The sequence below is a fragment of the Elephas maximus genome, chromosome 10, assembly GCF_024166365.1.
Source record: "Elephas maximus indicus isolate mEleMax1 chromosome 10, mEleMax1 primary haplotype, whole genome shotgun sequence".
NCBI classification, from domain to species: domain Eukaryota; kingdom Metazoa; phylum Chordata; class Mammalia; order Proboscidea; family Elephantidae; genus Elephas; species Elephas maximus.
The window spans coordinates 28,149,873-28,221,961 of NC_064828.1; the positions used below are offsets into that span (position 1 = coordinate 28,149,873).

General features: G+C 37.0%; 2 protein-coding genes and 1 pseudogene across 2 annotated transcripts; all 3 read right to left on the minus strand.

The window, feature by feature from the left end:
• Positions 1-4,021: 4,021 nt before the first annotated feature.
• On the minus strand, positions 4,022-4,960 carry LOC126084517 (olfactory receptor 4F3/4F16/4F29). The gene has a single exon (XM_049899132.1). The coding sequence runs from the start codon at positions 4,958-4,960 to the stop codon at positions 4,022-4,024; it is 939 nt and encodes a 312-aa protein (XP_049755089.1).
• A 20,922-nt stretch (positions 4,961-25,882) lies between these two features.
• On the minus strand, positions 25,883-26,817 carry LOC126084535 (olfactory receptor 4F3/4F16/4F29-like; annotated as a pseudogene).
• A 26,603-nt stretch (positions 26,818-53,420) lies between these two features.
• LOC126084525 (olfactory receptor 4F3/4F16/4F29-like) lies at positions 53,421-54,359 on the minus strand. Its single transcript, XM_049899141.1, has one exon. The coding sequence runs from the start codon at positions 54,357-54,359 to the stop codon at positions 53,421-53,423; it is 939 nt and encodes a 312-aa protein (XP_049755098.1).
• Positions 54,360-72,089: the final 17,730 nt, after the last annotated feature.

Genomic DNA, 72,089 nt, shown 5'->3' on the forward strand with positions numbered 1-72,089 from the left:
GGAATTTGATGGGACACCTTGTTTTTCCAGGCTTTGCAAGTTTTCCACCTTTGGGAGGGTACGGTCACCATTTCTCTATCACTGTGTAATGGAAAACATTTTAATTTTCCGTCTTTGACAGGTTTCCACCTTACTCAGATTCCAGCTTTCACAGATTTTACTGACACAGCAATATCACCTAGCTGTGTAGCTAACTGAAGAAAAAAAATGGGCTGTAAAAGTATTTATTTATAATTAAAATATTCTCTTATATATTGAAAAATTAATTACATTACCATTTTGAACGATTTTAATCAACATCCACTTCTTCACACAAAGACTAATAAGTCCTATCAAACATCATTGCTCCTCCACTAATACTACTGCTCTCCAGTGATTTTCTGAAGCCCTAGTTTCCTTGTGCACTGGTACAATTTTCTTCATAGATTTTTCCAGTGGGGCCCACAGGTAAGTGAGCACTGCAAGTTTTATCATTCAATGGAATACTTTCACCTAGTATATATATTCTGTTACTGCTAGACTTACGTTGTTAATGGACAAAATAGTTGGATAGTAGAATTTTTACTATAATAAATGCAAAATGTTAGATAACGAGGTAGTTGATAAGTGAGGAGTAGGAAGGACTAAATTATCTGGTACGTTAGGAGGTGACTCGTGTGTTACGGATTGAATTGTGTCCCCCAAAATATGTGTTGTAAATCCTAATCTCTATGCCTGTGGTTATAATCCAAATGGGTTGTCTTTGTTATGTTAGTGAGGCAGGCAGGATTAGTCACAGGTCTCACTAGAGGGCATGACTCAAGTCACCACCCATACCTTAGTCACCAAACTTACTACCCTTTTTCAAGTCGAGCCCTTACTTGAGTCACACCTTTTATTTTACAAGAGGTAAAAGGAAAAAGGAGCAAGCAGAGAGAGGGAAACCTGATTATCCACCAAGAAAAAAGAGCTGGGCACTCAGTGTGTCCTTTGGGCCCAGGGTCCCTGTGCTGAGAACCCCTAGACCCAGGGGAAGATTAAGGCCAAGACACACGTAGATGTCTAAGGAATGCCAGGCCCACAGATGTTGAAAAGAGGCAAGGACATTACCCCAGAGCTGACAGAAAGAGAAAGCCTTGTGCTAGAGCTGGTACCCTGAATTTGGACTTCAAGCCTCCTAAACTGTGAGAGAATAAATTTCTGTTTGTCAAAGTCATTCACTTGCATTCTTTCTATTATAGTAGCACTTAGATAACTAAGATAGCACTCCTGTCAGAAGTCTTAAAGACAGTGTTTATTTTTGTGGCCTTTCCCTAAAGTGAAATACAATTTATTTCTGAAATAAACTTTTAAAAGTGGAAATCATGTGTCATGACAGATTATAAAACTAAGCTATCAGGAGGGCAGAGCAAGCTCTAACATTAAAAAAAAAAAAAACCCACTGGGTAATTTTTGTCTCTTTTAAGTTGCAAAAAAAAAAAAAAAAGGGTGTGGCATTTTCTCATTGATTTAACATAGTATATATGCTTGACATATATAATTTTTTTTTTTCCTTAAAGCAACACAGAGTGTATTTACAAAAGAGTTAGACCTAACTTTAAATTTTTCTGTCTTTGGAGGCCAGAATTAATTTTTTATGAACCCTAAAAATATAATGCTAATGAGAGAGAGGGACCTCAGTACTACTAAGAAGAAGAGACAGGAACAAAGCACGCCCTTTGGACCTGACTTCCTGTGCTGAGAACCTCTTAGACCCATCAGAAGACTGATGTCAAGACATATGGAGATATCCAAGGAGCTCTGGGCCCACAGATGTTGAAAGAAGATAAGGATCTTCCCCCAGAGCTGACAGAGAGAAAACCTTCCCCTAGAGTTATCACCCTGATTTTGACTTCTAGTCTCCTAAATTGTGAGAGAATAAATTTCTGTTTGCTGAAACCATCCACTTGTTATATTTCTGTTATAGCAGTACGAGGTAACTAAAATGACATACGATAAAGAAAAATAAGGCAGTGTAGAAAACAGGAAGCTGACATGGACGGAGGCAACTGAAATTTTAAATAGTTGTCCAAGAAAGGACTCATGGAGAATATGAAATTTGAGCAAACACTTGAAGGAGATAAAAAAAAAAAAATGGACCTTGTAGATATAAACAAGAGTGTTTCAGGCAGCAGGAAAAGTGAGTGCAAAATCCCCGAGGTGGACGCATGCCTGCAGCGCTTGAAGAATGGCAAGGAGGTCAGTATGGCTGCAGTGGAGAAAGATGAGGAATAAATGAACTTTGAGAGTCCATTGTAAAAACTTTTAAGGCCTCTATCAGATTCAAACTTGTTCCATTGCTAACTAACTTCATCCTCTAATCATTTGGGCAAAGGGAAGAGTGTATGTACTGAGAAGTATACAATGTGAGACAGCAGAATATTGACAGAAAGATAGCGTATTATACTGCAGTAGATTAAAGATGACCACACAATATTTTGGCAAAGAATATTGAATAAACCGTGGACTGCCAGAAGAATGAACAAATCAATATTAGAGGAAGTATGGCCAGGATGTTCTTTAGAAGTGAGGACATAACAGGGCTCTGTCTTGCTTACTTTGGACACACCATCAGGAAAGATGAATTGCTAGAAAAGGACATGCTCTTTGGTAAAGCAGGGAGTCGTGAAAACAAGGGAAATCTTTCATGAGATGGATTGGCACAATAGCTGCTATCATTGGCTCAAAAATGTCAACAATTATGAGGATGACTTAGGACCAGGCGATGTTTTACTGTTATACATAAGGTTGCCGTGAGTTGGAATCGACTAAATGGCAACTAACAACAACAACAACACATTAGTTGCTACTCTTGTCATCTGTGAGGTAAAGTCTAATTCCACTTCCTTTGAATCTGGGCTGCCCTTAGTGAGTTGCTTGACCAATGAAATGTGGCAGAAGTAATGCTATGCCAATTTCCAAATATGCAGAATGAGAGAAAGGAAAATGTTGCATATCTTGTATATATTATAAAAAGATTATAATGGAATATTATGAACAATGTATACCAATAATTTGACAAATAAGTGTACAAATTTCTTGAGAGACACTAACTACTAAATGGAAGCACAAAGCCTTCAGAAATAAATTTATATTTGAAAATCTTCTCACAGAGAAAGCTCCAGCCCCAGATGCCTTCATTGGTAAATTCCACCAAACATTTAAGGAAGAAATCATATCAGTTGTACACAAACTCTCACAGAAAATTTAAGGGAAGACTTCCCAACTCATTCTAAAGGGCCAGCATTAACCTGATACTAAAGCAAACAGAAAAACATTTTACAAAATCCAACATCCATTCTTGATTTAAAAAAAAAAAAAATCAGCAAACTGTGAATGGAAAGGAGCCCCCTCTACCTGATAAAGCCATCTATGAAAAACCTATAACTAGCACCATACTTAATGACAAAAGGCTGGATAGTTTTCCATAATATCAGGAACAAGTCAAGGATATCCACTCTACTTCTATTTAACACTTTGCTGGATGATCTAACAAGTGCAATATGACAATAAAAATGAATAAAATGAATCCATACTGGGATTTAAAAAGAAAAAATGTCTTTATTTGCATACCACATGATCATCTATGAAGCAAATCCTTTTTAATCTATAAAAACTTAGTAAAACTAATAAATGAGCTTTGCAAGTTTGCTGGATATATCAATAAACAAAAATCAATTATATTCCTATATATTAGCAGTGAGCAAATGTAAATCAAAACAAAAAAATTCCATTTAAAATATCTTCTGAAATATGAAGTGCGTAGGGATAAATCTCAAAAAAGATACACAATACCTGTTCACCGAAAACCATAAAACATTGCTGAAAGAAATTAAAAGGGATTTACATAGAGGTATACTGTTTTCATGACTTGCTCTTCACAATTACATTACAGATCTGATAATACTGAAATCAGTATTGCCTCAAGCCTCCTGAATCTAAAATATCAAATATGAAAATGTAAGGCTATACCATGGTCAGTGAGAAGACCTTATGAAATAAATTATGAGATCTTCCTGTAAATCACTAACTGTTTGCATACTCTCTTCATCGCTGCCTTCATGTCTTTATTCCTGAATGTATAGATGACTGGATTCAGAAAAGGAGTGAGTACTGCATCAAAAATAGCAAGAAATTTGTCCATCTGAGAATTGGGGTGTGGCCATGTATACACAAACATGGTTGGACCAAAGAACAAAAGGACAACAGTGATGTGAGCTGATAGAGTTGTAAGGGCCTTGGATGAACCAGCTGAGGAATGTTTCCAAACAGTAAAAAGGATGAAGATGTAGGAGATGACAAGTATGAAGAAAGAACCAACACAGATAAACCCACTGTTGACAGTGACCATGAACTGCAGTCTGTAGGTATCTCTGCAGGCCAGTCGGAGGAGCCTGGGTAGGTCACAGTAAAAGCTGTCCAATACATTAGGTCCACAGAAAGGTAAATTAACTATAAATGCCAGTTGGAAGAGTGAGTGACTGACACCAAGGGCCCAAGAGGCAGCCAGAAACAAAATGCACAGTTTTGGGCTCATAATGGTCTGATAGTGGAGAGGCTTACATATGGCCACATATCTGTCAAAAGCCATGGCTATGAGCAGCACCATCTCTACACCACCAATGACATGGATGAAAAAGATCTGAGTAATGCAGCCTCCAAAGGAGATTACTTTGTGCTTTCTGAAAAGGTCGTATATCATTTTTGGTGAGGTGACAGAGCAGGCTCCCAAGTCAATGAAGGAGAGACTGGCCAGTAGGAAGTACATAGGAGAATGTAAGTGAGGATCTGTAGTAACAGAAAACACAATAAGGATGTTTCCAGTCATGCTTGCCACATAGAGCACAGAGGAGAACACCAGGAGGAGAAGCTGCATCTTCCACAAACTGGTGAGTCCCAGAAACACAAATTCAGATACCGCAGAAGTATTCCCTCCATCCATTGATCCAGCCAATGGGGCTGCCACTGAACTTATGAGAATTAAGAAGATGAGGAAGAAATTGTGATTATGGTGATAATAATGTGTCTTAGATGTGGTGCAGCGACCTCATTATGAGTCAGAAGTATATAGTTACTTAGTTCTCAAATTTACAAAAACAACATAAATCAATATAATCACAGCTTGGGAGTACAACATGATTTAAGCCTATCACCAATAATCATTCCACTATTGCCTGGCCTCAAATTAACAGAAGATTAAAAAGCAAAAATAAAATAAAAATGTTGCTTTCAAATTGATTCTGATGTATGGCTCGCAACCCCATGTGTTACAGAGTAGAAAGGCTCCATAGGGTTTCCTTGGCTGTAATCTTTATGAACGATTTCCAGGCCTTTCTCCACAACTTTACTGGGTGGGTTCAAACCACCAACCTTTACATCAGCAGTTTAGTGCAAACCACCCAGGAAGTGCCAACAGAAGATCCCCATTGCTGTGTGGACAATTGTGACTCATAGCAACCCTATAGGATAAAGTAGAACTGCCTCACAGGGTTTCCAAGGCTGTAAATCTTTACAGAAACAGACTGCTACATCTTTTTCCTGTGGAGCAGCTGGTGAGTTTGAACCACCAACCTTTCCTTTAGCAGCCGAGCACTTAACCACTGCGCCACCAGGGTTCCAACAGAAGATTAAGCAAAACCAAAAGATTCGTGGGTATCCGTGACATGCATCAGCTATTTAAATCACCTCTGATGTTGACTAGTCTTCATTCCCAACTTATTCCATCTTGCTTTTATGGATACTGTCATAATTCTCTTCTCTCCCCACTTTGCACTTGCATTTCTCTGACAAAAAGTAGGGATGAGGGGAAAACATGATTAACAGATGAATTGCCACTTGGAGTGAGAGTTGTCTGAGATATTAATTAAGATTGAATTAGATAGGCTGTAGATTGAGACTGACATAAAGTGACAAGGGTGTGTGAAATTAGAGAGCCCTCAAGGGTAATGGAACAGAAGTATGTGGACTTTCAAAAAAACAAAAAGTAGGGGAAAAAAAGTTGCCGTCGAGTTTATTCCAATTCATAGTAACCCTATAGGGCAGAGTAGAACTGCCCAATTGGGTTTCCAAGAAGTGGCTGATGGATTCAAACCACCAACCTTCTGGTTAGCAGCCTAGCTTTTAACCACTGCACCACCAGGGCTCCTCCCCCCTCCGTCCCCACCCCCCCCCAAAAAAAAGTAAAAAAAACAAAACCCCCCAAAAAAGTAGAACCAGCATTATTTTTCAAAGCCCTAAACTGGCCTCAACACCCAGTAAGGCTTTCATAGGAACCTACATCATCTGGTCTTGCAAGGCTTTCTCCAAACTAATAAACGTGTATTTGGGGGATTTCATCAGTGTCTGTTAAGGCTCATGCCTTAGTGGCCACAGAGGATGTAAAATATCTCTGCAGACAGCTTCGGTCTGTCCATACACATGAAGGTATTGTGGATCAGCATTTGGCATAGTTGAGATATTAAGTTTTAATTCATCATTGTGTCAGCTTCTTCTTGATATCACTTTTCATGTTCATTGGCACCCTCTATCATTTGAAGTACTCATTACCTTCCTGGATTATAAACTATTCTGATATATGACATTGCCCTGCTTACTTTGACTAAAATCCATTCAAATATTTAATCTTGAAGAAAATTTATAATTTCATGCTTTTAATCCATGATTATAAAATGAGAGAAATATGAAGTATTCATAAGTAGCATTTTAGTAGGGCAGGTGAGTTTCCTCCTTAATCTTAAACCATAAAATGCAAAAGGTGACACTGAAGATTTAGTCCTTTAATAAGTATTGTGTTTATATCTGAGTGGGGCATGAGCAGGGAACAGGGTTATGTTCACCTGTGTCCAGATACCCAACTCAGTCGTTTTCCTACAGCAGAGATTAGTCTGAAAACATTAACAAAGGTGATTTTAGTAGTTGCTGGGGTACAGCAGAACAGGTATATTAACATCCTTCATTTTTGCGGCCACAGTTCCAGCCCTTCTCACACAAAAATCCATATGATTGATGCTCTCATTTATCATAGGCCACAAAACTCACAGAGGCTCTCACTGTGTCCCAACCCCAGTTCTGAATCACTACCACTGGCATGGGTCTCTCTATTCTCATGCACCGTTCATGATTATGCCATTACCTCCTAAGCCAATAGTCCATGGTCTAAGATGCATACTTTCTATAATCAAAAACTTTGAGACCCAGAGTAGAGAACTTAGAACAGCCACCTACGTAGCTCATTGGGAAGAGAAAGTCAGCATGGGAAAGGACAAATGGGATGAGCATACACAAGTAGATGGTGGAGGCACTGAGGAGGGGGCCAGGGACCCTCAATATTATTGTTTAAAAGGATCCATGGTCTAGGTGAAGGGAAGCACATGCCCCCAGTGTGATAAGATGAAAATTCATATATCATATATATAAAAACTATTTTGTCTAGGTCGGTCATTATTCAGATAGAAAACATGAGACCCAACAGAGTAAATCGAGTTTCCCAGATTCGTGCAATTGGCACAATTGCGGACCAGAACCCAGATCTCTAAATTCCTAGTTCTGAATGTCAAAGCCTAAAGGAAATAATTAGATACAAAAAGCAAAACTCAAAATTGTGATTTTTCCTGGTTAAAACCAAAACTAACCACAGACATTCATAAAATGTCCATTATTAATACTAAATTACATAGCAGAGTAACAATAATTAAACATTACATAAAATGTGTCTAATTAAAATTATTTTAGTTGTACGATAATAACTTATATTTGTAAAAGTGATTATTCATTGCTAACGCAATTTATGTACCCATTCTTCATGTTTTTCTATTAATGCAACTGCTTGATCAATACAACTGTAAAAAATGCAAGATGATTTTTCTAATAAGCCTATCCTTTGATATTTCTAACTTTTATTTTCCTAAAGGCCAATTAAAATCCAAATTACTTCTTGTACGTTTTACTGACAATTCTTCTTCATCCTGATTTGTTCTTTCTCTAAATCTTTTAAGTCAAAAAACCAAGAAAACAGTTGAAAAATCATGAATTGTACACATAGCAAGTACAATATAAAGTGGTGTAGAATACATCTCAATGAATGGTAAGATAAATATTTTCTGAGTATTTAGTGCTTAAAAAAGTTCAAAGGCAGAAGATATGTGTTAGCTAGAGCATGTGGGAAGGCTACGCCAAGGACATCAACGTTGATCTGGCCTTATAGGAATTAGTGAGAACTGAATAGGGAAAAAGAAGGGGAAGATATGCAATATATGGAAAATGCTTTGAACTACGTAATATGAAAAGACCTTTTTTTTATCATTATTCATGGGTGTAGAGCCCATATTATACCTTGGTCCATATAGAAAGTGGAGCCCTGGTGGGTGCAGTGGTTAAAGCACTCAGCTAATTACTGAAAAGTCGGCAGTTCAAACCAATCAGCCGCTCCACAGGAGAAAGATGTGGCAGTTTGCTTCCATAAAGATTTACAGCCTTGGAAACACTATGGGGCAGTTCTACTCTGTCCTATAGGTCTCTATGAGTCAGGATTGACTGAACAGCAATGGGGGGTATAGAAAGTCTATAGATGGCTTGTGATGGAGAGGTTAATATCACCAGCCTGTAGTAATCCCATGACTTCAGGTAAATGATCTTCATAATTCCTGGTTTCTCTCTCCATCATCTTTTGCAAAAGGTTCAACATGCATAAGGGAAACATTCTCATTTAATAACTTATAGTAAAAAAAGTAGCCATGATTAATGGTCTTCCAGTGAGACAACACCTCAGGCTACATAACATATTTCTTGCTGGGGATTAGATACCATTTAATCTCCAAATCTGCATCTAGCTTTCAACTTGATTTCCTGAAGTATATGAAGAGGCAGAAAGGGGGTGAGGGGGGAAAGAAGAGAAAGAATAACAAAGGTTTAAAATATAGGAAAGATGGGGAAAGGGGGAAAGACATTGACAATGATAAAAAGAAAACAGAAAACATCAGGGTTTGGAAAGGAGAAAGAACTGAACAAGTTTCAGGTAGTATGAAATATGGTAGCTGCTGTTTTTGAAAGCATGCGTAAATTAAAGAGAACATAAATAAAATCAATCTCTCACCTTTAATAAACTGGGCTACTCCTTACTTTCACCTTGGGTAGCTTTTAAGGAAAGAAAGAAAAAGGCAGATGCTCCTATTATCTACCCTGTCAAGCTCACAGAGTTTCTGTGAAAATCACACATGATAATGAACGAAAACATTGTCTTTTACACTGCACAGTAGTATATACATGTAATTCACTGCAGAAAAATGATAACTGTTATGATTTGAGGAGCCTAGCATACACTAAACAGGAGAGTGTACAGAACAACAAACTATAGGCACATAAAATTCTCCCCAAACTATGTTTTCTGTGTGTTTTACCATCCCAGGAGGATTCTGTCCAGTCAGCTGCTGTTACGGAGGATCTCAGTGCAGTGATTTCCAAAGGTCTGTTGTTCTTCTTCAGAGGGAACTTACCACACGGCTCTATGCTTACATTCAAAAGTCCAGAAACTACTTCTTAGTTTTCATCTCTTCTTCAGTTCTAAAAATACAGAAATTCACAGATTGCCTTTCATACATTAGAGTAGAATGGTAATGCTTGAGCTTTGAAGTCAACCAGGCCTGTTATTTAATCCACACTCATTTGCTATCTGAGCATGACAGTGTTATTTGGCTTCTTCGAACTGTCATTTTTCTCATTTCTAAAATGGAGAAAATAATATCTCCCTTACAGAGTTTTGTGAGAAAGAAATAATATATGTAAACAAACAATATCTCTATATATTGAGCACTATCTACATGAGTGATTTTCAAGTACAGAAAATTCCTCAAATTCCAAAACCTCCATTATTCTCAGGTGCTGAAAATAGACCTGGTTTAGGGTAAAGCTTTCATGCCTCTGCTTGCTTTCAGTAGCTTAAGTATACTTGCCAGAAACAATTTTTGCTCTTGAGTGGATCAGATAGCAAATGCCTTAAGGATGTAAGAAGAAGCTTTGTACTCCAACCAGGCTCTGTCTCTTCCAAAACTATAACCCCACAATCCAAGCCTATAAATGCCAATTTTGTCCCTTAAAAATTTTTTTTTTTTTTTTGTATTTCTTAACCACCTCAAGTAACACTGGATATTTCACTTGCCACTTTTTGGGGGATGGTCAAGAGAAGAGAGGGAAAGCCAAGAAAGGTGCTTCAAGAAATTACCAAAGACTGTGCTCATCCAAGTACAAATTTGTGTTGACCTGCCAAACAAAGAAGCCAAACCATACAAACCCTCTTGCTCAGGAAAACAGATTTTTTTTTTGTTTTGTTTTTCTTTTTTTTTGAGGGAGACACATAGAATTCTTTAGTTTAAAACCCACTTTAATTGTACAAGTGGAAAGTAGAGGTAATTTAAGCACTTCAGAAAGTCGGATGGTTACTCAAGAACAAAGTCTTAGACAGTTATACCTAATCGCCTTACCTTCATTTTGTTAATTTAAAATGGATTTGCTTACTATGCGTCAGATGTCAAGAAAGACCAATGTTGTATAAAGTCAATCCTTACCCAAAACCAAAAAAAATCTGTTGCCATCGAGGGGATTCCAACTCATAGCAACCCTATAAGACAGAGTAGAACTGCCTCATAGGGTTTCCAAGGAGTGACTGGTGGATTCGAACTACTGACCTTTTGATTAGCAGCCAAGCCCATTATCATTGTGCCACCAGGGCTCCAATTCTTATCCAACATGTATATAAATATACATCAGGTATTATGTAATGAATGTAATAGAAGCAAATACACGCTCTAGAATATGAATAGAAAGAAATAAATATAATGATGAGAGAAGGCAGTGTGGATAATATGGCATTTGAGTACAGCTTTAAGATATGGGAGATGTTTCAGTGTACAAATACAGGGGTAAGTAAATCATTTTATGCAGATGGAAAAATATGAAAAATTGGTAAGTTCAGTGTACAGTCGACCCTGCATATCTGTAGGTTCTACATTCACAAATTCAACCGTGGATTGAAAATTAAAAAAAAAAAAGTTCATTAAAGCTAAACGTGAATTTCTGCGTGCTGAGCACTATCCTGAAGCCACGCTAATGAAATGATGTGTAGGCAGCCGTACCCTGCTGTAGCCTCCTGCCGTTTCACAGATCCTTAGGATCTCTCCAGCACTCATTTCAGCATTGTTTGCCTTGAATCTTGTCATTATTCCCTAAACAATACAGTACATTAAAACAACTATGTATATAACATTTACATCATATTAGGTGTTATAAGTAATTTAGAGATGATTTAAAGTACACAGGAGGATGTGCATAGGTTGTATGCAAATACTACACTATTTTATATAAGGAAGTTGATCATCCTCGAACTTTGGTATCCAAGGGGTTCCTGGAACCAATCCCCACAAACACCAAGGGATGGCTGTACATTGGGTTAATTGTGAAGCATTCAGATTGTCTATAGCATAGGAATTGTTTTGGAGAGCAGAGGGAAATAAATGGAGAAAGATGGTCAAGATTAGTTTTTGCCTGCTGTTAGGAACTAATCTCTTTAAAAATTGTAAAGTAAGCTTAGGGAGCCAGTGAAGGGGTGGATGCAAATAATCGATGATGAGGCCATTAATTAGGGAAGATGCTCAGTCGGCAAGTGTAGTGGATTAACTGGAGGAAAGACACAAAGGAGAGAAGGAATTCTTTTAAAAGAATGCTGAAGTAAAGCAGATCTGGGAAGCTACACAAATGCACTGGAATCACAGAGTGTAGTCTATAACAATTTAGATGCAGAAAACAGGAACGTTGAGAAGGAAAAAACCAAAGGAATTGGTGGCTGATTAAAGTTGGAGTAAACATGAAGGAGAGTGAAGACAAAGATGACACCAAGATTTTAGCATGAATAAATAGGACAGTGGTGGATCCATTTTTAGAAATCAGGACATAGAATTTTCAAGGGTGGGGAAAATAGATGACCATATTTATTTTAAGTAAATACATTGTTAAATACTAGTGAGATGTTCATGTGGAAATATGGGCAAGGTTATACGGAGAGAAGTCTTGATTCAAAATATAATTTGATAGTTATCTATGTAAAAGTGATAGCTGAATATATAAGAGCAAACTAAGTTCTGAGGGAAAAGGTATGGAAGTAAAAAAGGAAAGGACTGAGATCAAGCATGGAAAATATACATGTTGATAGTGTGAAAAGAGGCAAAGGGGTCAACAAATAAGGCAGAACAACAACATAGGTAGGAAGACAACCAGTGGTGACCCAGAGGAGCCAAAGGAGAGGAACATATCAGGAACGAAAGATAAGAGTGAGCAAAGGGAAGGAATAGAGAAAATTTGTTACAGTGAGTAAAACAAGAATATAAGAAAATTGAGCTACTGTAAAATTTGCATAAATTTCCTATTTTGTAAATGTGTAGTGTTGGCCTTGTAGGCACACATTATAAGTGTCAAATGATTAATTAATAAATGAATAATATGATGGGTACAATAATGAGTTGTCAATTAATGAATTAATAAACTCCATTAGAGGTTGGATGACATTGTTTTCAGAGAACCTACATACTACTCTGTTGTGACACTCAACAGCAACAGTCGCAAACCAGAAAGCAATCAAAAAGCACTATAACCCTGATGATGACAGGAGTTGGGAAGTGGAATGCAGGTAAGGCAGAAGGAAACAAAGGACAAAGAGGTTTCTGGGCTTTGGAGGATAGACCGGCAAATGGCCAGGCTGTCCATAAAGCACAGGCCAGACAGGAAGGCACACAAGGCCAACAAACGAGAGCTAAGCAGTTAGGAAAACTTGGAAAGGAGAATGAGCAGTCATAGGATAAGCTGATTCTTCCCCGGCATTCTTCTACAGCTCTAGCCTCATCCTTGAAGGCTGAGATGTTCTCTTTCTCTGTCCACCTCTTTAACTGCTCCTACACAGTGGCTCTCCTTCATAGTGCCTAATTCCCATTCTGTTTTCCTTCTCTAGTGCCAACAGCAGCCTGCCATACAGAAGGCTGACATCACACTGACTTTAGGAAAATTTAATTCTGTCATGCCTAGAACATAGAAGCATTGGCTCACTGATTTACTCACTACAGACTTTATTTTTATCCCCCCTCCTACCTGTTTTGCCAAGGAAACTAAGAGCACAGCATCATTAAAGATTCAGATATGGTCCCTAAAACTCATCTGGATCCTATTCAGGATCATCATACACAAATAAAAAGCAGCAGCTAATTACAGCACTACCAGAGGGTAGTGACCAAGTGATGATGCTGCAGAGATCTGGGATTGCCAGAGTGAGATCACTTGGCCTGGGGGGACTATCTCCTACTGTGGTTTTGGTTTTCCCATGGTAGCCAAAGTGGAGAGGCTGTATTAACGAGGAGAAATCAGAGGTTTGTCATTTTCTTGGGACAAAGAGAACTTTTGCCATTTTCTAGAGCTACCTTGCATCCTTATTTTTTAATGACTGTTGTTGCCTTTAGGTGCCGTGCCGTTGAGTTTGTTCCGACTCACAGCGACCCTAAGTACAAAAGAATGAAACACTGCCTAGTCCTGCATCATCCTCACAATCTTTGCCATGTTTGGCCCATTATTGCAGCCACTGTGTCAATTCATCTCATTTAGGGTCTTCCTCTTTTTCACTGACCTTCTATTTTACCAAGAGTTATGTCCTTCTCCAGGGACTGGTCCCACTTCATAACATGTCCAAAGTCTGTGAGACAAGTTTCACCCTCTTTTCTAAGGAGCGTACTGGCTGTACTACCTCCAAGACAGATTAGTTTGTTCTTCTGGAACTCCACGGTATATTCAATATTCTTTGCCAACACCATAATTAAAATGCATCAATTCTTCTTCAGTCTTCCTTATTCAATATCCAGCTTGGCATGTATATAACCCACCAACCCACTGCCGTTGAGTCGATTCCGACTCATAGCGACCCTATAAGACAGAGTAGAACTGCCCCATAGAGTTTCCAAGGAGCGCCTGGCGGGTTCGAACTGCTGACCTTTTGGTTAGCAGCCGTAGCACTTAACCACTATGCCTCCAGGGTTTCCGCATGTATCAGGTGCATCTAAAGGTGAATAAAAATAAATATGTCTTTAATTTTTTTAATGACAAGAGGCAACAAAACTTCCCGATTTAATCATTTGATTGTTTCGATGTTGTTTGTTGTTATTGTAGTGGTTGTTAGGTGCCATCGTGTCATTCCGATTCATAGGTACCCTATGTACAACAGAATGAAACACTGTCCAGTCCTGAGTCATCCTCACTATCTTTCCTATGTTTGAACCCGTTATTGCAGGCACTGTATCAATCTGTCTCATCAAGGGGCTTCCTCTTCTTCACTGACCTCTACCTTACCAAGCTTGATGTCCTTACCAAGCATGATGTCTGATGACATTTCCAAAATACGTGAGACGAAGTCTCACCACCCTTGCTTCAAGGAGCACTTAGGCTATATTTCTTCCAACACAGAATTGTTGGTTCTTTAGTCCATGGTATATTCAATGTTCTTCACCAATTCCATAAAATAAAGGCATCAAGTCTTCTTTGGCCTTCCTTGTTCATTGCCCAGCTTTTGCATGCACATGAGGCCATTGAAAATATCATGGCTTGGGTCAGGCGCACCTTAGTCTTCAAAATGACATCTTTGCTTTTCAAAACTTTAAAGAACTTTTGCAGCAGATTTGGCCAATGCAATGCGTCTTTTGATTCCTTGACTGCTGCTTCCATGGGCATTGACTGTGGACCAAAGTAAAATGAAATCATTGACAACTTCAATGTATTTTCCTGTTTATCATGATGTTGCTTATCAGACCAGTTGTGAGAATTTTTGTTATCTTTATGTTGAGGTGCAATCCATACTGAAGGCTGTAGTCTTTGATCTTCATAGGTAAGTGTTTCAAGTCCTTTTTGCTTTCAGCAAGCAAAATTGGGTTATCTGCATATTACAGGATGTTAGTGAGTCTTCCTCCAATCCCGATGTTGTGTTCCTGTTTATATAGTCCAGTTTCTCAGATTGTTTGTTCACCATACAGATTGAATAAGAGTAGTGAAAGGATACAACCATGACACACACCTTTCCTGACTTTAAACCATGCAGTATCCCCTTGTTCTGTTGGAACATCTGACTCTTGGTCTATGCACAGGTTCCACATAAGCACAATTAAGTCTTCTGGAATTCTCATTTTTTACAATGTTACTAAATATTTGTTATGATCCACACAGTAGAATGCCTTTATATAGTCAATAAAACACAAGTGAACATTTTTCTGGTATTCTCTGCTTTTAGCCAAGATCCATCTGACATCCACAATGATATCCCTCATTCCATGTCCTCTTTTTTATTTTATTTTTTTTATACTTTAGATGAAGGTTTACAGGACAAACTAGTTTCTCATTAAAGAGTTAGTATACATATTGCTTTAGGACATTGGTTAAAAACCCCATGACATGTCCACACTCTCCCTTCTCAACCTTGGGTTCCCTATTACCAGCTTTGCTGTCCCCTCCTGCCTTCTAGACCTTGCCCCTGGGCTGGTGTGCCCCTTTAGTCTCATTTTCTTCTATGGGCCTCTCCAATCTTTGGCCGAAGCATGAACCTCAGGAGAGACTTCATTACTGAGCTGAAGGAGTGTCGGGGGAACATACCCTCAGCGTTTCTCCAGTCTTTATCAGGCCAGCAAGTCTGGTCTTTCCTTTTGAGTTAGAGTTTTGTTCTACATTTTTTCTCCAGCTCTGTCCAGTACCTTGTATTCTGATCCATGTCAGAGCAGTCAGTGGTGGTAGCCATGCACCATCAAGTTTTATTGGACTCAGTTTGGGGGAGGCCGTGGTAGATGTAGTCCATTAGTCCTTTGGACTAATCTTTCCCTTGTATCTTTAGTTTTCTTCATTATTCCTTGCTCCCAAAACAGTGAGACCAGTGGAGTATCCTAGATGGCCACTCACAGGCTTTTAAGATCCCAGATGCTACTCACCAAAGTAGAATGAAGAATGTTTTCTTTATAAACTATGTTATGTCAATTGAGCTAGATGTTCCCTCAGTCCATGCTGTTGGTTGTGGCTTATATCCTGTTAACGCTGTGTATTAGGGCCTCTAGTTAGTGTTGATCCTATTTTTTCTTCTATGAACTTCATAGTTTTTGGCTTTACATATAGGTCTTTGATCCAGTTTGAATTAGTTTTTATATATGGTGTGAGGTATGGGTCCTGTTTCATTTTTTTGCAAATGGACATCCAGTTTTGTCAGCACAATTTGTTTAAAAAGTCCATTTTGTGGACTTTGGGCCCCTGTAGAAGATCAGGTGACCCCAGGTGGCTGGATTTACATCTGGGTTCTCAATTCTGTTCCATTGGTCCGTGTATTTGTCATTGTATCAGGACCAGGCTGTTTTGATTGTTGTAGCTGTAGAGTAGGTTCTGAGGCCAGGTAATGCCAGTCCTCCTACTTAATTCTCCTTTTTAATAGTGCTTAACTTATCTGGGGCTTCTTCCCTTTCTGTATAAAGTTAATGATAATTTTTTCCATCTCTTTAAAGAATGTTGTTGGTATTTGGATCCGGATTGCATTGTATTTGTACTGCTTTAGGTAGAATTGTCGTTTTCACAATGTTGAGTATACCTATCCGTGAGCATGGTATGTTTTTCCATTTATGTAGATCTCTTTTGGTTTCTTGCAGTAGTATTTTGTAGTTTTCTTTGTATAGGTCTTTTACATCCCTGGTTAGATTTATTCCTAAGTATTTTATTTTTTAGGGGCGATTATAAATCGTATTGTTTTCCAGATGTCCTTTTCATCATTCTCTTTATTGGTGTATAGGAATCCAACTGATTTTTTATGTTTATCTTGTATCCTGGTGCTCTGCTGAACCTTTCTATTAGTTCCAGTAGTTTTCTCATGGAATCCTTTGGGTTTTCTATGCATAGTATATCATCTGCAAATAGGGACAGTTTAACTTCTTCATTACCAATTTGGATGCCTTTTATTTCTGTTTCTTGCCTTATTGCTCAAGTTAGGAGTTCCAACACAATGTTAAATAGGAGTGCTGATAAAGGGTATCCTTGTCTTGTTTGTGTTCTCAAGGGGAATGTTTTCAGCCTCTTTTCATTGAAAATGATGTTGGCTGTTGGTTTTGCATAGATGCCCTTTATTATGTTGAGAAATTTCTCTTCTATATCTGTTTTATTGAGAGTTTTTAATCAGGAATGAGTGCCTTTCTGCATCGATTGAGATGACTATGTTACTCTTTTTTTTTTTTTTTCCTGTTTTTGATGTGGATTACGTTGATTGATTTTCTAATGTTAACCCATCCTTGCATGCCTGGTATGAATCCTGCTTGGTCATGGTGTATTATTTTTTTGCTATGATGCTGAATGCTATTGGCTAGAAGTTTGCTGAGAATTTTTGCATCTATATTCATGAGAGACATTGGTCAGCAATTTTCTTTTTTTGTGTTTTTTTGCCTGGTTTTGGCATCAGTGTTATGCTGGCTTCATAGAATGAATTTGGAAGTATCAGTTCCTTTTCTATGCTCTGAAATAGTTTGAGTAGTACTGGTGTAAGCTCTTCTCTGAATGCTTGGGAGAATTCTCCCCCAAAGCCATCTGGGCCAGAGCTTTTGCTTCTTGGGAGTTTTTTGTTTGTTTGTTTTTTTACCTTTTCAATCTCTTCTCTTGTTATGGGTCTGTTCAGATTTTCAACATCACTTTGTGTTAGTTTGGGTAGGTAATGTGTTTCTAGAAATTTGTCCATTTCCTCTAAGTTTTCAAATTTGTTGGAGTATTGTTTTTCATAATACTCTGTTATGATCCTTTTTTATTTCAGTTGGGTCTGTTGTAATGTCCCCGATTTTGTTTATTTGGGTTATTTGCATCCTCTCCTGTTTTTCTTTGGTCAGTTTGGCCAATGGTTTGTCAATTTTGTTGATCCTTTCAAAGAACTAACTTCTGGTTTTGTTGATTCGTTCTATTGCTTTTCTATTCTCTATTTCATTTATTTCTGCTCTGATCTTTATTATTGCCTTTGTTCTGGTGCCTGTGGGCTCCTTTTACTGTTCTCTTTGTATTTGTTCAAGCTAATGTTCTGATTTTATCCCTTTCTTCTTTTTTTGATATGTGCATCTATTGCTATAAATTGACTTCTGAGGACTGCCTTTGCTGTGTCTGAAAGGTTTTGGTATGATGTGTTTTCATTCTTGTTTGATTCTAGGAATTTTTTGATTCCATTTCTGATTTCTTCTATTACCCAGTGATTTTTAAGCAGGGTGTTATTCAGTTTCTATTTGTAATTTTTTTTTTTTTTCCTTGCTCTTCCTGTTGTTAATTTCTACTTTGATGGTGTTGTGGTCAGAGAAGATACTTTGTATTATCCCAGTGTTTTGGATTTTGTTGAGGATTGCTCTGTGGCCTAAGATATGGTCTATTCTGGAGACTGTTCCATGTGCATTGGAAAATAATGTGTATTTTGCAGCTGTTGGGTGGAGTGCTCTGTATATGTCTATGAGGTCAAGTTGGCTGATTGTGCCCTTTAGCTCTTCTGTATCTTTGTTGAGTTTCTTTGTAGATGTTCTGTCCTTTACCCAGAGTGGTGTGTTGAAGAGTCTTGCTATTATTGTGGAACTGTCAATTTGTCTTTTCCTTGCTGTTAGTTTGTTTTATGTATTTTGGAACCCTGTCATTGGGTGCGTAGACATTTATTATGGTTAAGTCTTCATGCTGGATTGTCCCTTCAATCATCATATAGTGCCCTTTTTGTCTTTTGTAGTGGATTTTGTTTTTAAGTCTATTTTATCTGAGACTAGTATTGCCACTCCTGCTCTTTTTTGGTAGTTATTTGCTCGATATGTTTTTTTTCCATCCTTTGATTTTTAATAAATTTACATCTTTATTCCTAAGGTGTGTCTCTTATACATAGCATGTGGATGGATCCTGGTTTTTTTTTTTTTTTTTTTTATCCGTTCTGACCCTGTCTCTTTACAGGTACATTTAGGCCATTTACATTCAGTGTAATTATTGATAGGTGTGAGTTTATTGCTGTAATTATGTAGTACTGTTTTTGTTTGTTTGTTTATTTTATGGTGCTGATATTTTCTTTGTTCATGTTACTCTCCTGTGCTGAATTCCTTTTGTTTGTGGATTTTTTTTTTCTTTTGTTTTACTGAGACTTTATGTTTTTCTTCTTTATTTTGATGTGTAGGCTTGCTGACTTTCTTTGTGGTTACCTTGAAATTTACCCTTATCTTCCTAGGTTTGAACCAGTCTATTATTATTTGGTATCACCTTGCCTTCCTTTCTTTTAGAAAGTTCTATACCTACACTGTTTATTCCCTCTTTTATTGTTCTGATGTTTTTGTCATTTACAGATTAACCTCTTGGTTCCCTGTTGTAATTCTTTTGGTTTTGGATAGTCCTTGATAGTTCATTTCCTAGGTTAGTGTCTGGCTGATACAATCTAGCATCCTAGATTCAGGCTGTGGTCTGATATTGTTTGTTCTCAGACCAGAGGACTCCCTTTAATAGCTCTTGTAACTTTCATTTGGTTTTTACATGATCCCTTAATTTCTGTTTATCTGGAAATGTCCTAATTTCACCATCATATTTGAATGAGAGTTTTGCAGTATATATTATTCTTGGCTGGCAAGTTTTTTCTTTCAAGATTTTATATATGTCATTCCATTGCCCCTTGTCTGCCTGGTTTCTGCTAAATAATCAGGGTTTAGTCTTATTGTTTCTCCTCTGTATGTGACTTTGTTTTTCTCAAGCTGCTCGCAGGATTTTTTCTTCATCTTTGGTTTTAGTGAGTGTGATTATGATATACCTTGGTGATTTTCTTTAGGGATCTATCCTATATGGGGTTTGTTGAGCTTCTTGGATGGTCAGCTTTTCATCTTTCTTGATACTAGAGAACTTTTCTGTCAGCAATTCTGCAATGATCCTCTCTGTGTTTTCCATTTTCTCCCCCCGTTTTGGAACTCCGATCCCTTGCAAATTTTTTTGTTTTGATTGTATCCCACATAATTCTCAGGGTTTCTTCATTTTTCTTCTTTCTTTCTTCTGATTTTTCCCCAAACTGAGTTGTATTCAAGTGTTTTTCTTCAATTTCACTGATCCTGTCATCCATCGTTTCAAACCTGCTCCTCAGCCCTTCTATGGCACTGTCCATTTCTGATATCTTGTTTATCTTTTGGATTTCTAGTTGTTTTTGTATGATTTCTACTTGTGAATTTATTTTGATATTTTGCTTCTGTATTATTTTCCTGAATTTTTCCATTTTTGTCTGTATTTTCCATGAATTTGTCATTTTTTTCTCATTTTTGTCAGCTATTTGCCTCAACTCTTGGACGGCTCTGAATATTAGAGATTTGAATTGCCTGTCAGGTAATTCTAGTGCCTTTTCTTCTACTGCAAAGCCATCTGGTGTTTCATTTTAGACACCTACTGGAACTGTCCTCTCCTTTTTAAAAAAAAAAAAAAAATATGTTTTGGTATTGTTTGCTTTCTCAGGATATTCAGTAGTTATTTTCTTTGTTTCTTGATTGTAGAGTTTTGTGTTTCAGCCCGCTTTTTTATTTTGTTTCTTATGTCTGAGCAGGCGGGCTGTGTGTTCTTTGTTGTTTGCTCATCTGTAAAATTGTGGGCATGATATTTTTCCCCTTCTTGTCCACTGCCTTGTTCTCAATCTTAGGGAAAAAGCACTGAGTCTTTCACCATTGAATATGGTGTTAGCTGTAGATTTTTATTGATGCCTTTGGTCAGATTAAGGAAATTCTTTTCTGTTCCTTTTGGTGAGGGTTTTTTATTATGAATAGATACTAAATTTTGTCAAATGTTTTTTCTGCATCTATTAAGGCAATCATGTGGTATTACGTTTTTAGTCTGTTGAGTTGTTTTTAACTACTAAGCTAGCCTTGCATTCGTTGGATAATGCCCCCATTGCTGTGATGCATTTATCCTTTTTTATGCATGTTTGAATTTGATTTCATAGTATGTTGTTGAGTATTTTTGAGTTTGTGGTCATCATGGATATTGGCCTGTAGGCTTCTGTTTTTGAAATGTCTTTGTATAGTTTTGATATCAGAGCAATTTTGGCCTCATATTTTGAACTGAGAAGTGTTTCCTTCCTATTTTCTGAAAAAGATTGGTAAGTTGATGTTATTTCTTGCTGAAATGCTTGGTAGACCTTGCCAATGAAATCATCTGGGCCTGGAGTTTTCTCTGTTGGATGGGTTTATAACTAAGAATTTGATTTCCGTAAGAGATATAAGACTATCTGAGTTACCTATTTCTTCTTAAGTGAGCTTTGGTAGTTTTTGTCTTCCTAGGAATTAGAACATTAATTTGTCAAAATTATGGTCACGAGTTACTTATAGCATTTCATTATTATATTCTTAATGTATGTAGAGTGTGTAGTGAAGTCACATCTTTCATTGCTGATAATGGTAATTTAGTCTTGTCTTTTTTTCTTGGTCACTCTGGTTATGGGTTTCTCAATTTTATTCATCTCTTCCAAAAAACCATAGCATTATTACTTTATAGATTTTTCTATTTTCAAATTTTTGCTATTATCATTATTTCTTTTCTTCTGCTTGTTTGTATTTACTTTTCTTTTTCTTTAATTTCTTAAGGTGAAAGAATATTGACTTAATAACTTCCTTACCTTCTGTTAACATTTAATATTATAAACTCCCTTCTAAGTATTCTTTTAGTTGCATCCTGTGAATTTTGATATTGTATTTTTACTTTTATTCAACTCAAAATATATTGTAATTTCCTTTATGACTACCTTTAGACTCATGTGCTGTTTGAAGTTTGTTGCTTAATCTTCAAATATTTGCAGAGTTTCCAGATATCTTTCTATTCCTTATTTTTAGTTTAATCCTGCTATTGTCAAAGAATGTATTTTTTTTATTAGTTCATTTTTTTTTTTTTAATTTGGGGCCACTATGAGTTAATTTTGATAAGGTTTGTCAAATGCTCCAGAATATGGTGTATCTTGGTGAATTGTTCTATGTGCACTTGAAAAAAAAAAAAAAAAAAAAAACTGCACTCTGCAGTTATTGAATGGAATATCCTATAAATGATTTTTAGATTAAGTTGGCTGATAGTGTCATTTAGGTCTTCCATCTCCTAACTGATTTCTTTGTATATTTGCTCTGTCAGTTATAGAGAGGTGTGTCTGAGTATAAATGTGTATTTGTCTATTCCTCTTTTTAGTTCTATCAATTTTTGTCTCATGTGTTTTGAATCTCTGTAATTAAGAGCAAACATATTTATGATTTTTATGTCTTTTTGGTGAATCAACCCATTTATAAATGTGTAATGTCCATTTTTATCTCTAGTACCTTTTTTCTGAAGTCTACTTTGTTTAATATTAATATAACCATTCCCATTTTCTTTTGATTAACATTTACATGATATATTTTCCATTTACTTTTAACCTACCTATTTGTTTACATTTAAAATGGGTGTCGTGGAGACAGAATATAATTGGGTCTTTTTTATTTCAGTATGAAAACCTCTCTTTCATTGCTGTGTTTAGGTCAGTTATTAATATGGTTACATTTAGATCTTCCATTTTACCACTTATTTTCTGTTTGTCCCTTCTGTTTTTACTTCACTTTTCTCCCCTTTCTTGCCTCCTTTAAATTATTCGAGTAAATTTTAGAATTTGATTTAAATTTTTATATTGACTATTGGATATATGTCTTTGTTGTTGTCTTTTGTTGTTGCTGTATTAGTGGTTCTCTAGGGATTACAATATGCATACTTAACCTTTTACAGCCTATTTAGATTTAATATTTTACCATTTCAAACAAATGTAAAAACTTTACAATGATATAGTTCTCTTTACCCTCCGTGTTTTATTTAGCAGCCATCATAAGTATTACATTTATAAATTCCATGATCTGAAAATTCCACATCTGAAAATCTCATGATACAATGTTATAATTTTTGCCTTTAACATTCAAAAATATTTTAGAGCATTTGGCAGAAGGAGAATAGTCCTTATATATTTACCCATAGACTTACCATTCCTGTTCATTATTTCTGCAGTTTACCCGTCTTCTGGCCTCCATATTTTTTTCTGAGAAATCTGCTGATTTTATAATCATTACCCATATGTAGTGTGTCTGTTTTCCTCAGCATCTTTCAATATTTATTACAATGATTCTGGACAACATATCCCATTACATTCCTTGAATGTATCCTACATGGCTTTGCTGAGCTTCTTAAATCATTAAATTTATGTCCTTCAATAAATTTGAAAAGTTTTTTTACTAGTATTTCTTCAAAGATTCTTTTCTATACAAATCTCTTTCCCCTCTCTGAAACTTTATGACAAGAATGTTGGTTCTTTTTATATTGTTTCTCATGTCCCTTTTGCTTCTTTTGGATCTCTGTGCTTCGGATTGAATATTTTTAATCTCTGTTCTTCAGAGTGCAAAATTTCTATTGATATATCTTCAGGTTCACTGCTGCTTTTCTCTGTCATCTCTATCTGCTATTGAACCAATCCAGTGAATTTTTTTTATTTCAAATATTGTATTTTTCAGTTCTAGAATTTTCATGTCATTCTTTTTCTAGTTTCTGTATCTCTGCTGAGTACATCTATGTTTCTTTTAATTTAAACTGTCTTTCTCTTTGCTCCTGAATCATAGTAATATTAGCTGCTTTGGATTATTTCTCTGACAATTCCAGCATCTCATTCATCTCTGGATTGTCATCTGTTGATTATCATTTTCCTTGGGATTTGTTCACATTTTCATGATCGTTTACATGTGAAGTAATTTTAGATTTTATCTTGGACAATTTGAATATATTATGTTGTGAGACTCTGGGTGCTGTCAAAATTTCCTGGAGAATCTTTTATTGTTGTCATTTGTTTCAGTAGGCAGTCAGTTAGGTAGATCATAAGTCCTGTTGCACTTTCTGTTGGTAGTGGTTTCGATGTTGGTTCTGGTTTCAAAGCCTTGGCTATGCTACTTTGAATCTATCCCACTCATGTGATACACGTTGGTTAGTCTGGGACTTGGGCAGTGGATTTTATACTATAGTTCAGTTACAAAGGTCTTACTATGGTGCTTTGAGTCTGTCTTAAGCATGAACAGCTAAGAGACCCGTCTTACACATCTGTGGATTCATACACCAAAGGAGAAACAAATACCTTTCTCAAAGTCTGTCATCACCAAGAATCCTCATGCACTCTTTAACTTCCAGGGGCTCCTTTTCATCATCCTCTGGCCACAAAAATGGAGTTTCTCTGGGAGTTTTACCTGCCTACATTCTGCTGTGCTGTGGCTTCATAACTGGGCCCTGGCCTTGGAGCAATGTGGTAAAGTGGGGAAAAAAAAATGAGAATTACTTTCACACTCACTGAATGACAGAAATTCTTTCCAGTATGTTTGTCTAGGAAAATGGAATTTCTCTCAGAGTTTAGCATGTTCCACTGCCACAGCTTTGCAACTGAGGCTACCCTAGAATAGGACAGGGAGAAAAAAAGATATGGTAAAAAAGCAAAAATATTCCCCACACACAACCTCCAGCTTGCAGAAGCCAGTTTTCACAGCTGTGTGGACATAATGCTTCATTTTCTCTTGGAGTTTTTTCTGCCTTTATTATGGCAAATGTAGCTCTACATCTGGGGCCTGTCCGCAGGTAAAAGTCAGGAGAGAAAAGAGGGAAAAATCCAAGAAGCTAACCTCCTGAGGGTTGCATCTTCACGATTTGATTCTTCTCTTTAAACACTACCTTTTCATTAATTTTGTTTTACTTGTCCTCAGATAGTTAGATAGTTGTTTTATCATTTCTTTTCAGAGTGTTTAGATATAATTATAATGGGAAATATAGGCTGTAATGGGCTTATAACATTTTGGCCTGGACTGATAATCTCATATATGATTTTCATTTGTATTACAAATGTTTGATTCATTTATCTCTCCAACTATAATTCTTCCCAGCCATAAATTTTGGAAATTTTAGGTGTTTTTCAAGGAAATATCACAATGCCAGATACATAGTAAACAAAATATCATTAGAGGGTACAGTTGAATGAAAGGAATAATAATTTCTAGTTCATTTATATACATATGTATGTGAACAAAAGGAAACCAGTGGCTGTCATTAATTTAGGCTTTTCAAAGTTCTTCCCAAAAGGGGTTACATCAACAACTATGAAAAACATTGAGTGATAATGAGGGAAGATATCTAAGAAAAAGCAGTGAGACAAGTGGTAGGGAACAGAACACAAAGAAACAGGAGACGATAACACTCCTTTGGATGAATAGTAAAATTTCAAGCTCGTATCATCTGAAATCAGATTGTTTTAACTATTTGAAGAACAATCTGAACAGAAAAAATTTCCTGAGAGACAAAATAACTATGCCTTCCAAATCATAAAGAGAAAGCTGATGGCTTTTAATAGGCTGAAGAGTTTGAATGAGATATACTAAAAAAAAAAAAATAAATACCATTAATGGCAAAAATATAGATAAATGGTGGCAGGTGAATAATTAGCATCTTGTTTACATATAGAACCAGATTATGAAGAAATATATGGGTAATTTAAAACACAATAATAAACTGATTACCTTGAGAAAAAAAGGAAGCAAAGAAACCAGCTAGAGAGAAATGACTAAAATTAGTACTTATTTGTGCAACCCCAGCTGAGTTAACATAAGTTTTGAATTAACATTTTGTCTAAATCCTTCCTTCTTCATCAGGAAGAAGAACATTCTTAATGACTGTGGTAATACTCCATTTTGTTGTTTATGCATTAAAACAGCTAATCTAAAATGTCAGATATAAGAACTTGAGGTCAATAATGCTTGGGATAATTACCTTATAATATTATCTATGAAATCTTTCTAAAAATCACTAGTGGTCTGAAAACTCTCTTCATTGCTGTCTTCATCTCTTTATTTCTGAATGTGTAGATGACTGGATTTAGAAAAGGAGTGATAACTGCATCAGAGAGAGCAAGATATTTGTCCATCTGTGAATTGGGATGTGGCCATGTATAGACAAACATGGTTGGACCAAAGAAAAAAAAGACCACAGTAATATGCACTGACAGAGTGGAGAGGGCCTTGGACAAACCACCTGAGGAATGTTTCCAAACAGTGAAAAGAATGAAGATGTAGGAGGTAACAAGTATTAATAAAGATCCAACACAAAGGAACCCACTGTTGACAGTGACCATGAACTGCAGTCCATAGGTATCTCTGCAGGCCAGTCGGAGGAGCCTGGGTAGGTTGCAGTAAAAACTGTCCAATACATTAGGGTCACAAAAGGGTAAATTAATTATAAATGCCAGTTGGAACAGTGAGTAATACCAAGGGCCCAGGCAGCAGCCAGAAACAGAATGCATATCCATGGGCTCGTGATGGTGAGGTGGTGAAGAGGTTTACATATGGCCACATATCTATCAAAAGCCATGGCTATGAGCAGCACCATCTCCACACCACCAATGACATGGATGAAGAAGACCTGAGTAATGCAGCCCCCAAAGGAGATGACTTTGCACTTTCTGAAAAGGTCATAAATCATCTTGGGGGAAGTAGTGGAACAGGTCCCCAGGTCAATGAAGGAGAGACTGGCCGATAGGAAGTACATAGGGGAATGTAAGTGAGGATCAGTGGTCACAGAAAACACAATGAGGATGTTTCCAGCCATGTTTGCCACATAGAGCCCAGAGGAGAACACCAGGAGGAAAAGCTGGATGTCCCATGAATTGGTGAGCCCCAGAAACACAAACTCAGACACCACAGAGTGATTCCCTCCATCCATTGATCCATCCAATGGGGCTGCCACTGAAATTATGAGAATTAAGAAAATGAGGAGGAAATTTTGATTGTTAGGGATGAGAGTGACCTTAATCATTTATGTTGCAGCGTTCACATTCTAAATGAGAATTACACGGTCATCCAATTCTTCACACTTGCTCAGTAATGATGATAATGATGATAGTGACAATTCTGACATAAGCACAAGTCAAGAGTACACATGATAATTAGAACTATCAGCAAAATCTCTCATAGCATCAAATAATATTAGAGAATTAGGCAAGAACAAAAGCTTCAGAGGTTCCTGCAGCAAGAAATAAAATATACCAGCAAGAATATAACCTTATTTGCAAAAAGAGTAGTGAATATTATTAGCATAGCTTACTTACAAAAATAACTCATGAGGAGGGGGCATGGCTGGCAAAAAAAAAAAAAAGTATAACACTGTGTTCTTTGCATAAAAATATAGATGGGAATAAATTTATTAAATTGCCCTCAGGAAACCCTGGTGGCATAGTGATTAATTGCTACAGCTGCTAACCAAAAAGTTCAGCAGTTCAAATCCATCAGGCACTCCTTGGAAACTCTACGGGGTAGTTCTACTCTATCCTGTGAGTCGGAATGGACCCAATGACAAGGGGTTTGGTTTATCGCTTTGGTAATTGCCCCCAAAGGGAAATTAAGCAGCTTTTTATATCATATCTGACCTGACTTAAGCCTCCATTTTATGCTCACTTCCATATAATCCACCCCACAGAATTTATACTCAGAAGGTACGGTTGAGGGGAAATACTAATTGTGATTAATTGATGGGTTACCCATGGAAGTAAGGATTGTCTGAAACATGAGATGGGACTAAATTAAGGAGAAACAAATGAAACGATAGGATGTATATAGAGATTAAGATAAATAAAAGGGGGGTATATGAAATATCAGAGCCAGGTAAGAGTTGCAGCAGAGAGGAGAGTATGTGCGCTTTATCAGAGATAGAATGATCACTCTTTTTCTTCGTGTTTGATCAGGTTCACTGCATTTCTGTCTTCCCATTTCTTAAAAGTTTGGTAAAAATCGCACACAGTCTTACAACACTCAATAAAGTTACCTTTGGAGCCTACATCTGACCCTGTAAGACTTTGATCCAAGTCTAAGGAATGTACAAATATTTGGGATGTCACTAGTTTCTCCTAAGACATATGCCTAAGTCTATAGCCACAAAGAATGTGAAATACATCTGCACACTTTTACTTGTTCACACACAGTGAGGTGTTTACGGCCAGCACTTGGAAACCCTGAAATGTTAAGTTTGTCTTTATCAGTGCCCCACCTGTATGTTCCCTTTTTCTGCTCAGTAGTATTCCCTATCCTTTTATTTAGTGCTTCCCTTAATTTAGCGCCTTCCTTCAATATCAACCTGCTCTGATATTTTATGTCATCATGCTTACTGTGTCTGAAATCCGTGCAAATATGTCATATCTCCAAGATCATTGTATTTTTAAGTTTTTATCCAACTATGAAATGAAAAGAAGGTTATCACCTTCAATAAGTAACATTATATGAGGGAACCAGAGCTTTATCTTTGTTCTTGAGCATATCCAACTAAAGCTGACGCTACAGGGTTAGTGCTTTTTAAGTTTTGAAAACATCTTTGGGTTGGGGGAAGAAGCTATGGAGACAGTAAAGAGGGTTCCCTTTCTTTGTGCCCATATACCCACCCTAATTAATTTCCAGTAGAAGATGAGTCCTGAAAACAGATTCTGAAGGTCTATTCCTTTAGAAGTTTCTGGGATGCAGAAGAATAAGTTTACTGGCATCCATATCTTTTTGCAGACACAGCTTTAGAAATCTAAAGGATCTTCTTCTCACAAAAAGCCTTGCCTAATTGATGGGCTCCTCCATCGTTGCACATCTCTATGCCCCACAATTCCCAGAAGCCTTCATGGTGCCCTGACCCGAATCTAAATCACCACCACTGAGCTTAATCTCTCCATGCTTAATGAAACTAAATGATTTTGCTATCACCTTCTAAGCCTACTGTCCATGGTCCCAAGATACATACTTTCTATAGCCTCAAGCCCTTCAGTTCTCAGAAATCTGTGTGCCTGGCCTGAAGTACAGGAAACCATATATACTGCTCACTGTGTAAAGAGCAGACAAAATAGAAAACAACTAATGGGATGAAAATGCATGGGTAGATGACTGAAGCACTGGTGAGAGGGCCAGGAAACTCAGCAAAATCAACAACTTATAGGGACAAAAATCAAGACTTTTGCATGGAAAATCATCAGTACTGTCATGAATTGAATGGTGTCCCCCAAACTATCTGTCAACTTGGCTGTGTCATGATTCCCTTGTATTATTGTATGATTGTCTACCATTTTATAATCTGATGTGACTTCCCTATGTGTTGTAAATCCCATCACTATGATATAATAAGATGGATTAGTGGCAGTTACATTGATAAGGTCTACAAGATTAGATAGTGTCTTAAGCCAATCTCTTTTGAGATATAAAAGAGAGAAGCGAGCAGGGAGACATGGGGACCTCGTATCACCAAGAAAGTAGCGCCAGGAGCAGAGCGGGTCCTTTGGACCTGAGGTTCCTCTGCTGAGATGCTCCAGGGCCAAGGGAAGGCTGATGCATCTCAGTGACCTTCCCTCAGAGCCGACAGAGAGAGAAAGGCTTCCCCCCTGGAGCTGGCGCACTGAATTCAGACTTTTAGCCTACTGGACTGTGAGAGAATAAACTTTTCTTTGTTTAAACCATCGACTTGTGGTATATCTGTTATAGCAGCACTAGACGGCTAAGACAAGTACCTAGTGATATCATTCAGCTACTTAGATCAAAGAGATGACCCAGTCCAGGTTGACCATTATTCAGATGAAAAATTTTAGACCCAAAAATGTAAGCGGAATTGCCCATATTCACAATAGTGTCAGAATTGGGGACCAAAACCTAGGTGTCTGGGTTCCTGATCCACAAATTACAGACGCTGTAGAAAATAACCTATGAAAGAAGAACAAAAAAAAAAAAAAATCAAAATTTAAAATGTGATTTTCTAGATTAAAGCTAACATAAATCAAAAGGATGTACACAAATTATTATTTGCACTAAATTATCGTACATGCCAAAAATAATTAAATACTATTTATATACAACAGCAAGCAATTAAGTGTTAAGAGTAAACTGCATGCATAATCATTGCTGCCACATGTAGTGTGCTCATTCTCCTTATTTTGATGCTCATTTGAATGGACACAACAACAGTAAATTTTTTTTAAAGAATATTCGTTATCACACCATTTTTCCTACCTCTCTAAATTTTGCTTTTCTTAAAAGTTAAGAAAAACTCTCGACTTTCCAATAATAACTTCCTTGACATTTCCAGTCCATAATGGTCAGGGTTTGTTTTTCTAATGTCCGTATGTCACAAACTCAAGAAACCATTTGGAAAGACACAAATTGCACACATAGTAGCTGCAATATAAGGCAACATACAATATGTCATATGAACAGTAGAGAAATTATTTGTTGAATGTGTGAGAAAAGTATAATAGAAGTTTAAAGAAAGGAGCCAGGGTTGCTAGAAAGAAAGAAGACGGAATGTGATCTGTTCCTTTAAATATGAATGGCAATTATATAGAAAGTAGAGAACACCTCTATTTGTAATCTGAAGAGTGTTTTGCCATTAACTATAAAGCTTTAAAAATTTCATTTGTATATCACCCAAAACTCATAACTAGATAGGAAAATTCGTAAATATTTCTTCAATGAGAGATGGTGCAATAACACCTCCTCACACTATAACTTTTTCCATTAGATTTCTCATGCAGAGAAGAATACTTACCATTTCAAAATTTAATAGTAAGCATAAGTAATAGTCACTATTCAGAAGGCAGCTAAAGATAATCTTTATCTTATATGTTATAAAAAAAATTGATTGCGACTCTTCTTCAGAGTGAGCTTGAAAATGAATTTCTATATAACCTACGTTGTTGTTGCTATGTGGCATCAAGTCTAATCCTAACTCATAGAAACCCTATATGACAGAGTAGAACTTCCTATAGGGTTTCCTAGGCTATAATCTTTGTGGAAGCAGATCACCATGTCTTTTTTCCCAGGGAGCCACTGGAGGGTCCAACTGCCTACCTTTCAGTTAGCAGCCAAGTCCTTAACCATCATGTCACCATGGCTCCTTACAAAAAATATAAGAATAGGAGATCAGAAAGAAACATCCACTTGCAAACCTATATCCAACACTCAAGTGTTTTGTGACGCTTTGGCAATACATAATCTGAGAAGCAGGAAAAAAAAAGTAGAAAGAAGGTGAAAAGAGGAATTGGAAGGAAAGGAAAAAGAAGAAATATGCACAATGATACAAATGTAAATTATGACATAAATTATAACAGTTACTATGATTTAAGGATAGTAGAAAGGTTGGTGGCTTGGATGACAGGCCTGGTGATCTGCTTCTGAAAGGTCATCGCCTTGAGAAACCCTACGGAACAGTTCTACTCTGCACACATGGGGTCACCATGGGTTGAAATCCACTCAACAGCAACTAACACAACATGATTTGAGGAACCTAACATTTCCTAGGAGTCCTTGGATGATGCAAATGGTTAACACGGTTGGCTGCTAACCAAAAAGTAGAAGGTTTGAGTCCACCCAGAGGCACCTCAAAAGAAAGCCCTGGCAATCTACTTCAAAACAATCAGCCATTGAAAACCCTATGGAACACAGAGTATTCTGACACACATGGGGTTGCCATGAGTCATAATCTACCTGACAGCAACCAGTTAGCATATAGTAAACAGGAGAATGATGTATACTGAACAACACACTACAGGCACACGGAATCCTCCTCATAGTATGTTTCTGTGTGTTCTGCTATCCCAGAAGGATTCTCTGTCCAGTCAGCTGCTGCTACTGAGGGTCACACTGAATCAGCTTCCAAAAATTGGTCTTCTTTGGAGTGGACTGATCAAGTGGCTGAATGTTCACCTTTGAAAATCCAGAAACCATTTGGAAATTTCCACCTCTCTCTTCATGAAAAACCGTAAAAACACAAAATTTCATGGATTGCCTTTCTTATATAACAATAGAGCTATAAATAGCTTGGGCTCTGAAGTCAGCCAGGCCCATTTTCTAATCCAGGATCCATCACTCATTTGCTACATGGGCATGGAAAAGTTACTTAGCCACTCTGAACCCAGTTTCCTCATTTGAAAAAGAAGATAATAATACCTCCCTTGAAGGGTATGGTAAGAACTAGGTGATATGATATATAAAACTAACACAGTGAAATCTATTACACAGTGGGAACTAGCTACATATTCAAGTTCTAAATTAATAATTAAAAAACCCTCAAATTCTGAATTCATTTCTCTGAGGTAATAAACCAGACCTCGTTTCAGCACAAGCTTTCATATACATGCTGGCATCCAGTAGTTTGAAAGGCTTCCTTAAGAATAATTTGTTCCTAAGTGGAGACACTGACCAGGACCTGCATTGTGAGAAGCTTATCCTCTGACAATTTGTCAGATTGTGCCATTTCCCCAACCATCATTCTCCCTACAGCGAAAGCCAAAGACAAGTCTCACACAAACTATTTTGAAGCCTTTCCTGACAACCACAGATAACACTGGTTATTTGTATCTGCATAGGGAGGGAGAGGGTGCTATGTGGAATTTCCAAAGTGTGTGCCCATCCAGATAAATATCTATATAAACTTGCCAAGGAAGGGAAGGCAAGCCCACAAATACCAGCCTCTCAGAAAATAAGACTTTTGATCCCAAACTACAATTTTCAAGACCCACTTAGCATTCTTTAGCCACAGCTATTGCTAACATTGGACAAGTGGAAAAAAACAAAGATACTTTATTATGCACATCAATTAATCAGTTATGGATGCAGATGGCAACTCAAGTCCAAGGTACTCCTAGTTCTATTTTTTCCCATTCCACCTTGCCTTTCCATTTAATTATTTTATTAATTTAAAATTTATTTACTGAGGTACTTAGACAAAACTTCTCGTGAACTAGGTAAATAGCTAACAGGTATAGTACAATATATGTCTAGGAGTGTCATTGATTTTTTTTTTTTAAGTGGGTAAAAAAAAAAATTTTTTACTTAAGTGGGTGCAGATAACTGCAGGTCTGGTGATCAGGGAAGATAACGCAGAAAAGGTGGCATTTGAAAAGAGTTTTAGCCAACAGTAAATATTACGATACATAAAGATAGAGATTGAGGCATCATGTCAAACAAATGGTAGAACATGAGAAATGACAGGCAAGTTCAGGGTATACTGGGATAATGGTGAAGAGGGCAGATTGCCTGGAGAATAGAAATTGTTTCAGAGTGGAAAGTAAGATGAGAAAGAAGGTTGAGGTTAGTTGTGCCTGACCTTAGGCTCTAAGATGACTGAGCATCATTAACAAATAAAGGGGAGCAAATGAAGACTTAGGAGCAAGGAATTAATGAGGCCAGAGCTCAGGAAGAGGATTCATCTGTCAGTGTGACAAATAATTGGAAGGAAATAACAAGGAAGAAAGGAGGACCAGCTAAGAGACTGCTGTAACAGAGCAGAGCTCACATCATCAAAACCACTTCTACCTTAGAATAGAGAAAATGTGGCTCTTTCTTTTTATTTTTTTTACTATTTTTATTCCTCGCACCTACCTGTTTTGCCAAGAGAACTAAGAGAACAGCACCATTAAAGATTCAGTATGATCCCCAAATAATCAACTGGATCCTATGAAGGATGATGAAAGATACATGCAAATAGGTGTATAAAACAATGCCGCAACAAGAGCAGAAGCTAATTATAAAAATAAAAAAAAAAAATCATAGCACCAGAAAATAGTGACCAAATGATGCTGCAGCGACCTGGGATTGCCAGAGTAAGATTACCTAGCCTGGGGAATTGCCACCTAAAGTGGTTTTGGTTTTCCCAGGGTAGCCAAGTGGAGAAGCTGTTAATGAGAGTTAATGAGAGGGCTGTAATTTTCTTAGAAAAAGAGGCCTTTTGCCTTTCTCTAGAACTATTTTCAGTCTTTATTTTACGGTGACTGCAGATGCATCACACAGTAAATTTAATGTAAATTTTTCATTTTTGATTATTTTATGATAATTTCAATAGTAAATACTCATCTTAAGAATGTGAAAGATGTGGAAAAGTATGAAAAAGAAATTTGAAGGTAGAATTTTATGAGTTTTCATTTAAAAAGTCTGAGTATTTTAAAATATGAAAATAAGTGATTTTGGAAATCTGTCTTCTTCATGGTTGTATTCAATCCTCAGAACAGCATTACAGAGTAAATATTGTTATCGCCACATTATTTCAAACAATTTATGTATTTAATCAAATTATATAGCTAATAAAGTATGCTTTCATCTTTGAACTCAGGACTAAATAATTCTTTCTTATTCTTCTCTGCACCATACCTCTTTAAAGGTTACATAGTCTTTCTACAAATTGTGTCAAAAGGACAGAAAAAAAGCACAATATTGCCCAACACGTTCTATGAGGCAAACTGAAGTATCAGTCAAACACAACAACAACAAAGAAAATTATCTGCACATTATTTTTGAGAATGGATACATAATTCTAGTTTAAGAAAGCAGAAATCTTTTCTCCTCTAAGACAAAGGCAACAAAGAAATCTGAAACCAAACCCTCCCCTTGTTCATTACAACCTTCTTTCTTGCGCGCTCGAATATCATTCCAGCATTTTCCCCTCCCTGTTGTATGTCACCCATTTTCCTTTCTATTATCAACCCTCATGGGCTGTGTTCCTACTTATTAAAATCTTTTGACCCAACTTCCCTTTCTGGTTACTGTTCCATTTCCCAGAAGTCCTTTGCAGCAAACTCCCCTGAAAAAGTTGTCTCTATTCTTTCTCCAATTCCTCTCCTGTTTTCTCTAAAACCTGCTCCGATTAGGATGTATTCCCAGGAAACCCACTAAATCTTGATTTTCAAGGTCCCCCATGACCTCCATATCGAAATCCAACCATCAATTCTCAGTCCTCATCTTTTTTTTTTTTTTAATTGTGCTTTAAGTGAAAGTTTACAAATCAGGTCAGTCTCTCATACAAAAATTTACATACACCTTGCTATACACTCCTAATTGCTCTCCCTCTGATGAGATAGCACAGGACTTCCCTCCCCTCTCTCTCCTCATGTACATTTGGGTAGCTTCTGGACACCTCTGCCCTCTCATCTCCCCTCCAGACAGGTGATGCCAAGATAGTCTCATGTGTCTACTTAATCCAAGAAGCTTGTTCTTCACCAGTCTCATTTTCCATCCCCTATTCCAGTCCAATCCCTGTCTGAGGAGTTGGCTTTGGGGATGATTCCTGCCCTGGGGTAACAGAAAGTCTGGGGTCCATGGCCTCCGGGGTTCCTCCAGTCCCAGACTGACCATTAAGTCTGGTCTTTTTACATGATTTTGAGGTCTGCATTCCACTGCTCTCTTGCTCCCTCAGGGTTTCTCTGTTGAGTTCCCTGTCAGGACAGTCATCGGTTGTGGCTAGGTACCATCTAGCTCTTCTGGTCTCAGGCTGATGTAGTCTCTGGTTTAGGTCCTCCTTTTTGTCTCTTAGGTTCATAATTATTTTGTGCCTTTGATGTTCTTGATTCTTCCTTATTCCAGGTAGGTTGAGACCCATTGATGCATATTAGATGGCCACTTGTTAGCATTTAAGACCGCTGATGCCACTCTCCATAGTGGGGTGCAGAATGTCTTCTTAATAGGTTTTATTATGCCAATTGACTTAGAAGTCCCCTGAAACCATGGTTCTCAAACCCCCACCCCTGCTATACTGGCCATTGAAGTGTTCAGTTTTTTAAGGAAACTTCCTTGTTATTGGTTTAGTCCATTTATGTTGACCTCTCCTTTATTGCGTATTGTCTTTCCCTTCACCTAAAATAAAACTCATATACTATCTAATTAGCAAGTACCCCCTCCCTCCTTCCTGCCCTCCCTACTTTCGTAACCATCAAAGAGTATTTTCTTCTCTGCTTAAACTGTTTCTCCAGTTCTTGTAATAGTGGTCTTATACAATATTTGTCCTTTTGCAGTTGACTGATTTCACTCAGCATAATGTCCCCCAGATTTCTCCATGTTATGATATGTTTCATGGATTCAACACTGTTCTTTATCGATGTGTAGCATCCCATTATTTGAATACACCATAGTTTATTTATCCATTCATCCATTCATGGGCACCTTGGTTACTTCCAACTTTTTGCTATTGTAAACAGTGCTGCCATGAACATGGGTGTGCATATATCTGTTCGTGTAAAGGATCTTATGTCTCTAGGATATATTCCAAGGAGTGGGATTGCTGGATCATATGGTAATTCTATTTCTAGTTTTTTAAGGAAGTGCCAAATTGATTTCCAAAGCAGTTGTACCATTTTGTATTGCCACCAGCAGTGTATAAGTGTTCCAATCTCTCCACAACCTCTCCAACATTTATTATTTTGTGTTTTTCAGATTAATGCCAGCCTTGTTGGAGCGAGATGGAATCTCACTGTAGTTTTGATTTGCCTTCCTCTAACGGCTAAGGATCGAGAGCATTTCCTCATGTATCTGTTAGCTGCGTGAATGTATTCTTTAGTGAAGTGCCTGTTCATATCCTTTGCCCATTTTTTAACTGGGTTATTTGTCTTTATGTGGTTGAGTTTTAGCAGAATCATGTAAATTTTAGAGATTAGGCACTTGTTGGAGATGTCATAGCTGAAAATTTTTCCAGTCAGTAAGTAGTCTTTTTGCTCATTTGATGAAGTCTTTGGATGAGCATAGGTGCTTGATTTTTAGGAACTCCCAGTTATCTGGTTTCTATTCAGCATTTTTAGTAATGTTTTGTATACTGTTTATACCATGTATTAGGGCTCTTAATGTTGTCCCTATTTTTTCTTCCACAATCTTTATCGTTTTAGATTTTGTTTTCAGGTCTGTGATCCATTTTGAGTTACTTTTTGTTCATGGTGTGGGGTATAGGTCTTATTTCATTTTTTTGTAGATGGATATCCAGTTATGCCAGCACCATTTGTTAAAAAGACTGTCTTTTCCCCAATTCAGTGACACTGGACTTTGTCAAATATCAATTGCTCATATGTCATGTATTTATGTCTGGATTCTCAATTCTGTTCCATTGGTCAATATGTCTGTTGTTGTACCAGTACCAGGCTGTCTTAACTACTGTGGTGGTATAATAGGTTCTAAAATCAGGAAGAGTGAGGCCTCCCACTTTGTTCTTCTTTTTCAGTAATGTTTTACTTATCCAGGGCTTCTTTCCCTTCCATATGAAGTTGGTGATTTGTTTCTCCATCTCATTAAAAAATGTTGGAATTTGGATTGGAATTGTGTTGTATATATAGATGGCTTTTGGTAGAACAGACATTTTTACAATGTTAAATCTTCCTATCCCTGAGCAACGTATGTTTTTCCACTTACGTAGGTCCGTTTTGGTTTCTTGCAGTAGTACCTTGTAGTTTTCTTTGTATAGGACTTTTACGTCTCTGGTTAGATTTATTCCTAAGTATTTTATCTACTTCAGGGCTACTGTAAGTGGTATTGATTTGGTGATTTCTTCTTCGATGTTCTTTTTGTTGGTGTAGAGGAATCCAATTGATTTTTGTGTGTTTATCTTGTAACCTGATTGCTGAACTCTATTAGTTTCAGTAGTTTTTTGTTGTTGTTGTTGTTGTTTTTTGAGGATTCTTTGGGGTTTTCTGGGTATAAGATCATGTCATCTGTACACAGAGATACTTTTACTTCTTCATTACCAGTCTGGATGCCCTTTATTTCTTTATCCAGCCTAATTGCTCTGGCTAGGACCTCCAGCACAATGTTGAATAAGAGTGGTGATAATGGGCATCCTTGTCTGGTTCCCGTTCTCAAGGGGAACGTTTTTAGAATCTCTCCATTAAGGATGATTTTGGCTGTTGGCTTTGTATAAGTGCCCTTTATTATGTTGAGGAATTTTCCTTCTGTTCTATTTTGCTGAGAGTTTTTATCATGAATGGGTGTTGGACTTTATCATGTGCCTTTTCTGTATCGATTGATAATATCATGTGGTTCCTCTCTTTTGTTTTGTTTGTATGCTGGATTACATTATTGTTTTTCTAATATTGAACCATCCTTGCATACCTGGTATAAACCCCACATGGTCATGGTGGATTATTTTTTTGATATGTTATTGAATTGCATTAGCTAGAATTTTGTTGAGGATTTTTGCATCTATGTTCATGAGGAATATGGGTCTGTAATTATCTTTTTTTGTGTTGTCTTTAGCTGGTTTTGGTATCAGGGATATGCTGGCTTCATAGAACGAGTTAGGGAGTATTGCATCCTTTTCTATCCTTTGAAATACCTTTAGTAGTAGTGGTGTTAAGTTTTCCCTGAAAGTTTGTTAGAACTCTGCAGTGAAGCTGTCAGGACCAGGGCTTTTTGGGGGGTAGAGTTTTTTTTATAACTTTTTCAATCTCTTTTTTTTTGTTATGGGTATATATAGCTGTTCTATTTCTCTTTGTGTTAGTTTAGGTAGGTAGTGTGTTTCTTGGAATTCATCCATTTCTTCTAAGTTTTCAATTTTGTTAGAGTACAATTTTTCGTAGTAATCTGATATGATTCTTTTAATTTCAGTTGGGTCTGTTGTGATATGGCCCATCTCATTTCTTATTCAGTGTATTTGTTTCCCTTCCTGTATTTCTTTAGTCAGTCTGGCCAATGGTTTATCAATTTTGTTAATTTTTTCAAAGAACCAGCTTTTGCCCTTGTTAACTCTTTCAATTGTTTTTCTGTTCTCTAATTCATTTAATTCTGCTCTAATTTTTATTATTTGTTTTCTTCTGGTGCCTGACAGTTTCTTTTGTTCCTCTCTATTTGTTCAAGTTGTAGGGACAGTTATTTGATTTTGGCTCTTTCTTTTTTTTGTATGTGTGCATTTATTGATATAAATTGACCTCTGAGCACTGCTTTAGCTGTGTCCCAAAGGTTCTGATAGGAAGTGTTTTCATTCTCACTGCACTCTATGAATTTCTTTACTCCCTCCTTAATGTCTTCTATAACCCAGTTTTTTTTAAGCAGTGTATTGTTCAGTTTCCAAGTATTTGATTTCTTTTCCCCGATTTTTCTGTTATTGATTTCTACTTTTTTGGCCTTATGGTCGGAGAAGATGCTTTATAATATCGCGATGTTTTGGATTCTGCAAAGGCTTGCTTTATGACCTAATATGTGGTCTATTCTAGAGAATGTTCCATGTGCACTAGAAAAGAAAGTATACTTTGCAGCTGTTGGGTGGAGTGTTCTGTATAAGTCTGTGAGATCAAGTTGGTTGATTGTGGCAATTAGATCTTCCGTGTCTTCATTGAGCTTCTTACTGGATGTCCTGTCCTTCACCGAAAGTGTTGTGTTGAAGTCTCCTACTATAATTGTGGAGGTGTCTATCTCACTTTTCAGTTCTGTTAAAGTTTGTTTTATGTACCTTGCAGCCCTGTCATTGGGTGCATAAATATTTAATATGGTTATATCTTCCTGGTAAGTTGTCCCTTTCGTCATTACGTAGTGTCCTTCTTTATCCATTGTGGTGGATTTAACTTTAAATTCTATTTTGTCAGAATTTAATATTGCCACTCCTGCTCTTTTTTGATTGTTGTTTGCTTGATATATTTTTTCCATCCTTTGAGTTTTAGTTTGTTTGTGTCTCTAAGTCTAGGATGTGTCTCTTGTAGGCAGCATATAGATGGATCATGTTTCTTTATCCAGTCTGAGACTCACTGTCTCTTTATTGGTGCATTTACATTCAGCATAATTATAGATAAGTATGTGTTTAGTGCTGTCATTTTGATGCCTTATTTTGTGTTTTGTTGACAATTTCACTTTTCCTCTTACTTTTTTGTGCTGAGGAGTTTTTCTTTGTAGATTGCGTGTTCCTCATTTTCATAGTAGTTGAGTTTATTTTTGCTCAGTTGTTATGTTTATCTTGGTTTTTATTTTGAAGTATGGAATTGTTAGACTTCTTTGTGGTTGCCTTAATATTTACCCCTATTTGTCCAAGTAAAATCCTAACTTGTATCACACGATATTGCCTTGGTTTCCTCTCCATAGGAAGATCTATGCCTCCTGTATTTAGTCCCTCTTTTTTGATTATTGTAATCTTACCTAATGACATTAATGATTCCTTCTTTTGAGAAATTTTATTTTTAAATTAATCTTATTTTGTTTTTGTGATTTCCATACTTGGGTTGATATAGGATGTTTTGTTCTGTGACCTTGTGTTATGTTGGTATCTGATATTTTTGATTTTCTGACCAAAGAATTTCCTTTAGTAATTCTTGTAGTTTCTGTTTGGTTTTTGCAAATTCTCTAACTTGTGTTTATCTGTAAATATCTTAATTTCACCTTCATATTTGAGAGAGAGTTTTGCTGGATATATGATTCTTGGCTGGCAGAGTTTCTCCTTCAGTGCTCTATATATGTCATCCCATTGCCTTCTTGCCTGCATGGTTTCTACCGAGTAGTCCCAGCTTATTCTTATTGATTCTCTTTTATAGGTGACTTTTTGTTTATCCCTGGCTGCTTTTAAAATTTTCTCTTTATCTTTGGTTTTGGCAAGTTTGATGATAATATGTCTTGGTGATTTTCTTTTGGGATCAGTCTTGTATGGGGTTCAATGAGCATCTTTGGTAGATATCCTTTCATCTTTCACAATGCCTGGGAAGTTTTCTGCCAACAGATCTTCAACTATTCTCTCTCTATTTTCTGTTATCCCTCCCTGTTCTGGAACTCCAATCACATGCAAGTTATTCTTCTTAATAGAGTCCCACATGATTCTTAGGGTTTCTTCATTTTTTAAAATTCTTTTATATGATTTTTCTTCAAATATATTTGTGTCAAATGCCTTTTCCTCCATCTTCCCAACTCTGCTTTCCAATTCCTCAATTCTGCTCCTCGGACTTCCTGTTGAGTTGTCTAATTCTGTAATTTTGTTAATCTTGAATTTCTGAATGCTGTCTCTCTATGGATTGTTGCATCTAATTAAATTTTTCACTATGTTCTTAAATAATCTTTTTGATTTTTTCAATTGCTTTATCAGTGTGTTCCTTGGCTTTTTCTGTAGATTGCCTTATTTCATTTCTGAGGTCATCCCTGATGTCTTGAAGCATTCTATATATTAGTTTTTTTATATTCTACATCTGGTAATTTCAGAAATGTATTTTCATCAGGGAAAGGTTTTGATTCTCAATAGACCACTAACTGATCACTAAAACCATTGCACCACCCTCTCCCAAACTATTCTCAGCAAGACAACTGGAGACAAAAATTTTAAATACAAGTGCTATCATGACACTTCTCTGCAACATTACAGTTATAATTTTTATGAGGCCAACTCCTTGGAGATTTTAACTGTGACTTCCATAGTTCCATAGGTGAAGTGAAGGACAACACACAATACAGAGGAAGTCAGCATAACTGGACTCAACCAAAACCTAAGAAATTTCCTGAATATAACCAAACACTTAGAGGAACAGAGTAGCATGTGTGGGAGTCTGGGGACCACGGTATCAGGGGACATCTAAATCAATTGGCATAACAAAATTTATTAAGAAAATGTGCATAACACTTTGGTGAATGGTGTCTCGGGTCTTAAAAGCTAGCAAGCAGCTTTTTTTTTAACTCTGTTAAAACCATTCTTTGAAGCCAACTCTTCAGACAAAGATTAGACTGGACTATAGGACATAAAATGATACTTGTGAAAAGTGTGCTTCTTAGCTCGAGTAAAAAATACATGGATCTAGTTAGTGAATATCCCTCTCCATAGGGTTTTCTATGTCTGCTTTTTCAGAAGTAGATTGTCAAGCCTTTCTTCTGAGGCACCTCTGAGTGAGCTCGAACCTCCAATCTCGTGGCTAGTAGCCAAGAGCTAACCATTTGCACCACCCAGGATCTCATTTCATTAAAGAGTGCTGAGAAAAGTAATAAGCAAGTTTGAAGAGTTTAGATCTTCTCCAATTATTGTAGTAAAAATATCCTGGTGGATATTTAAGATGTGCGTGTTAATGAATATTGATTAGATATCGGGATGGAAAAAAACTTCCTAAGAATAAGAACTATGGAAGTCACAGTTAAAATCTCCAAGGAGTTGGCCTCATAAAAATTATAACTGTAATGTTGCAGGAAGTCATAGGTTAAAAAAAAAAAAAAATTGGAGAAAATATTTTGGAAAAAAATGATAATAAATGAGTTAATGTCTTTAATATATAATTGGGGCCTGTAAATCAATATGACAAACACTAACTTCCACAAGACTTATAGCCAGAATGCTCCTTAGAAGAACAGATGATGAGACTTCATCTCATGTACTTTGGATATGTTATCAGAAGAGCCAGCCGTCAGAGAAGGACATCAAGCTTGGTAAAGTAAAGAATCAGCAAAAAAGAGGAAGACCCTCAATGAGATAGATTGACACGGTGGCTACAACAATAGGCTAAAGCATGACAGTGATTGTGAGGCTGGCCCAGAATCACACAGCATTTCGTCCTGTTGTACGTAGGGTCTCTATGAGTTGGAACTGACTCAATGGCACCTAACAACAAAAGTGGGGATAAAAAATACTTAAGCAAAGGGTATTTAATTATGTTTCAAATAAGAAAAAACCCCTGCAATAATTTTTGCCTCCCTGAATCACTATTCGCCTTCCACTGATAGCTATACCCTACCATCTTCATTTGGGAAATACTTTTCCTCAGCTCCATGTAGTTCTTTGGAGACTATCAATCAAATAAGCCTGGCCCCTACCCACAGGGGTGAGCATATGATTCAGACTGGGCACATCAGAGAGACCTGGCATGGAGATAAATCAATGACAGTTAGGATCCTTTCATTGTTTTTAATGTGGATGCTGGGAAAGGTTATTTTAAGCTTGTTTGAATGAGATTTTTTTTTTAATTGTGCTTTAGGTGAAACTTTAGAGCTCAATTTCTCCTACAAAAATGTATACACATATTCTTATGTGACTCTAGTTGCAATCTCTACAATATGACACCACATCCCCCCTTTCCAGCCCAATTTCCCATGTCCATCCAACCAGCTCCTGTCCCTTTGAGCCTCTCATCCCTCCTTCGGACGGGAGCTGCCCATTTAGACTCGTGTATCTACCTGAACTGAGAAGCACACTTTTCAAGAGTATTATTTTATGTCTTATACTCCAGTCTAATTTTTGTCGAAGAGTTGGCTTCCAGAACAATTTTAATTCTGTGATAACAGAGTCTGGGGCCATGTCTTCTGGTGTTCCTCTAGTCTTAGTCAGACCATTAAGTCTGGTCTTTTTACGTGAATTTTAGTTCTGCACCACACTATTCTCCTACTCCATCAGGGACTCTCTGTTGTATTCCCTGTCAGGGTGGTCATTGGTGGTAGCCAGGCACCATCTAGTTCTTCTGGTCTCAGCCTGATGGAGTCTCTGGTTTATGTGGTCCTTTTTGTTTCTTGGGCAAATATTTTCTTTGTGTCTTTGGTGTTCTTCATTCTCCTTTGCTCCAGATGGGGTGGGATCTATTGATGCATCTTAGATGACAGCTCAGAAGCTTTTAAGACCCCAGATGCCACTTGCCAAAGTGGGATGTAGAACATTTTCTTGATAAACTTTGTTATGCCAGTTGACCTAGATGTCCAGACAAAACCATGGCCCCAGACCCCTGCTTCCGCTATTCTGTCCCTCTAAGTGTTTGGTTGTGTTCAGGAAAATGTTTAGCTTTTGGTTTCACCCAGTTGTGCTAACTTCCCCTGTACTGAGTATTGTCCTTTCCTTCACCTAATTCTTGTCTCTTATCTAGTTAGTGAATTGCCATTTCCCTTCCTCCCCATCCTTATAACCATTAAAAGATGTTTTCTTCTGTGTTTAAGCCTTTTCTTGAGTTCTTATAGTAGTGGTCGCATACACTAATTGTCCTTTTGTGACTGACTAATTTCACTCAACATAATGCCTTCCTGATTCATCCATGTTGTGAGATATTTCGTGGATTCCTCATTGTTCTTTATTGTTATGTAGTATTCCCTTGAGTGTATATACCATAATTTGTTTATCCGTTCATGTACTAACCAAAGGGTCGGCAGTTTGAATCCGCCAGGTGCTCCTTGGAAACTCTATGGGGCAGTTCTACTCTGTCCTAGAGGGTCGCTAGGGTTTATTCATGTACTGATGGGTACCTACATTTTTTCCATCTTTTTGTTACTGCAGACTGTGCAGCAATGAACATGGGTGTGCATAGATCTATTTGTGTGATAGCTCTTATTTCTCTAGGATATATTCCAAGGAGTGGGATTACTGGTTGGAATGGCAGTTCTATTTCTAGCTTTTTAAGGAAGCCCCAGATTGATTTCCAAAGTGGTTGTACCCTTTTACCTTCCCACCAGCAGTGTACATGTATACCAGTCTCTCCACAACTGCTCCAGCATTTACTATTTTGTATTTTTTGGATTAATGTTAGCCTCATTGGGGTGAGATGGTATCTCATTGCAGTTTTGATTTGTGTTTCTCTATAGGGTCACTATGAGTTGTAATCGACTCAACGGCAATGGGTTTGGTTTTTTGTTTGTTTGTTTTTTGATTTAATGGTTAATGCTCATGAGCATTTCCTCGTTTATCTGTTAGCTGCTTGAATGTCTTCTTTGGTGAAGTGTCTGTTCATATACTTTGTGCATTTTTTAACACAGTTTTTTGCCTGTTTGATGTTGAGGTTTTACAGTATTTTGTAGATAGTTTAGTTGGTTGTGTGTTTCTAGAAATTTGTCCATTTCCTCCAGGTTTGGAAATTTGTTGGAGTACAATTTTTCATAGTATTCTTTTATGATTCTTTTAATTTCAGTTGGGTCTATTGTGGTATTGCCCATCTCATTTCTTATTCTGGTTTTTTGCTTCCTCTCCTGTTTTTCTTTTGTTAGTTTGACCAAGGGTTTATTGATTTTGTTGTTGTTGTTTTTTTTTTTTTTCAAAGAACCACCTCTTGGCCTTCTTAACTCTTTCAATTGTTTTCCTATTCTATATTTCATTTAATTCTACTCTAATTTTTATTCTTTCTTCTGGTACCCCAGGGCTTCTTTTGCTGCTCTCTTTCTATTTGTTCAAGTTGTAGGGTTAATATTTTGATTTTGGTCCTTTCTTCTTTTTGGATGTGTGCATTTATTGTGATAAATTGACCTCTGAGCCCTTCTTTTGCTGTGTCCCAAAAGGTCCTGGTAAGAAGTGTTTTCATTCTCATTTAATTCTGTGTATTTCTTTATTCCATCTTTGATTTCTTCTATAACCCAGTAGTTTTTGAGCAAGGTGCTGTTCAGTTTCCATGTATTTGATTTTTTTTTCCTTGCTTTTTCTGTTATTGATTTCTCCTTTTATGGCTTTATGGTCAGGAAAAATGTTTTGTAATAATTCAATGTTTTGGATTCTGTTAAGGCTTGCTTTGTGGTCTAATATGTGGTCTATTCTGGAGAATCTTTCATATGCTTTGAAAAAGAAAGTATACTTGGCTGCTGTGGGTGGAGTGTTCTGTGTATGTTTATGAGGTCAAGTTAGTTGATTGTGGCATGTAGATCATCCGTGTCTTTATTCAGCTTCTTTCTGGATGTTCTGTCCTTCCCTGAAAGTGGTGTGTTGAAGTCTCCTACTATTACTGTGGAGGTGTCCATTTCTCTTTTCAATGCTTTTGGAGTTTCTTTTATGCATTTTGGAGCCCTGTAATTGGGTGCATAAGTATTTAATACAGTTGTGCCCTCCTGGTGTATTGACCCTGTAGTCATTATTCCTTATTCTTTGTGGTGGATTTTGCTTTAAAGTCTATTTTGTCAGAGATTAATATTGCCCCTCCTGCTCTTTTTGATTGTTTTTTGCTTGATATATATTTTTCCATCCTTTGAGTTTTAGTTTGTGTCTTTGAGTCTAAGGTGTGTCTCTTGTAGGCAGCATATAGACAAATTGTGTTTTTTTTATCCATTCTGCCAATTTCTGTCTCTTTATTGGTGCATTTAGTCCATTTATATTCAGCATAAGTATTGATAGGTATGAGCGTAATGCTGTCATTTTGATTTTTTTTTTTTGTATTGTTGATAGTTTCTTTTTTCTACTTAATTTTCTGTGCTGAGGGATTTTTCTTTATGTATTTTCATCTTTTTCATTGTTAATTTTGTATTTGCTGAGTCTTTATGTTTTTCATCTTTTTCATTTTGTTGTGTAGGATTATTAGTTTCCTGTGTGGTTACCTTAATATTTACCTCTATTTTTCTAAGTTGAAACCAATCTTTTATTACTTGATATCGCTTTGGCTTCCTCTGCATACAGAAGTTGTATGACTACATTATTTTAGTCCCTCTTTTTCATTTTACTGTTGTCATGTTTTACATATTGACATCTGTTTCCCTATTTTCAGTGTTCTAGCTTTGATATATTTTTGTGACTTCACTACCTGGGTTGATATCTGGTTGTTCTGTCCTGTGTTCTAGCCTCGGGTTGCTATCTGATGTTATTGATTTCCTAACCAGAGGACTCCCTTTAGTATTTCTTTTAATTTTGGTTTGGTTTTTACAAATTCCCTAAACTTCTGTTTACCTGGAAATGCCCTGATTTTGTCATCATATTTGAGAGACAGTTTTCCTGGATATATAATTCTTGGCTGGCAAATTTTTCCTTCAAGGCTTTATATATATCATTCTTTTGCCTTCTTGCCTTCATGGTTTCTGCTTAGTAGTCAGAGCTTAGTCTTATTGACTCTCCTTTGTAGATTACTTTTTTTTTTATCCCTAGCTGTTCTTAAAATTCTCTCTTTATCTTTGGTTTTGGCAAATTTGATTAAAATGTGTCTTGGTGACTTTCTTTTGGGATCTACACTGTGTGGGGTTAGATGAGCTTCTTGGATAGACACCTTCTCATCTTTCATGATATCAGGGACGTTTTTTGCCAACAAATCTTCAATAATTCTCTGTACATTTTTTGTTTCTTCTCCCCACACACACACCCCATTCTGGTACTCCAGTCACTAGTAGGTTATTCCTTTTGGTAATATCCCACATTATTCTTAGGATTCCTTCATTTTTTTTAATTCTTTTATCTGATTTTCCTAAATAAATTGGTTTCAAGTGCTTTATATTCAATCTCACTAATTCTGACTCCCATTGCATCAATTCTACTCCTATGACTTTCTATTGAGTTGTCTAATCTAATGCTGAAATTTTATTCTTAATGTTTTGGATTTCTGTTTGTTGTCTCTCTGTAGATTCTTGTAGCCTGTTAAGTTTGTCATTACTTTCTTGTATAACTTTCTTAAGTTTCTCTGTTGCTTTGTCTGTGTGTTCCTTGGCTTAGTCTGTATTTTGCCTGATTTCCTTCCTGATCTTGAAGAGCTCTGTATTTTAATCTTTTGAACTCTACCTCTGTTAATTCCAAGAAATTCTCTTCCTCCAAGAGGTTTTCTGTTTCTTTGTTTTGGTTGCTTGCTGAAGCAATCATGGTCTGCCTCTTTATGTGATTTGATATTGACTGTTGTCTCTGAGCCATCGATAAGTTCTTATATTTATTTATGTTTTCTTACTGTGTCCTAGCTTCTTGTTTTGTTTTGTGTTGACATGTCCAAAGAGGCTGGTCATGTGAGCTACTTTGATTATTGGCATCTTTGAAGCTCTCACATCCTGTCGCCAGGTTGTTAGAGCTGCTACTAGGTATGTTGCCTCAGGAGTCCATTTACTTTCCTTGTGTGGATTCAGCTCAGGTATCCAGGTCACCAGTAACTGACTGTGAGGTACAGGCTCTCACCTACAATCCTAGATGGGCAGGGCTACATACGGGTGATTGGAGCAGGCCCAGGTATCTGGCTGCAGTAGGGGATTATTTGCTGAGCAAGATTGGGGGCTATGGCTGTCCCTGTATGCCTGGGTGGAAGAAGTGTCCTTGTTCCCCAGAGAGTGTAGCTGGGTGGGTTTTCAAGCTGAACTTTGGGCACCCAATGCTGTTATCTGTAAGGATTGGGAAGCACCATTTATTCTCAGACCCCTATCTTGGGTGGCTAAGTAGTCTAGCTGGAGCCACCAGTCCTCAGGCTCTTCATATGTATAGGTAAGAATCTGGCCTAATAGGTACGGCAGTGTCAAATGCCACAAATCTGCCACATCCCCTTAGCTGTTGCAATTGAAAATAGGCTTCACATATGTACCCTGTTGTACTATGCTAACGGGAGCCTACGCTGCTGAAATGGGCCCACACAGGTCTAGGCAGCGGCAAAAGGCATTCAAAGTCCATGGACCCCTTATGCCTGTGCCTAGACAAAGGGGCTGTGCCTGCCCTGAGGTCCCAGCTTGGGGGAGCTGGCAGATTGTTTTTTTTTTTTTTTTTTTTCCTTTTGTTAATTTGTTCTCTCTTCAAAATTGGGAGAATGGCTCAAGATGCTCAAGGGGTGCCACTTCCTGTCCAGTGGATGCGGCAATCATTGAAGCTGAACCAGGCCTGGAGCAGAGTAGGGTGGGGGCACTAGGTTAGACACTTGCACTTAACTTTCATAGATTCAGCTTCACTTCTCCCTGTTTCTGGAGGCTAGTGCAGACTCTCTGCAGCTTAGTTTCTCCCAGTGTGGAAAATGCATCCTGAGCACTACTGTTTGCCCCAGCCTGAGCACACTGGCTGATCCAGCTGCTGAAACTGACTCCTCAGCTTTGTCGTTGACGTTCAGGACTCCTAGATTACCATATGTAATTGATTCACTTGTTTATTCAGGTCTTGTTGTAAGAGGGAACACAGGAACCATCTTAGTACTCTGCCATCTTGGATCCACCACCCTGAATTAGATTTCTGACACTTGTAATTCAAAAAGTTCTAACTCCAGGCCTTTCTACATTTCACTATATTACTTTACTTCGCTTTCTCGAGCTACCCTTTGAAATCTTCTATTCAGCTCTTTTACTTTATCATTTCTCCGATTCACTTCAGCTACTCTAGGTTCAAGAGCAAGTTTTATACTCTCTTTAACATTCATTTTGGTCTTTTCTTTCTTTCCTATTTTTTTAAATTACCTTTTGTTTCTTCACCTATGATGTCCTTGTCTGGTCTTAGGTCATTAGTATTCAATGCATCAAATCTATTCTTGAGATCACCTCAAAATTCAGATGAGATATACTCAAGGTCGTATTTTGGCTCTGGCACACTTTTTACAAATTTTTCTTGAGCTTAAATCTGAACTTGAATATGAGCAATTTATGGTCTGTTCTGCAGACATTCCCTGACCTTGTTCAGACTGATGATGTTAAGCTTCTTCATCGTCTCTTTCCACAGATATAATGTATTTGATTCATATGTATCCCAACCAGTGAGGTCCACATGTATAGTTGCCATATATGTTGTTGAAAAAAGGTATTTACAATGAGTAAGTGATTGGTGTTGCAAAATTCTATCATGTTATTTCAGGCATAATTTTTATAACCATGGCCATATTTTCCAACTAGTGATCCTTCTCCTTGTTTCTAATTTTCCCATTCCAATCACCAGTAATTAACAATGCATCTTGATTGCATATTTGATCAATTTCAGACTGCAGTAGTTGATAAAAAATAAATAAATAATAAAACCTTCAGTATCCTCATCTTTGGCCTTAGTGGTTGGTGGGTGTCTTAGTAATCTAGTGCTGCTATAATAGAAATACCACAAGTGGATGGCTTTAACAAAGGGAAATTTATTTTCTCACAGTTTAGTAGGTTACAAGTCCAAATTCAGGGTGCCAGCTCCAGGGAACGACTTTTTCTCTCTGTAGGCTCTGGAGGAATATTCCTTGTCATCAATTTTCCCTTGGTCAAAATGCTTCTCAGGCACAGGGACACCAGGTCCAAAGGACACACTCTGCTCCCGGTGCTGCTTTCTTGGTGATATGAGGTTGCCAACTCTTGCTTCCCTTTCCTTTTATCTCTTGAGGAATAAAAGGTGGTACAGGCCACACCTCAGGGAAACTCCCTTTATATTGGATCAGGGATGTGACCTGGTAAAGGTGTTACAATCCCACCCTGATCCTCTTTAACATAAAATTAACACAAAATCAAACCCACTGCCGTCCAGTCGATTCCGACTCATACAGACCCTATGGACAGAGTAGAACTGCCCCACAGAGTTTCCAAGGAGCACCTGGTGAATTTGAACTCCCAGTTTCTTGGTTAGCAGCCATAGCACTTAACCATTATGCCACAAGTGTTTCCATACAATTATAATCACAAAATGGAGGACAACTACAGAACAGTGGGAAACATGGCCCAGCCATATTGATACACACATTTTTGTGTATTCAATCCATGACTATGAGTAATTTGAATAATCATCGTATTAACTGGTTTTCCTTGTACACATATCCATATTATCCTATCACTAACAGCGTTGTACTTCAGGATAGATCTCAAAATATTCTTTTTGATGATAAATGCAATGCCATTCCTCTTCAATTTATCATTCACAGCATAGTAGACCACATGATCTTCTGATTCAAAATGGCCAAATCTCCTCCATTTCCATTCGCTAACTTCTAGGATATTGATCTTTATATGGCCCATTTCATTTTTGACGACTTTCAATTTTCCTAGATTCATACTTTGTACATTTTGCATTCCAATTATTAATTATTAATGGATGTTTACAGCTGTTTCTTCTAATTTTGAGTCATTCCACATCAGCAAGTACAGGTCCGGAAAGCTTGAGTCCTTCTGCACCATTAAGGTCAACTCTACATTGACGGGGCAGCTTTTCCACTGTTGCATTTTGAGTGCCTTCCAATCTGATGGGCTCAGCTTCCAGCATGGTTTCAGACAATGTTCCTCTGCTATTAGTAAGATTTTTCACTGGCCATTTTTTTTTAAGTAGATTTTCAGGTCCTTTTTCCTACCCAGTCTTTATGGAAGCTCCACTGAAACATGTTCACCATGGATGGCCCTGCCAGTATTTGAAATACCGTTGGCATAGCTTCCAGCATTACAGCAACATGCAATTCACCACAGTATGACAAACTGACAGGTGAGTGTTTATTATTCTCTACAAATGTTATTATATCCTATTAATTCCAATTTGGTTTTGGGCTTTTTATGACAAACTGAAAGATGAGTTTTTATTATTCTCTACTAATGTTATAAAAAAAAATGTTATTATACCCTATTAATTCCAATTATATTAATCCATAAAGAAGTTAATCTGTAATGCAAAGATGAATATGTAAGGATTTTAAAGGAAGACTAAAAAATTGACAAAAAACAAAAACCAATCTAAATGTGCAACAATAACAGAACAGACAATTATGACTGTCATTTAATAGTTTACGCATGAATTCAAAATTACATTGTCGTAGATTATTTAATATCATAAGAGAATTCTAAGGATATAATATGCATCTAAAAATCAGAACAAAAAATGTAGAAACAAAATTTCAATTATATATATATATATAAACACTAAATAAATAATACTAATAATTACTTCCATATAGAGATTTTTGGGGTTATTTTTATTTACAAATAATTTTTATATAAAGTATGCTTTTTCTGAGATAAAAATTATATTTTCTCAAAGAAATTAGAAAACAACAAAAAATTTCACATCAGCTATCATTTAAAATATAGTCACTTTAAGATCTGAGATACATTTATCAATAACCTTTATCACCCTCATCTTTTTTCATTATCCTATGTTAGATTTTTGACAGCAGGAAGTCTGATTGCCAACAGTTTCTATACTTCACAGATTCAAAAAGGACTGAGATTTGCTCTCTCTCTGTTTTCAAGTCCAAACATCTTGGGCAAAAGCTTACATTGGTCCATCGTGATCAGGGACTCATTTCTGTACCATTCAACTGTGGTTAGGGCGTATGTCATTATGACTTAATTCAGATGCCCAAACTTTGACCAATCGATAGTAATGAGGAAGGCAGGATCTACAAGATGTCTTCTTCCAATCATACCACATGGTTAGGACAAGAGAAAGGTCCATTTACCAGCAGGAAGAGATTGCTGTCATTTGGACAGACAATGCAGCAGATAGCCACTAAAAGTGGTTATTGCTTTAGACTGAAAAAAATGACCTTTGATGAAATTTTGCATTAAATGATAAAGAAAATCCTCAGTAATTATGTGTTTGAGGAATCCATATTGTCATAGATGTAGACCTGAGATAACGCAGGAGAAAGGATGGGGGGAGCAGGGATTTCTGGAAATGGACACACATAAATAATAAGAAATTTGGGAACCCCTTCTGGGATCTATTGAACATTACTTAATTAATGGAAGAAAAAAGCAAATATTACTTCTTCAAAACAAATTATAGGGAGACTTAGTATAAGATCTGGCTAGTAAAATAAAAATAAAAATTATATATATTATATTTCTATATATTAATATATATGTATAAATTGTGTATATAAATATATACCAGTTTTCCAATTATCCAACAGAGAACTCAGAAAATAAATAAATAAAGTTATAAAGGCAATGGAAAGAAAAAGAAAAGCAAATAAATTGTCAATTGAGATAAATTATGTTATAAAATAAGGATCGCTTATAAGACAATACAACAAATGGTAAGTTGGTTAAAATGTATAATAAAGTTCTTTATACTACATCTCTATCTGAGAATGTTCCTTGGTTGTTCTTTATTGAAATGGATATGAATTATAATTTCTAAATCTCTTGATCTTTATTCAAACACCTCATTCTCAGAGACTGGAATATAGTCATATAAAAAACACCTCCCCAATTAGGAATCAGCTCATGATGACTGAAATCAAACAAATGCAACAGTAATAGTCTTATATCAGCAGAATGAAATAGAAGAACCTGAATTACATATGTAGATAAAGAATGTACCTTAAAGACTGTAGGAGATAGAAAGGATAGACATGGTATAACATAGTGCAAACAAGAGTCAAAGGTAAAATTTGTGATGATCAGTCAGCAATGTCCAGACAAGAGAATGGGCTGGCCTAAAGATCCTGTTGTTCCTGCCATGAAGACAGACATATACTAGTGGGGAAATATAGGCATTAAGCTAATGAAACCTGATGTCATTAAATATTGAAATAATCCAGCTAACTCCTCTTGCTCAGATTCCCCGCTCATTAATGTTCTCATCATCACTTTATTTCCCAGAGGTTTCGCTATAGTGAAAGAACGATTTAGGACTATGTGGAAGTCCAGATCACTTGACAGATTTTTGTGTGTCTGTGTGTGTGTGACAAATTAATAAATTGGCATCCTGATTATATATTACCATCTAGTGTCAATTTTTTAGTGTTAATTCACAATCCCTTATACAGCCCACTCTGTGACAATGAAAAGACTCTGATTTGAAGCATGGACCATGGTATGTTCACAAAGGTGATGTCTCCTGTGAGACAAGAAACTGGCCTTCTCCTGTGGATACCTTTTACCCCACCATGCTTCAGTCAACCGTAAGCAAGCAACACAATTTCTCAGTTAAGATTTTTAAAATTCATGTTGTATTAATATACAAGTAATATACTTGGAAACTCCTGCTATTGAAATAATATAAATTTAATGTTACTTCAAGGCAGTAAGGAAACTTGATAATACTTTTGTCACTTAAGAAATCCTTCTGTAAACAAGAAGTTGACTGCATACTCTCCTCATTGCCATCTTCATCTCTTTGTTCCTCAATGTGTAGATGACTGGATTCAGAAAAGGAGTGAGAACGCCATCAAGAATGGCAAGGAATTTGTCTAGGTGTGATTTGGGGTGAGGCCAGGTATAAACAAAGATGCAAGGACCAAAGAACAAAATCACCACCATGATATGAGTTGATAAAGTGGAGAGAGCCTTGAATGAGCCACCTGAAGAGTGTTTCTGAGCAGTGATCAGGATAAAAATGTAGGAGATGATCAATATGAAGAATGATCCCAGGGATATAAACCCACTGTTGGCTGTGACCATGAACTCTAGTCTGTAGGTGTCTATACAGGCAAGTTTGATAAATCGAGGTAGGTCACAGTAAAAGCTGTCCAGCACATTAGGGCCACAAAATGGTAATTTTATAACAAAAACTAGTTGAAACACAGAGTGGATCAAACCAATTATCCAAGCAGCAACCTGGAGCAAAATACACAGTTTTGGGTTCATGATGCTAAAATAGTGGAGAGGTTTACAAATAGCCACATACCTGTCAAAGGCCATGGCTATGAGCAGCACCATCTCCACACCACCAATGAGGTGAATGAAGAAGATCTGAGCAATGCAGCCTCCAAAGGAGATGACTTTGTGCTTTCTGAGAAGGTCATAAATCATTTTGGGGGTAATGACAGAAGAAATACCCAGGTCAATAAAGGAGAGATTAGCCAACAGAAAGTACATGGGGGAGTGTAAGTGAGGGTCAGAAGTCACTGTAAGGACAATGAGGGAGTTTCCCATCACACTTGCCACATAAAACATGGAGGAGAACACAAAGAGGACAAGTTGGATCTCCCAGGAATTGGACAGTCCCAGGAACTCAAACTCTGACACCACAGAGTGATTTGCTCCATCCATTGATTTATCAGCTACAGTGCTCTAAAGTTATCATGTGAAAGAAAATGAAGAGGAAACAAAAATAAGAAGGACATTAATGCCCTAGAATTATAATGATTAATTATTCAAGGATATTCACAATGTACAAATTTTTTATCCATTCAATTTCTTCTCAGGGCCATATAATCACTAAAAAAGCATTTTACTTGTAGTCACCTAAAGGAGTTGTATCACTTCCACATGCAATATGCCTATCACCATGGCCTCCTAGACAATCTTCCATCTATAAACAAGAGAATGTAACAAATATGAAAACATACTAGATGTACGTGACAAGAATTGGGAGGGACAGGAAAGGTGGTACGATGGAACACAATGAGAGAAGAAATAAGAGATGGCATTGACCTCATTTCGCCGAGCTCTTAGGTTCTGTTCTTGAATTGCTGATGAAACATTTTCCAGCCATTCTAGCTGTCTGTCCTCCTAATCTCACTTCATCTCAGGCATAAAATATGTCCCTGAAAGTCATTCTCATACCATACCACTACCCACAGTCATATTTGCAATTCACCAAAATTCCACAAAATAAGGGAGAGTATAATGGAATTTGATTTAGGACATAGAGGTGACTCAAAAGTAGATAGGGCCAAGACAAAGGCTGGTTAGGGATTGAGGACACAGGGTATCTGCATGGGCACCTGGAGGTGTAAGTAGGAATGAGTAGTAGCATACTTAACAGGCAGGACATGGCCAAGGTGTGAAAATTGCGGGAAGGCAAGAAGGTAAGGGAAATCAGTTTTATTTATCTGCTTAGATTTTTCACATTCCCTAAAGTTTGTGAACCCTGGCCACAGCCTTGTAGTCCCAAACTCTTATAGGTTTCTGTGGATGAAGAAATGCACACGAACCTCTTAGGTGGCATATAACCATCGACCCTCTCCTGTCCCCACATTTCCCTTGTTGTTTGCCCCTCTTATCTCATCGCCGTGTTTCAAATCTCCCCAGTGTCTGACTGTTCCCTGACCCTAATCCTGGGCCATTACATTAGTCTCCCTGATTCTTACCCATTTTTGCAGGGAATAAACTGTTATCACATAGTAGATGTAATCTCCTGCCTGTGGGTCAAACACGTCTGCTCCCATTACAGGTGGGCATGCTGCTAAAAGGTGAGGTGAGTTGAGGAACGAGAGAGCTTGGAGAAAAACAGTAAAGGGCTAGTAAAATGAAAACGCATGAGTGCACAGAAGCCTCAGACCTGGAACTGAAAGGAAAGGGCAAGAGAAACTCAACAATAGGGAAAAAGGATTGCAAGTTTGCCTTTTAATATGTGTGCTTGTATATACACACACATACGCACACCTCAGTTGTGCATGATGAGTGAAATCTGCCATAAAACTATTACCCCACAAGCCTCTCTAGAGATTATCTAATCCATACTGCTTATTTCCAAAGGAGAAAGTAGTCATCCAATAAGGGACAAAAAACCAGTTATTGAAAAATAATCTAGATTTCACCGTCCAGATATGGATTCAGATTCTACACATAAAAAAAATAGAGTGAAAATAGATATGCCAAAGTCTAGATCTTCTAGGTAGTAACTAGTTACATGCGGTAATTAGCTGAGATTAAAAATCTTCAGTTGCCCTAGTCACATTCCAAGTGCTCAATAGCTACAAGTGGCTAGTAGTTACATATTGGACAGTGTGCTACAGAAAATTTCTAATCCTATATATCCTTTAAAGGTTAAATAAAATCCCATTTCCTTCACAAAAAGTTCCCCCTGAACTCCAGTTCATATTAATCTCTTCCATCTCTCACTTCTACAAGTCAGGAAACTTAAAATTTAATCAGAAGTTAAAAAATTTCCCCCCCCCCCACAAAAACCCACAATATAACACCATAGAACAAGTTCCAAGGGTTCATTGTCCAAGGACACAAGTGTCTGGTGGGAAATTCAGAGAAAGTTTTTTGGGAGAAAAGATATGGTGCAAGCTTTTAAAAATTAACAGAAGTTCACTAGGCTGAGAGGAGAGGGGAAGTACTCTGAGAGGAGAGACTATCCTGGCCCTTACTTAGAGCAAATCCCTTGCTATTATCATTCTTCAATGGTTTCTTTTTATAGATCCTATCTCCCTAAATATATTAGAAGTTTGAAGATGATAAAGATGATTTTTTTTCTGGCTCCTTTGTTTCTAGAATACAGAGTGAGATAAATACTAAAGATTTCTTGACTGGTTAATAACATTTCTCTGAGGTTAAAGCCATTTCCTCAGGGCCATTATTTTTCACGTTTCCTGTTTTCCTAGTCTACCATCTTTTCCCGTTATACCCAGCGTGCCTAAAGTGAGCTTCCAAATTTAAAATAGCATTAACACGTTTTTCAACCACTTCCAACAAGAGAATGCCTGATATTCTTGCTATAAATTTCCATCTGGTAAATAGGTAAACCCCACCCCAAGGTTTCTATTGGCCATTGATTTAACTTCACAAAGTCATGAAAATTAGCAAAAAAGAAAAGCACATAAAGGGAGGAGAAAAACAAAGAGAGTCTACTGGTTGCAATTGGAAAGAATCAAAATATACCAAACTTTTGTTGCCAATAAGAGATTTAGCAAAGTCAGTGGGCCACTTACCAACAAAGAAATCATGATAAATGACAGGCAAGAGAGATCAGGACTGGAGGTGAAAATTTGGGAGTCATCCAAAATTGGAAGCCACAAGAAAGATTTGTTTAAAAGAACACATATAAAGATATCAAAAAAAGTTAATAAATGAGCCATACATGGACAAAAAAAGAACAAATACAAGGCTTAGCTGCTTGGACCCATCAGCTACTGCATGGGAGAAAGACGTGGCAGTCTACTGTGTTGAATATTTAGAGCCTTGGAAACCCAATGGGGTAGTTGTTTCTACTCTGTCTTATAGGGTCACTATGAGTCAGAATCAACTCAATGGCTGTGGGTTTGGTTTTTTGGTTTATCATCATCATCATCATTATGTTACTTTTACTACCAAAAGGCTCAGTATCTACTACAACAGCAACAAAATAAATAAAATATAAAGGAAAAGAAAAAGCTCAGTTTCTATGCACTGCAACAGGAGAAAAGGAAGAAAGAAACGTCAAAGAAGTAATGGGTGGCTGTCATTTTCATATGCCAGAGAGTCATTATAAAGGAAAAGATTAAGATAAAGACATGGATTTAGAGCTGAGATATTGTTAGTGCCAATAAAGATAGCAGTTGCAATAAAATAGCAGAAAAGAAAATCAAAATGGTATGGAGATAATGAATGGTAACAAAGTAGAGATGGTAAGATTAGAAACGACAATTTCAATAATGTTGGGTCAGCAGTTTTAAAAAAATGGTGGGAAAGTAGGGAAATACACTACATGTAGAAAATTTGTGGGATGGAAGAAATCTATAAACAGTTAGGTGTTGAATAAAAAGTTTTCCAAGCAACTGAGAATCATTTTGAAGAGGGATATCATGAACTTGGGGAAAAAGTCAGCAGAAACATTTTTTGACACTACTCAGAAATGGACAGGAACTCAATATTTAGAATATTAGTAGCATATTTGTTTGGCATAATGAGCAGAATGGAATATCACAAAAGAGGCAGAAATCTTTAGTGGTTAGAGTCATATTGATATTGTTTGACCAGATTACATGCTGGCCATATGGCAAGTGAAGCGAAAATACACCGCTAGACAGAGAAAATAGAAAAAAGAAGAGGGATAAAAGGGACAATAATTGTAAGGTTATGGTGAATATCTTTCTCTCATATCTTGATTCTCAAATCTGGATCCCTGTTAAAAATCAAGTTCACTTGCTTTCATATGCCTTTCTCCATACAAATAGCTTAGCTACCCCTTCCTGTGCAATTTCTGCTCCTTTTGTTACATCCTGCCTCGCGGGAAGCTTGGAAACCAGAGAAAGAAGCTGTTCTTGTGGTAGACTGTAGTCCATTAACTGCTCCACCTCTCTCCGCCACCTCTTTTTATGTACACCACCTACCTTATCTGCAAAAGACCCTGGATGGCATCATGGTCAGGAAGCCAGAAAAGTTCCCCAAACTAAATTTCCTCTTGTGCATAAGCATATTATCCACATCCCACCACCCACCCTCCCTAGGACAAGAAGGCATACAACACAATTAGAGACACAGCTAGACAACTAATTAGCTACAGTAGAAGATGGTGACCCAGTGATGCATTAGAGTTCTGGGATTCTCAGACTGAGATCATCAGGCCAAGGGAATTGTCATAGGATTGTGAGGGGGGAGAAATGAGGAGTATGCTTTTTTGATAAAAAACAAAGATATACCTTTTTATTTATTATATGCTTTATACCTTTATTTTATTATATAACCCAGGAGAACCCCTCAAAGACTGTAATTTCTCATTTTCAAATGGGAAGCTTCCTGGAAAAAAAATGTTGTAGAACTTTAAAATCTTGACACATTTTGTTGACAATGTCTCCTTATGTGTTCAAAGTTCTAAACAACATTTAACAGCATCAAGTGTGAATAAATATGAAAGACTTAGAGCAAAGGAGAGGATGGAAACACCTGGAGTAAAAACAGGTTGGAAGAGAGTCAGGGATGAAGACAAAAACAGAGACAGAGATGGGTATGACGAGATACAGGCACAAACCCTTTACTTCCTGGAGAAACAATGGATCAATTGGTCTTAATACAAAGGGCCCACTTCATCTCTCCAACTCCTTTAATGTCATACTTTACATACTAGGAAGTGTTCATACCATTACAGAAGAAGGAGAATTGGTAAAAGAAAGAAATGTTAAATGTTTAGAAAATCCAAGGAAAATAACCAAAAGAATTACCAAAATGCAGCAAATTGGAAGGATATAAGATAATTCACCAAAAAAAAAAAAACTATAAATATTGGAGACACAATTAAGAAATATAATAATAATATGTAATCCAAAATAAGGCCTAAAATACAATTTTCTTGGACTTTAAATATCCTAAAAAATTTTTAAAAATAAATCAGTAAAATACATTTTAAATAACAGAGAATCCATTAAGAATACCTTCTTCTACTCTAATAATTCAAATATAGTAGAACCAGGAAGGGAAAAAAAAAAAAAAGGTTGAATAGAAAATTCACAAATGAAGAAAACTACAGGCTAGTAAATATATAAAAAGTATAAAATTTAAAGGAAAAATATGGACACATCCTTTCAACATCCTATGAGGGCAAAGGCCGTCCAAGAATTGTCTAGGAGAATGTACTTAGTTCACATCATCGTTTACTGTTATAGGTGTTATTATAGTAATATTACTTATATAAACAATATTACTTATTATTAACCGACCTAGGCTTAGTGAAGTTAATTGTTGTCCTGTGGAGAGGCACATAATTTCTGTCCAGTGGACCAGATAACCCCAGATATTTATGTTTGTATTCATATTTTATTTTTATTAGGATATTTATATTTATGTTGAACATTAACCAGTTTCACATCTAACTCAGCAGGTCTACTAAAATTTCTTTATTTAATAACCTATAAATACCCTAGTTTTTTAAAATTCTCTTTGAATCAGTTATAACTTGTTTCTGATTCCCTTATTAATTATAATATTTTATACATATTTATTTTGTATTTGCCTGACAGTCATGATTACATTGGTTTGAAAATGATACTTTAACTCTAGTAATCACGTTAAAACAAACAGCACATTAAAACAAGAATATTCCAGTTTGCCTATCAAATTGACAAAGGTATTTTGAAGACAATGCCATGTGTTTGTCAGACTTTGGGAAAAGTCATACTTTCATTTAATGTTACCCCTTGGGGTGCCTCTTGATCTAGGGTAAAATCACCACAAAATTATAGTAAAGCAAGAGGATTCTATTTGGCATATGTTCAAAGAGGCAAAAGTGGGAAATAGACAAGCAAGCTGCCAGAGCCATGTCTGCCCAAGTCCAAGGAATGTTACAGAATAAACAAAAGTGGGAAATGGATAAGCATGCTGACAATGCTATGTCTGCCCAAGTCCAAAGAACACTAAAAAATAGGCAAAAGTGGGAAACGGACAAGGATGCTGCCAGAGCGATGTCTGCCAGAGTTCAAGGAATGTTACAGAATGATTTCAGTGACAATATTGCAGCCATTATTCCCTGTCTTTGAGCGCAAAGAATGTGACCCAGCAGGAACTGAACTCACAAGGACTCTTCAGGACTCACAAGGACACATCAACTGGGCCCGGAAGTATAAAGATAACAGCTAGGACAATCTTGGAAAACAACTTTTAGGGAAACTTTCACATAAACAAATCATAAATAGAGCACAGAAGAGCCACATACTTTCCACTCTAATCTTTTTCTATTAGCATTTAGTGAATAGTAAGATTTTTTGGACCAATGAAGGCCCTTTGGACTGTCCTTACTGAAACTTGTACCAACGATTATTAAGAAAGACAATTCAAAATACAGAATCACAGAGATTTGGCAGTTTTTAGCCAATCAGTGAAAAGGTAAAGCTTTCAATGATTTTTTTTTCCTTTTGTGATGTTAATATATACTGATGGTTCTGTAATATCCCTTGCCTCAGATAGGCATGGTTCTGGCAGCATGCTTGTCTGTTTTCCCTCTTTTGCCTATTTATAATATGTCTTAGATTCTGGCAGATGTGGTTCTGGCAGCACGCTTGTCCATTTCCTACGTTGACCTCTTTGAACATACGCCAATAAAACCTGTCTTTTTGCTTTACTATAACTTTGTGGCGATTTTACCCTAGAACAAGAATCATCAGTATATATTAACACTACGAATGCATAAAATCATAAAAAGCTTTGCCCTTTCACAGATTGTCTAAAAACTGCTAAATGATTCTACATTTTGAATTGTCTGTCTTAATAATCATTGCTACAAATTTCAGTAATGACAGTCAAGAGGGTCTTCATTGGCCCAACAAATCTTACTCTTTTCTAAATGCTAATAGAAAAAGATGAGTGGGTCTTTGTGCTCTAAGTATTTGTTTATGTGAAAGGTTCCCTAAAAGTTGTTTTCCAAGATTGTCCCATTGTTGTTGTTGTTATTGTTAGGTGCCGTTGAGTCGGTTCCAACACATAGTGACCCTATATACCACAGAACGAAATATTACCTGGTCCTGCACCATCCTTACAATCGTCGCTATGCTTCAGCCCACTGTTGGAGCCACTGTGTCAATCCATCTCGTTGAGGGTCCTCCTGCTTTCCAATGACCCTCTACTTTACCAAGAATGATGTCATTCTCCAGGGACTGATCCTTCTGACAACATGTCCAGAGTATGTAAGATGCAGTCTCATCATCCTTGCTTCTAAGGAGCATTCTGGTTGTACTTCTTCCGAGACAGATTTATTCGTTCTTTTGGCAGTCCATGGTATAGTCAATATTCTTCACCAACACCACAATTCAAAGGCGCCAAATTTTTCTTCGGTCTTCCTTATTCCTTGTCCAGCTTTCACATGTATATGATGTGACTGAAAATACCATGGCTTAAGTCAGGTGCACCTGTCTTCAGGGTGACATCTTTGCTTTTCAACACTTTAAAGAGGTCCTTTACAGCAGATTTGCCCAATGTAATGTGTCTTTTGATTCCTTGACTGCTGCTTCCATGGCTGTTGATTTTGGATTCAAGTAAAATGAAATTCTCGACAACTTCAATCTTAAGATTGTCCTAGCTATTGTTTTTATACCTCAGGGCCCAGCTGATGCTGTTCCTACAGGGAAAAAAAAAAAGTGTGATTCTACCAGCATATATTCCCTTTTAGGGAGCCCTGGTGGCACAATGGTTAAGCACTCCCTACTAACTGCAAGATTGGTGGTTTAAACCCACCAGGGGCTCTGCTGGAGAAAGACCTGGTGATGTGCTCCCATAAAGATTTAAGTTGATTCTGACTCATAGTCCCATTGTAGGACAGAGTAGAAAGAATGGCCCCACAGGGTTTCCAAGGCTGCAAATCTTTAGTGACTCAGACTGCCACATCTTTTCCCACCTTAAGTATGAGCAGCAAAGACTCCAGCTTAGAAAACCCTAAGGGGCAGTTCTACTCTGTCACGTGGGGCCACCATCAATCAAAATTGACACGATAGCATCTAACATAATTCCTTTTATAGCTAGTGTCTTCTGGACATAAATTTAGTAAGATGGCTTGTTGATGTTGTTAAGTGCCATCAAGTCAGTTCTGACTTATAGTGACCTTATGTACAACAGAAAGAAACACTGCCCAGTCCTATGTCATTCTTACAATAGTTGCTATGTTTGAGCCCATTGTCACAGCCACTGTGTCAATCCATCTCCTTGAGGGTCTTCCTCTTTTTTGCTGATTCTCTACTTTACCAAGCATAATGTCCTTCTCTAGGCACAGCTCCCTCCTGATAAAAAAAAAAAAAAACTTTTTTTTTTTTTTTTAAAGTACATAAGACAATTCTCACCATCCTGGCTTCTAAGGGGCATTCTGGCTGTACTTCCTCCAAGACACATTTATTCATTCTTCTGACAATATTCTTCATCAACACCGCAATTCAAATGCATCAATTCTTCTTTGGTCTTCCTTATTCATTGTTTAGCTTTCCCACACGTATAAACAAAAAAAAAAAAATTTTTTTTTTTTTTTTACGTATAAGGCAATTGAAAATACTATGGCTTGGGTCAGGTGCACATTAGTCCTCAAGGTGACATCTTTGCTTTTGAACACTTTAAAGAGGTCTTTCACAGGAGATTTGTCCAATGCAATACATAATTCGACTTCTTGATTGCTGCTTCTGTGGGCTTTGATTGTGGATCCAAATAAAATAGAATCCTTGACAACTTCAATATTTTCTCCAATTGTCGTGATGTTGCTTATTGGTCCAGGTGTGAGGATTTTTGTTTTCTTTATGTTGAGTTCTAATCCATACTGAAGGTTGTAGTCTTTGATCTTCATCAGTAAGTGCTTCAAGTCCTCTTCACTTTCTGCAAGCGAGGTTGTGTCATTTGCATATTGCTACAAGATATCTAGACATAATAAAAAGGTCCCTACAAATAAGCTGGAAACGTAAAAGGCCTTGGGTTACTATTTGAAGAATACAGCCAGAGAAATATTAATTTACTTTTGGTGGTGAGAGGGAACTGTGATTGGTATTTTGGGTTTGCAAGTTTAGTGACTCAGGAACATCATGATTTAAGTGATCCCATTTCATACCACAAAAAGGCAACTTTTCGTTAAAGATAAATTGGGCAAGCAAGTAAATAAGGCCAATGATCCAAGAGATATTTGAATATGAATGACTCATAATGATGCAACAGCATAATTGTCAAATCACATAAATATCTAAGGTTATGAGTAGAGCTACTTTAGTGACACCAACAGCATGAACAAAAGGTTAGAGAGAGAGAGAGAGAAAGTGGTCCTGGGTAGTACAAACAGTTAACACACTCGGCTGCTAACTGAAAAATTGAAAGTTCAAGTCCACCCACAGGAGCCTTGGAAGAAACACGTCATGATCTACTTTCAACAGTGAAACCTGTGAAAGCAGACACTCAAAGGACTGCCTTGTTTATCCGGGACTGGCAAGTTTTGCCTTCGACAAGGTACAGTCTTACCACTTTTCTGTTGCTCTCCATTAGGGGGAAATACTTGAGTTTTCCTTTTCTGACAGGATTCTGCCTTACACAGATTCTGGCTTTTGCAGGATTTACTGTATATGTGTGTATGTATATGACACAACTCTCAAAGTGTATTATTTTTTACTTCATGAAAACTTTAATATTTGTATAAGGAGACAAAGTACAAAGACACATCATACAAATGAAGAGACATTGGCCAGAAAAAAATGGTTATGGTCATTAAATGAGGGCCACAGAACACAGGACAAAAGAGAAAATAAAATAAAATAATTGAAATATTGAATATATAATACAATCATTGAATAAACTGTGGACTGCCAAAGAACGAACAAATCAGTTTTGTAGAAAGTATGGCCAAAGTGTTCTTTAGAAGTGAGGGTGGCATGGCTTCATATTGCTTAGACATCATCAGAAAAGATGAATCCCTAGAAAAGGACATCCTCGATGGTAGAGAGTCAGTGAAAACAAGGGAAATCTTTCATGAGACAGAGTGACAAAATAGCTGCAGTAATGTGTTCAAAAATATCAAAAACTATGAGGATAATGTAGGACCAGACAACAATTCACTACTATACATAAGGTTGCCATTAGTCAAAATCAACTCAATGGCGACTAACAACACATTATTCGCTACTTTTGTCACTGCGAGGTAAGGTCTAATTTCACTTCCTTTGAATCTGGGCTTCCCTTAGTGACTTGCTTGCCTAATGGAATGTGGCAGAAGTAACGCTATGCCAGTTTCCAAATATTCAGAATGAGAGTGAAGAAAATATTTCCGATCTCATTGTTGTTAGGTGCCCTCGGTTTGTTCCGACACATAGCGATCCTGTGTACCACCGAACGAAACAGTGCCCAGTCAGGCACCACACTTACAATCATTGTTATGCTTGAGCCCACTGTTGGACTGATCCCTCCTGACAACATGTCCAAAGTATGTGAGATACAGTCTTGGCATCCTGGCTTCTAAGGAGCATTCTGATTGTACATCTTCCAGGACAGATTTGTTCATTCTTTTGGCAGTCCATGGTATAGTCAATATTCTTCACCAACACCACAATTCAAAGCTGTCAATTATTCTTCAGTCTTCCTTATACACTATCCAGCTTTCACGTGCATATGATGCCATTGAAAATGCCATGGCTTGGGTCAGGCGCACCTTAGTCTTCAAGGTGTCATCTTTGCTTTTCAACACTTTAAAGAGGTCCCTTACGGCAGATTTGCCCAGTGCAATGCGTCTTTTGATTTCTTCACTGCTGCTTCCATGGGTGGTGATGTGCATCCAAGTAAAATAAAATCCTTGACAATTTCAATTGTTTCTCCCTTTACCATGATGTTGCTTATTGGTCCAGTTGTGAAGATTTTTGTTTTCTTTGTGTTGAGGCGTAATCCATACTGAAGGCTGTGATCTCTGGTTTTCGTCAGTAAATGCTTCAAGTCCTCTTCACTTTCAGCAAGCAATGTTGTGTCATCTGCATAACACAGGTTGTTTATGAGTCTTCCTTCAATTTGGATGCCCGGTTCTTCTTCATATAGTCCAGTTGCCTGGAGTATTGGCTCAGCAAACAGATTAAATACATATGGTGAATACAACCCTGCCGCACACCTTTCCATCATCACTGAGTACAGCGTTAGCTGTAGATTTTTGTTGATGCCTTTGGTTAGATTAAGGAAATTCTTTTCTATTACTTTTGCTGAGAGTTTTTTATTATGAATAGATACTAAATTTTGTCAAATGTTTTTTTCAGCATCTATTAAGACAACAATGTGGTTTTATTTTTTAGTCTATTGAGTTTTTAATTGTTGAACGAGCCTTGCAATCTTTAGATAATGACTCCTTTGTTGTGATGTATTCATCCTTTTTTATGCATGTCTGAATTTGACTTGCTAATATTTTGTTGAGTATTTTTGAGTCTGTGGTCATCATGGATATTGGCCTGTAATCTTCTGTTCTTGAAATGTCTTTGTACAGTTTTGACATCAGGGCAATTTTGGCCTCATATTTTGAATTGAGAAGTGTTCTGTTCTTGCTATTTTCTGAAAAAGATTGGTGTAATTGATGTCATTTCTTGCTTAAATGTTTGATAGACTTTTCCAATGAATTCATCTGGGCCTGGAGTTTTCTTTGTTGGATGGGTTTTAACTAGGAATTCAATTTCCTTAAGAGATATCAGACTATTTGAGTTATCTATTTCTTCTTAAGTGAGCTTTGGTAGTTCTTGTCTTCCTGGGAATTAGAACATTAATTTGTCAAAATTATGGTCACAAGTTACTTATAGTATTTCATTATTATATTCTTAATGTATGTAGGGTGTGTAGTGAAGTCACATCTTTCATTTCTGATAATAAGAATTTAGTCTTGTCTTTTTTTCTTGGTCACTCTTGTCATAGGTTTCTCAGTTTTATTCCTCTCTTCCAAAAAACCACCTTTAGATTTCAGCAATATTACTTTATAGATTTTTCTATTTTCAAATTTTTGCTGTTATTATTATTTCTTTTCTTCTTCTTGCTTGTATTTACTTTTCTTTTTCTAAATTCTTAAGATGAAAGAGTATTGACTTAATAACTTCCTTATCTTCTGTTAGCATTTAATATTATAAACTTCCCTCTAAGTATTCTTCTAATTGCATCCTATGAATTTTGATATTGTGTTTTCACTTTTATTTGATTCAAAATATATTCTAATTTCCCTTATGACTTCCGTTGGACCCATGTGTAATTTGGAGTTTGTTGTTTAATTTTCAAATATTTACAGTTTTCACATGACTTTCTATTCCTTATTTTTAATTTAATTCTTCTATTGTCAAAAAAAATTTTTTTTTTATTGTGCTTTAAGTAAAAGTTTACAATTCAAGTCAGCTTCTCATACTAAAACTTACACACATTGTTGTGTGACCCTGGTTGCTCTCCCCATAATGTGACAGCATACTCCTCCTCTCCACCCTGTATTTTCCATGTCCATTCAACCAGCTCCTGTCCCTCTCTGCCCTCTCATCTCACCTCCAGACAGGAGCTGCCCACTTAGTCTTATGTGTCTACTTCAGCTAAGAAGCACAATCCTCACCAGTATCATTTTATGTCTCATAATCCAGTCTAATCTTTGTCTGAAGATTTGGCTTCAGGAATGGTTTTAGTTTCGGGCTAACAGAGAGTCTGGGGGCCATGTCCTCTGGGGTCCTTCCAGTCTCAGTTAAACCATTAAGTCTGATCTTTTTATGGGAATTTGAGTTCTGCACCCTATTTTCTCCTGCTTCATCAGGGACTGGCTGTTGTGTTCCCTGTCAGGGCCATCATCAGTGGTAGCTGGGTACCATCTAATTCTTCTGGTCTCAGGCTGATGGAGTCTCTGATATATGTGGCCCTTTCTGTCTCTTGAGCTCATATTTTCCTTGTGTCTTTGGTGATCTTCATTCTCCTTTGCTCCAGGTGGGTTAGGACGAATTGATGCGTCTTAGGTGGCCACTGGGAAGCTTTTAAGACCCCAGATGACACTCACCAAAGTGGAATGCAGAATGTCTTCTTAATAAACTTCGTTATGCCAGTTGACCTAGATGTACCCTAAAGCCACGATCTCCAGAAACCTGCCCTGCTACTCTGTCCCTAGAAGTGTTTGGTTGTGTTCAGGAAACTTCTTAGCTTTTGGTTTAGTCCAGTTGTACTGACTTCCCTTTTATTGTGTATTGTCCTTCTTTTCATCTAAAATAATTCTTTTCTACCAACTAGTTAGTGAACACCTCTCTCTCTCCCTCCCCATCCTCATAACCATCAAAGAATATTTTCTTCTGTGTTTAAACCTTTTCTTGAGTTCTTATAATAGTGATCTCATACAATATTTGTCCTTTTGCAACTAATTTCACTTAGCATAATTCCTTTCTGATTCATCCATGTTATGACACGTTTCACAGGTTCGTCATTGTTCTTTATCGTTGCATAGTATTCCACTGTTTGAATATATCATAATTTGTTTATCCATTCAAAAGAATGTATTTTTTGTTGTTTCAATTTTTTTTTTTTAATTTGGGGTCACTATGAGTTAATTTTGATAAGGTTTACTAAACATCCCAGAATATGCTCTGTCTTGGTGAATACTGCATGTGCACTTGAAAAAAAAAAAGTGCATTCTGCGGATATTGGCTGGAGCGTTCTATAAATGATTTTTGGATCAAGTTGGTTAAGAGTGTTATTTAGGTCTTCTGTTTTTTGTGTATTTGCTCTGTCAGTTACGGAGAGATGTGTCTGAGTCTGCAGATATAAATGTAGATTTGTCTATTCCTCCTTTTAGTTCTATGAGTTTTTGTCTCATGTGTTTTGCATACCTGTAATTAAGAGCATACATATTTATGATTTTTATGCCTTGGCATAGTGGTTAAATGCTACAGCTGCTAACCAAAGGGTCAGCAGTTCGAATCCACGAGGCGCTCCTTGGAAACTCTATGGGGCAGTTCTACTCTGTCCTGTAGGATCACTATGAGTCGGAATCGATTTGACGGCACAGGATTTGGTATTTTTCTTTTTTTTGGTTTGGTGAATCAACCCATTTATAAATGTGTAATGTCCATTTTTACCTCTAGTAGCTTTCTTTTTTCTGAAGTCTACTTTGTTTAATATTAATATAACCATTCCCTTTTTTTATTAGCATTTGCATGATATACTTTCATTTACTTTTAACCTCTTTCTTTACATTAAAATGGGTTTCATGGAGATAACATATAATGGGTCTTTTTTTTATTTCAATTTGAAAATCTCTCTTTAATTGCTGTGTTTGGGCAAATTATTAATACAGTTGCATCTAGATCTTCTATTTTATCACTTATTTTCTGTTTGTCCCGTCTGTTTTTGCTCCAATCTTCTACCCTTTCTTGCTTCCTTTGAATTATTTGAGTAATTTTATAATTTGATTTAAATTTCTATATTGACTTTCTGGGTGAATTTCTTTTGTTGTTGTTATTTTTGTTGTTGCTATATTAGTGGTTCTCTAGAGATTACAATATGCATACCTAAACTTTCACAGTCTACTTGGATTTAATATTTTACCATTTCACACAAACATAAAAACTTTACAAACATTTAGTACTCTTTAACCTCCCTGCCTTATTTTATAGTCATCAAAAATATTACATGTATAAATTCCAGAATCTGAAATTCCATATCAGAAAATCTCATGATACAATGTTATAATTTTTCCATTAACATTCAAACATATTTTAGAGTATTTGAGAGAAGGAAAATAATCTATATATTTTACCCACTTACCATTCCTGTTCATTTACTTCTGAGGTTGCTCTGCCTTCTGGCATTTTTTTTTTTTTCTGAGAAATCTGCTGATTTTGTAATCATTATCCATGTCTTCCACATGTCTGCCAGTTTGTCATACTGTGGGAGCTTGAGTGTTGCTGTAATGTGAGAAGCTATGCCACTGGTATTCAGATACCAGCAGGGTCACCCATGGAGGACAGGTTTCAGCTGAGTTTCCAGATGAAGACAGACTAGGAAGAAGGACCTGTCAGTCTACTTCTGAAAAGAATTGGCCAGTGAAAGCTTTATGAATAGCAGAGGAACATCATTGCATATAGTTCTGGAAGATGAGCCCTCCCAGTTTTAAGGCACTCAAAAGACAACTGGGGAAGAGCTGCCTCTCAAAGTAGAGTCGACCTTAATGATATGGATTGAGTAAAGCTTTGGGATCTTCATTTGCTGATGTGGCATGATGCAAAATGAGAAGAAATAGCTGCAAACATCCATGAATAATCAGAACCTGGAATGTACAAAGTATGAATCTAGGAAAATTGGACATCTTCAAAAATGAAATGGAATGCATAAACATCAGTATCCTAGGCATTAGTGCTCACTCGTCCATGCCAAGAAATATGGAAGACAGCTTCCTGTCCAACTGACTGGAAGAGATCCATATTTATGCCTATTCCCAAGAAAGGTGACCCAACCAAGTGTGGAAATTATAGAACAATATCATTAATATCTCACAGAAGCAAAATTTTGCAGAAGATCATTCAAAAATGTTTGCAGGAGTATATTGACTGGGAACTGCCAGAAATTCAGGCTGGTTACAGAAGAGGATGTGGAACCAGGGATATCATTGCTGATGTCAGATGGATCCTGACTGAAAACAGAGAATACCAGAGGATGTTTACTGTGTTTTATTGACTATGCAAAGGCATTTGACTGTGTGGATCATAACAAAGTATGGATAATATTGAGAAGAATGGGAATTCCAGAACACTTCATTATGCTCATGAGGAATCTTTACATAGATCAAGAGGTAGTTGTTCGGACAGAACAAAGGGATACTGATTGGTTTAAAGTCAGGAAAGGTGTGCGTCAGGATTGCATTCTTTCACCTCACCTATTCAATCTAATGCTGAGAAAATAATCCAAGAACCTGGACTATATGGAGAAGAACAGGGCATCAGGATTGGAGGAAGACTCATTAACAACCTGCGTTATGCAGATGACACAACCTTGCTTGCTGAAAATGAAGAAGACTTGAAGCACTTACTAATGAAGATCAAAGACCACAGCCTTCAGTATGGATTACACCTCAACATAAAGAAAACAACTGGACCAATGAGCAAAGTCATGATAAACGGAGAAAAGATTGAAGTTGTCAAGGATTTCACTTTACTTGGATCCACAATCAACATCCATGGAAGCAGCAGTCAAAAAAATCAAATGACGCATTGCATTGGGTAAATCTGCTGCAAAGGACCACTTTAAAGTGTTGAAAAGCAAAGATGTCACCTTGAAGACTAAGGTGTGCCTGACCCAAGCCATGGTATTTTCAATCACATCATATGCATGTGAAAGCTGGTCAATGAATAAGGAAGACCAAAGGAGAATTGACGCCTTTGAATTGTGGTATTGTGGAAGAATATTGACTATACCATGGACTGCCAAAAGAATGAACAAATCTGTCTTGGAAGAAGTAGAACCAGAGTGCTCCTTAGAAGCAAGGATGGCGAGACTGAGTCTCATATATTTTAGACATGTTGTCAGGAGGGATCAGTCCCTGGAGAAGGACATCACGTTTGGCAAACTACAGGGTCAGCAGAAAAGAGGAAGATCCACAACGAGGTGGATTAACATAGTGGCTGCAACAATGAGCTCAAGCATAATGATTGTAAGGATGGCGCAGGACTGAGCAATATTTCATTCTGTTATGCATAGGGTCACTATGAGTTGGAACTGACGCAGCAGCACCTAACAACAACATCTGTATGTACTGTGTCTGTTTTCCTCAGCTTATTTCAATATTTTTGTCTTTAGCTTTGTGAAGTTTTAATATAATTATTCTGGGCAATGTATCCCATTAAATTCTGTTAATGTATCCTACGTAGCTTTGCTGAGCTTCTTAAATCATTAAATTTATGCTCTTCGATAAATTTGGGAAGTTTTTTCCTATTATTTCTTCAAAGATTCTTTCCTACACCAATCTCTTTCCCCTCTCTGAAACTCTATGGCAGGAATGCTAGTTCTTTTTATATTGTTTCTTATGTCTCTTTTACATCTTTTGGATCTTTGTGCTTCAGAGTGAGCATTTTTAATCTCTGTTCTTCAGGGTGCAAAATTTCTATTGATATATCTTTAGGTTCACTGGTTCTTCTCTCTGCCATCTCTGCTTTGAACCCATCCAGTGAATTTTTTTGTTTCAAATATTGTATTTTTCAGTTCTGGAATTTCATGTCATTCTAGTTTCTGTATCTCTGCTGAGAACATCTATGATTCTTTTAATTTAAAGTGTCTTTTTTTTTCTCTTTGCTCATGAATCATAGTAATATTAGCTGCTTTGGAGTATTTGTTTGACAATTCCAGTATCTCATTCACTTTGGGATTGTCATCTGTTGATTATCATTTTCCTTGGGATTTGTTCACATTTTCGTGATTGTTTACATGTGAAGTAATTTTAGATTTTATCTTGGACATTTTGACTATTATGTTGTGAAGCTCTGGGTGCTGTCAAAATTTCCTGGAGAATCTTTTATTGTTGTTGTTTGTTTCAGTAGGCAAACGATTAAGTTCAAATGATAAGTCCTGTTGCACCTTCTGTAGGTAGTGGTTTCAATATTGATTTTGGTTTCAAAGCCTTGGCTATGCTACCTTGAATCTACCCCACTCATGTGATAC

Coding starts and splice junctions, on each gene's coding strand:
- LOC126084517 (XM_049899132.1), bottom strand. CDS start 4,960: ATGGATGGAGGGAATACTTCTGCGGTATCTGAATTTGTGTTTCTGGGA.
- LOC126084525 (XM_049899141.1), bottom strand. CDS start 54,359: ATGGATGGAGCAAATCACTCTGTGGTGTCAGAGTTTGAGTTCCTGGGA.